The sequence below is a fragment of the Staurois parvus genome, unplaced genomic scaffold (assembly GCF_062004578.1).
Source record: "Staurois parvus isolate SC_StPar_1 unplaced genomic scaffold, SC_StPar_1.0 ptg000206l, whole genome shotgun sequence".
Lineage (NCBI taxonomy): Eukaryota > Metazoa > Chordata > Amphibia > Anura > Ranidae > Staurois > Staurois parvus.
Genome location: NW_028318002.1, coordinates 881,552 through 940,202, shown reverse-complemented (window position 1 = coordinate 940,202; position 58,651 = coordinate 881,552). Strand labels below are relative to the sequence as shown.

Genomic DNA, 58,651 nt, shown 5'->3' with positions numbered 1-58,651 from the left:
TTTTTTATACTAATAATGGCGGCGATCAGCAACTTATGGCGGCAATCAGTGACTTATAGCGGGACTGCGGCGAGCATTTTGACACTGGGAAGAACTGACTTGGTATCACTGACATCCCCAGTGACACCAATCCAGTGATCAGTGCTTAAAAAAAAACCAAAAAAATAAAAAAAAAAACACAGACACTGTACTAATGGCACTGGGCAGGAATGGGTTAACATGAGGGGCAATCAAAGGGTTAACTGTGTGATGGGAGTGTGTTCTTCACTGTAAGCACACTGCTCTGGATGGCTGTGCTCAGCCATCCAGAACACTGTGCCCAAACTGACAGGGAGGAGGATTGTTGGTAAACAAAGCAGCCTCCACCTTGTCGGTGATCGCCGGTAATGACTGGGTGCCGGTGGGTTATCACAGGCCGGGACCCGGTGATTGACACCCGTGCTGCCATTTGCACGCCCCCTACCCAGAAATGCAAAATGACATTTAAAACCTTTATTTTGTGCACGGGGCCGCCCTGCAGCAGTATATCTGCTATAGGGTGGTCCTTCAGTAGTTAACTAAGGGGCTTACTCCTCTTTTGTTAATTGGGAGAACAATCTGCTCCGCTTAGATAAATGGTGCAGGCAGAAAGCCCAGTGTTTATAGCTGGTAAGTGGGGCATTACAGGTAGGAATATCCAATGCCTAACTTTCCTTCAAAGAGGATGTTATTCATAAAGAATAGATCAATGATCCTAATATCAACTCACAGACCAGTGATATAGATGAGCTCACACATTTTCTACTTGCATATCGATTTACCATCAAGTCTGTGCAAGCAGACTGTAACCTAGTGTATATAATCAAGAAATCCACCAAATCAAATAGAATGATACATTTTAATAGGACTTGTACAAAAAAATGGTGTGTACAGATTCTGAATGGCATAAAGAAAAAGGCCCTTTCAAAACGCAGACAGAACATATTGCAAAATTAAATTTAAAAAAAACTAGCAGGATTTTCTACAGAACACTTCAACATAATCAGTAATCTTAGTCATATTATAAAGCTTTTAACTGCAAACTTGTAGGAGTTGTTTTCCACTTTGGTACACACTACCTAGTTATCTTTTCAAAAAGGCATAATCCCCCAGAATACATTTCCACAAGTAATTTCATAGACCGTCAAAAGGAAGAAGAAATGTTCTGCCAACTAATCCAAGGAAATGATAAACAGAAATTAGACATGACATTTCAACTGGATGGATAGTCTTATAGGAGACTAGAAACTGACTTTACTATCTAGCCAACCACTAACCTGAAACAACAGGATTTAACACATTTAGGACTTCACTGCCAGCATTGTTGTTCCAGATAAGTAATACACTAGGGAGTTAAAGACCAGGAAGCAGTTCTTGCACAATTAGAAAAAATAAAGTCAGCCATGGTAGCTCCTGTACCCATCTTTACTTTGATTTTCTCCTGTGACCACTAATCCTTGGACCTATACAGTTTCATTGTGAAAATGACATACAAGTAATACCATAAGAAAACAAATCCTAACATGTTTAGCATTTAACAAACTTTTTCAGATTCTCAAGGAAATGAATGTATTCTTGATGTTCTAAAGCAGTGCTGAGTTCCACAAGCTCATCAGCAAAGGCGTTATCAATTCCACGGTCTGCCAGAAAATCCATCAAGTGGTCATAAAGGGCCTGCAAAAAGAAAAAAAAAAAATTCATATATACGCATATGTTGCAAGATACAAATAACTCTAAAGCAGACAAAAAAATTAATTGTGTATGAAATGATGACACGGTATTACAGCCTAGTATAAAAACCTAATTCAAGGGGTTGGAAAACCACTAGTTTTTCTATTCATATCTGATGAACATTTGACAAATATTGGGAGCTTATAATCTCCCAATGTTCTGAACATTTTAGTGGACCAACCCCTTTTCCTTTTGAAACTATTGGTTAATTGTCTTTTGCTAAAGTTTAAAGTGGTTGAAAAGGCTCCAGATTTTTTTACCTTCATGCATTCTATGCATGAAGGTCATGAACCTTTTGTGTGCAGCAGTGCCCCCAGCCCCCTGAATACTTACCTGAGCCTCATCGCGATCCAGTGATGTGATGTGAACAACAGTCTCTGTGGTCCCGGGTCTCTGCCTCCTCATTGGCTGAGACAGCAATCTGGAGCCATTTGTTCCTGCTGCTGTCAATTACAGCCCGTCAGCCAATGAGGAGGGGCAGGGCCAAGACGCAGCTCTGCGTGTGAATGGACACACGGAGAAGCGGGTGACCCCATAGCAAGCTGCTTGCTGTGGGGGCACCCGAAAGGAGCAAAAGCCCCAAGAAAAGGAGGATACAGGCAGCTCTGTGCAAACCACTGCTCACAGTAGGTAAGTATAGCATGTTTGCTATTTTCAAAATAAACAACCTTTAAAATTGCTTTAAACTGAAATGCAAGACAATTTTGAACTTTTAGGAGTTCCATTTTTGGTGAGGACACTTAAGAGGGATGCAGGAACTGGAGCGTTTCTTGTAACCATACTAAGGTTACACCATCATAGTGAAGAGAGACCCTCCCATATCAGTTTGGGAAAGGCCTTGGTGAAACAGACTATTTCAGTAGGGCATAAAGATAGGAATCTTCTAAAAACCTTTGGAATGTATGAAATTTCCATAGACAGATTTTTCTTTTTAACCAAATTAGAATTAAACTTCTCTCTTCTGGATCCTGAAATATTTTATTAAATAATGTTCTGGATAAAAATTTAATGTAATATATACAGTATCTCACAGAAGTGAGTACACCCCTCACATTTTTGTGAATATTTAGTATATCTATTCATGTGACAACACTGAAGAAATGACACTTTGGTACAATGTTAAGTAGTGAGTGTACAGCTTGTATAAAAGTGCAAATTTTCTGTCCCTCAAAATAACTCAACACACATATATTAATGTCTAAACCGCTTGCACCAAAAGGGAGTACACCCCTAAATGAAAATGTCCAAATTGGACCAAATTAGCCATTTTCTGAAAAAAAAAACAAAAAAAGAATTGTTGCTCTACATAAAGATGGCCTAGGCTGTAAGAAGATTGCCAAGACCCTGAAACTGAGCTGCAGCACGGTGGCCAAGAACAGGCCTCGCCAAGGTCAACCAAAGAAACATCATATCCAGAGGTGGTCTTTGGAAAACAGACGTATGAGTGCTGCCAGCATTGCTGCAGAGGTTGAAGGGGTGGGAGGTCAGCCTGTCAGTGCTCAGACCATATGCCGCACACTGCATCAAATTGGTCTGCATGGCTGTCATCCCAGAAGGAAGCTTCTGGGATGGATTACTGGAACCATGTCCTGTGGTCTGATGAGACCAAGATAAACTTACTTGGTTCAGATGGTGTCAAGCGTGTGTGGCAGCAACCAGGTGAGGAGTACAAAGACAAGTGTGTCTTGCCTACAGGCAAGCATAATGGTGGGAGTGTCATGGTCTGGGGCTGCATGAGTGCTGGCCAAGCATGTCTCTAGACCTAAACCCTATTGAGCATCTGTGGGGCATCCTCAAACGGAAGGTGGAGGAGCGCAAGGTCTCTAACATCCACCAGCTTTGTGATGTCATCATGCAGGAGTGGAAGAGGCCTCCAGTGGCAACCTGTGAAGCTCTGGTGAACTCCATGCCCAAGAGGGTTAAGGCAGTACTGGAAAATAATGGTGGCCACACAAAATTGACAGATTGGGTCCAATTTGGATATTTTCACTTAGGGGTGTACTCACTTTTGTTGCCAGCGGTTTAGACATTAATGGCTGTGTGTTGAGTTATTTTGAAGGGACAGCAAATTTACACTGTTATACAAGCTGTACACTCACTACTTTACATTGCAGCAGTGCCATTTCTTCAGTGTTGTCACATGAAAAGATTTAACAAAATATTTACAAAAATGCGAGGTGTGTACTCACTTCTGTGAGATACTGTAGTTCTGTAATATGACTCAAGCAACCCATGTGACAAGAGGTTGGTGAACATTTAAGGCATTTCATTTAATTGAGATAATGTAAAATTGTTAGAGGTAAGTTGAAATCCAGGTGAAATGTTTATACCAACCCAGTCAAGGGAATCTGTGCCAAGAGTGTAGCTGCTCTCTTTCCAGTCAGTCTCTCCAGTGGGCTGGAAGCTAACTTCTCGAATATTGAAAACGTCACTCTCTTCCTCTTCACCATGTCCAACCTTAAACACACCAGGAAAAGCAATACGTTACATTCTAAGAAGGGTGGCATCAGTAAATTGCATAGAATGGGTGAATACATGCAGTGACTAACAAAAAATAAAAATAAAATTTGCTAAAAGGTCTCAAAACACCATATGGATAAATGTGGTAAGGGGTTTGACATTTAGGTTTCAGATTAATGATAAAGCGTTTAAGGATTCCACAGGTTGTGATATTAAATCCTAACTTAGTGAGAGAAGCTTATTGGATTTTTGTTTCCTCTCCTGAATGTGCCCCCATAGTAAGTTACATGCTATATAGGGGAACATGCATGGGTGCACACCCAAGCTGGGCTGCATACTTCCATGCATGCACACAATGCAACACAGCCACGGCCCATGTTCCCTTCACACAAGATTTGACTGACAGCAGCTGAAGTCAACAGCTCCTGCTGCTGCCCGAGTCTTCTGTGAGACCAGGAAGAGGGAAGAGATGCAGCCGGGGACATTCTGCAGCAACCGCTTGATGGAGATTTGTCTCTAGCGGTAGGCTGCTGGGTGGCCCAACGTATGACACACTGACATCAACATGAAATATCTGAACAGAACTGGACTGTCATTTCCACAATAAGTAAGGGCAAAACTTATAAACCTGGTAAAGTCTCTGCCTGGGAATCATCAGGTCTGACTGACATCAATAGATGCTGAACAGGACCATCATTTCCACAATGAGTAAGGGCAAAAGTTATAAAAACATTGTTAAGTCCAGAATAGTCACTATGAACTGTGGGTTAGAAATAAGACTGCAACCATGAACCGTGTCAGATCCAAGTCTGACAGTTCACGGCTACAGTTTAATTTCTAACCCACAGTGCCTAGTGCCTGTGCTGAACTTTACAAAGTTTATAACTTTTGCCCGTTCAAGGGACAGATGCAGCATTGGATCGATGCTGCATCCACCTAGGGAAGTATGTGTTTTTTTGGGTTTCTAATTCCCGAACTTCTCTTTTAAGGAATCCAAAACTGGATTCAATTGTGCTCATCTGCTTACAGTTTAGCTTTATTCCTCTTTTTAATAAAATGAACAGTAAAGTAGCTGCTTTCAGAAAAGTTTGTTCTCCCTTCTCTGCTCTATTTTACTGATCCAAGAATTTTCATTCTCCTCAATAACAATGTTCTATTATGTCTGAAGACCTTTACAACTAATGCTACAGACTTTTGTCTTTTAGAAATTCCTATCAATCACATCTCCCCAAGTCTTACCAGATTATCACAAGCAATCCTAGAATCTTTAATGAGTGAGTAAAAACACGGCATGCACATGTACAGTTTACTGTCTTTATATATCCACAGTCGATAGAGTATTTTGTTCATTTTTGTACAATGCTAAACCATAGTGCATATGTTATTTGCAACTCATTGCTTAAAATATTGCTATGGCAAAAAATTACTATAGCTTAATTATAATGTTATAAAGAAATATGATAATCCTTTTGAATGCTAATTTGCATGTGAAAACAAGAAAACACCAATGCCCAGGCTTTGCTAGCTCTGTGATGGAAGCTGGCACATCATTACCTCATCTTCGGGATAATGGCAGTCAAGAACCAGTGTCTGGTTGCTATCAAGTTTTGTAACTTCTACAACAAAGTTAGGTGTGGATACTAGTTCAGGCTGTAGGGGAAGAAAAAAAAAGGTAATTTTATTTCATTGCAATTTCTTTTTAAAAGGTGGAGCTTAAGAAAAAAAAAAATAAATAAAAATGCTCCTATAGCCGCAGCACATCGCTTACCTGTAATGAAGTATGTCCTATGTCTTTCAGGCAGCTGGATCCTATAATTTTCTATGAGCTGCAGGGAAAAAGATCCGACAGCAGCCTGTACCCTCCCACTAAGAAAAGCCCATACATCGGTTGCACTGCATGTAACAAGATTTGTAAAATAGGGGACAGAATCCTGTCATACATCAGACTCTGCCCCATTCACAGATCGGGTTATATGCAATGCAATTAATACATAGGCTTTTCTCAATGGGAGAGGAGGGCGCTTGCCCCCATTGCATTTTGTTTCACTGCAACTGAAAGAAAACTTGAAGCTATCATCTCACTCAGAGCCTTCAATTCACCAGCAGGAAAATGACCTGTCATCACAGGAGAGAAGATTTCTACGGGATCCAACTGTCTGCCCGATGTGGTACATACTTCATTACAGGTAAGTGATGTAACTGAAGTTTTAGAAGCAACATTACTTGACTAAACTGCAGCGTTAAACATTCCACTTGTATCTCTCATGATTATAAAAAAGGAATATAACCCCCCCACTCCCAAAGGAAAATAAAAAGCATTTTTAAACTTACTTCTTCCTCTTCACCCTTCTGACCTTCTTGAGTCTCTTCATCGAGCGTTGGAGGAATGCTGTTGTTTGTATTAAATGTCACAGTAATCCTACAAGGTTAATAAACAAAAGTTTTAAAATACATACAAATAGAAAAAGGAACATGTACATTCAAATATGCACTTATAAGTTAAAAGCAGGTCCAAATAAAGATGATCCCATTTTAAATAAAACAACCGAGCTGTATTAACTTCATTCTGGTACATATATAAAGCTGGACATATAGAGAGGTGGAAAAAAAACCTGTGCTCTGTAAATTCTTAATACAGGCTTCTTCTGTTGGCCAGTTACAGTAACATGAGCAATACACATTCTCTCTGAACAGGGGAATTGTGCATACGTGTATTTCTTCAGGACACAGAGCCACTAGCTGCACTTTTGTATATTAGGAGTGTATTTAGATATGACTAGCTAGGCCTAATAGATCCCCAGGAGCAGAAGCCCAGTTACTGCATCCACTGCTAACCCTGTTTCTACAAGACTGCCCTTGAGATTTTAACAGTGTAATGCAGAGAAGCAGAAAATAATCTGAAAGGTCAGGTGGAGAAGAAAAGCAGATGACATCATGATCTCTATGGTTAGTGCACTGAGATGAAATTGCTGGAGCAACTGCTAGAAGAGGATGCCGCTTACTGTATGTGAATTACAGCTTTAATATGCAGCTGAAGGAAAAAAATAAATAAAAATAAACAGAGAAAAAAAAAGGATTTTGTAATTGGGGAGGGAGGACATAAACAAAAGGTATCCCCCCCCCCCCCCTTTGGGAGTGATATTCTGCTTTACACTAATCTAATCCCTGGAGTTCTTCCTATGGAGTTCTTCCTAAATTCTCTGTGCCAGGTGTGGCCTCCCACTGGCTTTACATCTCTAGTGCAAAAAATATGCGCCAGGGTGGGGCATTCCAAGCTTTGGCAGTTAGGGAAGAAGTCTTGGGAGCTTTTGCAGCAAAGGTAGAATTGTGCTTTAATGGGAAAAAGGTCAATAATAAAAATATTATGTGGCACATACTTCTCTCCAGAAACTTTGCGGGTTAGCTTAGCTTCTGTTCCGTTGACATCGATATCCCACCCACCAGACATTTTTGGGAGGCCCTTGTGTTTTTGGATTTTTTTCTCTTCCTTGATTTCATCACTCAGAAATTCTGCAAAGGCCTTGTCTCCTAAAAAAAAAAAAAAATAGAGGATGTAATACAGCAGCACATAAAGCTACACTAGACTGAAATAAAGAAGAGTTACACAAGACATATTTAATTTTACCATTCCAAGAGTACTTCTGAAGTAAGCAAAGAGCAAAGTACATTGTATAGGGGAAGCTGTTCCTTAGCTCAGAGCGATCCAGGCGCAAAAATATTTTGTAAAAACGCTTACCTGTAAAAGGCAGTAAAAACTCACCTTTGAGAGTGCCTGTGCCTTGACCACCACTCTGATCACTATAATCGACCTTCTGGATTCCCCACAGCTCTCACTACCTCTGACCTCAATGTCACCATTCTCTCCTGCAGAGTCATGAGGTCACTACTGCCAATTCTGTAACTGCTAATGGGCACTTCACCACTCTAGAGCAAGCTTTCTCAACCAGGGTTCAGGTTCCTCCAGACGTTTCTAAGGTTTTTTGAGCAGTGTCAACCGCCTAAAAGTGCCTGCAAAATCCTGCAACTAATGGCATGGAACCAGTGCAGCCTTCTCTCCTCAGGTAGGTAACTCCTGATACAGATGATGTTTCAGTCCCTTCTCCCACTGCTCACCAACTTAGAGGGGCATTTCTCCACTAGCACTCCCAATTTAGAACAGGCATTTCTCCACTTGCCCCCAGTGTAGAGGGGACATCCCTCCACTAGCCCCATAATAGAGGGAACATTTCTTTACTGACCTTCATAGTAGAGGAAGCATTTTACTGCTCACCTTCAATGTTAAGGGAACATTTCTCCACTCAACTCCAATGTAATAGTAGAACAACATCCCCCCTCCCCACAGCAGAGGGGCCCTATCTCCACTCACCAGCCCCCCACAGTAGAGGGAGCTCTTTCTTCACTCACCCCCCCCCCATAACAGAGGGGGGGGCTCCTTCACCACTCCCCCCCCCCCATAACAGAGGGGGGGGCTCCTTCACCACTCACCCCCCCCCATAACAGAGGGGGGGGCTCCTTCACCACTCACCCCCCCCCCCCATAACAGAGGGGGGGGCTCCTTCACCACTCACCCCCCCCCCCCCATAACAGAGGGGGGGGCTCCTTCACCACTCACCCCCCCCCCCCATAACAGAGGGGGGGGCTCCTTCACCACTCACCCCCCCCCCCATAACAGAGGGGGGGGCTCCTTCACCACTCACCCCCCCCCCCATAACAGAGGGGGGGGCTCCTTCACCACTCACCCCCCCCATAACAGAGGGGGGGGCTCCTTCACCACTCACCCCCCCCCCATAACAGAGGGGGGGGCTCCTTCACCACTCACCCCCCCCCCATAACAGAGGGGGGGGCTCCTTCACCACTCACCCCCCCCCATAACAGAGGGGGGGGCTCCTTCACCACTCACCCCCCCCCCATAACAGAGGGGGGGGCTCCTTCACCACTCACCCCCCCCCCATAACAGAGGGGGGGGCTCCTTCACCACTCACCCCCCCCCCATAACAGAGGGGGGGGCTCCTTCACCACTCACCCCCCCCCCATAACAGAGGGGGGGGCTCCTTCACCACTCACCCCCCCCCCCATAACAGAGGGGGGGGCTCCTTCACCACTCACCCCCCCCCCCATAACAGAGGGGGCTCCTTCACCACTCACCCCCTCATAACAGAGGGGGCTCCTTCACCACTCAGCAACCCCCCCCCAAAGCAGAGGGGGGCCTTTCTCCGCTAACCCCCCCCCCCCCCCAAGGTGAAAAGAACACTCCAACGTCTGATCATTATGCTTACTTCTTTCATTCTGAAAATCCATTTTCTTATATGAGGATAAAATGTATTATGTTCGGGTAAAAACAAGCCAAGTACGCTCCATTCTATACTCTATATCCAATGTATTGACTATGGTAGATGTAACTTGTATCAGGGGTTCCCCGATACCTGACAGTTATCTCTGGGGTCCCCCCCCAATCATGAAATGTAGCTATGAAAAGTGACATGGAGAGCTGGCTGATCCTAGGAGGAGAGGAGCCGCACTCACCATCAGTATGTAATCCGCCGCAGCCACACGACACCGCCGGGAAGCCTCTGTGTGCGTTCAGGAAGGTGGGCCTGAGTGCTCTGCCGGCTCCGCCATGTATCCAGAGAGAGCGGCACACCGACACAGCAGAGCCCCGACTGCTCAGCAATGGCAGCGGCCGAGCGACCAGCACCCTGGCGGCAGCAGAGAACACGGAGCGAGACAAGGAAGACAGCATGCTACAGCCGTGACCCACGTGTGTGACAAGAGGACACTGTGACACCGCTCACCTATCACCCCGGAAGTGGAAAGGCGGATATTACGAAAGTATACAGTCATCCAATGGTGTTAGGCCATAGAGGAGTAGAGGAAGGTCAGGAGGTGGAGACAGCAGGCTGGGGAAATAGACTTTATTCATGTCTACAGCATGGAAAGCTAAAGCTGTATTATCCACTTGCCCTCCTGAGGATTTACCCCCTTCCTGACCAGGCCATTTTTTGCGTTACAGCGCTGAGTTATTTAACTGACAATTGCGTGGGCATGCAATGCTGCACCCAAATGAAATTTGTGTCCTTTTTTTCCCCCTTACAAATAGAGCTTTCTTGCGGCGGTATTTGATCGCCTGTGCGGTTTTATTTTTTGCGCTATAAACAAAGACTGACAATTAAAAAAAAATAAATATTTTTGACTTTTTGCTATTAAACATGTCCAATAAAAAAAATACAAAATCAAATTTCATAAATTTAGGCCAAAATGTATTCTGCTACATGTCTTTGCTAAAAAAAATCCCAATATGTGTAAATTACTTTGTTTATGGGAAAGTCATAGCGTTTACAAATGGCAGTGTAGATACTGGGATTTTTATTTTTTTATACTAGTAATGGCAGCGATCAGTGACTTGTAACGGGACTGCGGCGGGCATTCTGACACTGGGAGAACTAACTGCCACTGATATCCCAATGACACTAATACTGTGATTAGAGCTAATAAAAAGCACTGACACTGTACTAATGAAACTGGTCAGGAAAGGGTTAACATGTGGGGCCATCAAAGGGTTAACTGTGTGCTGTTTTACTTGGGAGGCCTGCTGTGCAGAGAGATACAAAGCAGCATGTCCATGCTGACAGGAGAGAGACCTGTGTTGTTTACACACAGATCTCTCCCGTCAGCCTTCCTCAAGGATCGCTGAGTGCCAGCCTGGAGTCGCCGGCTGGGACCCAGTGATTGACATCTCTAGCCACCAATAGAAGCGCGTGTAGGGTGGCATGCATGCACCTCTACCTGGAAATGCAAATCACGAATATATACATGATTTTGCACCACCCTGTAGCAATATTTCTGCTATAGGACAAAAATGTCATATATAGCAGCTTATAAATCATTAGAAGTTTTGGCTGCTTTTTTTTCTTTGTCCATTAAAACACCTGTATTAAAGTGCCCCCACTCTGGATGGAGGAGCACAGGGAAACAGATTTGGACAGCAGTATTGTCAGTCTGGGGGCCAGGGAGTGTTAGATGGACTAGCAGATTTAGACACACTAACAAACTGAAGCTGAAATTCAACTAATAGTTTATAATCAGATGCAACAGTTTTCTTTCTTTTGGGATAAAGGTTTTATATAAATGTAGCTCACTCCTAGTTAGCTAGGGGGAGCTAGTGTTCAATTGATAGAGAGGAGGGCTGAGTATCAGCCTGGGTGTGACAGTCAGAGGGTCAAGTTGTGGTCAGGAACTGAGGCTGAAGGCAGTGGGCTGCGAGGAGGCCCAGTGGGATGGGGTCTACCTGCAGTCTTGGAGCTGGAAAGGAGGAAAGCACAGAGCTTGCTGGCCCCCAGAGCGATGACCACCTATATGGCAGGGAAGGACCGGCCCAGCTGATAGGCCTGATAGCAGCCAAGTGACTGTCCAGCACTTGAGGTGACATGAATTGGATCCCCTGGTCAGGGATGCCTCCGTATTGCTGGGTGAAGAAGAGAGTTCACCTAGGGACTCAGGTGGTACATTAAGGAGACGATGGCTAGCAGTGGGCTGGTAGTATCTACCTCAGCTCCTCTCTCTCCTTAGTGAGGGGGGTGGCGGAACGGGAGGGCCCTCCATCTAGGAGAGGGGTGTCTTGTGGGTCCTTGTGGGGGTGTTGGGTTGAGAGGGTGGGTGGGGTGGGTTGTGTCTGGGGTTGGGTGTTGGAGGGTTGGGTTAGGGTAGTCCCAGTGGACCATCATTATCCTTGGTCCATTCTTGAAGGTCCCCTCTTGCATTCTCTGGTTTAGGGTTCTCTGTCATACAGGATTGTCTCCAATGGCATATATCTGTCTATGGTGCATAATAAAATTTGTTTGAGGTTAGTCTTTTAGGTGTGCAACCCGTTTTTCTTCCTCTTTTTTGATTTTGATATTTGTTTAGGCAGCACCCTTCCAGACATTCTGGTAGCACCTCTACTTTCAGACATTGTGCATGGATTCCCTAGTGTTTCCCATTTCCTTTTTCCCTAATTTTTGACATGAACCAGATCCCCTGTTCAGGGATACCTCCGTATTGCTGGGTAAAGAAGAGAGTTCACCTAGGATCTGAGGTGGTACATTAAGCAGACGATGCCTAGCTCTCCAACAGAGACTGTGTTGCAGTAGAGGCTGCAAATAGTTCCAGGAAGTTGTTCTCAGTTCATAAGTTCCCTTGGGCATCATGTACACCCCTAACCCTATCCCAGTTCAAATCCCCTAAATAAAACAACGAAACCAAAGATCAAGGACTGATTTCTGACTCTGAATTCAAGTCTTGGTGAAGATGTGTGATATGAAGATGTGTGATGTCTGGCTGTGCAGGTCTACATACACAACTATCTGAGAAAAAGAATCCAAATTGAATCTGAAGATTGGGAGAAAGCTTTCCTTCTTTCCCAGGAACTCTCTCCAGCTATTTCTGAGGGTCAAAAGACCTGTAACCCCAAATGGCAGCAGCCACCCAACTAAGAGGAGTGTCTGTCAGACACCTGTGTAGCACGTCAGCTCATATATAAGTGTCCCAATAACTGCAGAGCACTGATGGTTTATTGCAGGAACTGTGCTGAAGCTGTGCTGGTACTTTGCTGTAGATGCACATTCTGACCTGCTGATCACATGTCAGACCAGGGGGACTGAAAATGGTAGATGCAAGAGATGACATCATATACATGCACACCTGATCCACCTATTTTGAACACCACTACGGCCGTGTGTTTCTCCACTCTTGCACTATCACCATCCCTCATAGTCCAAAGCACCAGGGAACTGCCATATTTAACACATTCACCATTCCTTGCTGCAGGAGCAAAAGGCCCATTCTTCACCCCTCAAAGCAGGCATGCCCTGCAGAGCCTTCAGGGACTTGACACCCCCAGCAAGTGGATCGCTGCCCTGGATCTGTATAGAACCCTGCCCGTGAGGTTACTGGGTACCTCAGAGATTGCTGCCTGCAGGATCCAGCACTGAACCACATTACAACCATCCCCGCTCTTGAAAGTGGAGCCTGGGTACTATCCCTCTTGGTCTCATGGCCATAGGGGACTGATCCTGATAAAGCTTCTCCCTTCCCTACCAGAGGTGTGCAGAGTAGGCCATGACATTGAGGACTAATGCCCACTGCAATAAATCGTCAGAAAAACTGAGGCTTAGCTGAGCTCAAATGGGTGTTTGGGTGGGTAATCTCTTTTTTGGCCAGTGTCCATTCACTTGAAGGTGGCAGCATAACCCAAGTAGTCATGAGTATGAAGTACCCTGTGTCCTGTGAAGTATCATTAGGAAATAAGTTTTTTTGTCAGAGAGGCATACAAAGGGGGTGATTTACTAAAATTGGAGAGTGCAAAATCTGGTGCAGCTGTCCATGGTAGCCACTCAGCTTTTAACTTTTACTTTTACTGACTAAAAACCTGGAAGCTGATTGGTTTCTATTCAGAGCTGCACCAGATTTTGCACTCTCCAGTTTTAGTAAATCAACCCAAAAGTCTCTTCTGCCATAAAGTTCTACTTGCCAGCATTTTTTACATTTTATGTTCAGTTCCCCATAATAGACATCCTCGTATCGGCCTCAAAATTTTGTGTGCCTAGCAGGGGCGGACTGACCATTTGGAAACTCGGGCACTGCCCGAGGGCCCAGGGTACCTTTTTCATAGGCTTTTTTGAGTTTGGGCAAGGACACAGGGGCCCCATGATCCCCTATTGCCCGGGGGCCCCATGAGTTGTCAGTTCGCCCCTGGTGCCTACCTATCTGTGTATAAGTCTTGTTTTTACAAAGTCCAGAGTCCGTTCTGCATGGAGCCTTATTTGTAGGTATTGTTCTGCACACTCCAGGATAAACTGCAGCTGTCTCTGTATTCTAGCAAAGAGAGCTTAAAGATTAACATAAAGGATCCCGGCCCCTCGTTGAAAGAGGCCTTGAGACTGCTTTCCCACTTTTCTGGCTTACGGATCAATTGAAGGAAATCCCAAATTTTGCTGGCTGACCCTGGGGCCAGGCAGGTTGTGGATCCATTTCTCCTAACCTGGACAGAATCATTTAAAGCTCGCTCAATGTGACCGACGTCTGTATATTTAATTTTCTGCCCCTCTTATATACCTGTAAACAGAGGGTGAAGGCATGGGACAATTTACTGTGGACATTTATTGGAGGAATTAACTTGTTGAAGATGAAAATACTGTTTTCCTTCATCTCCTTAGACATTCCCCAATGTGGATACCGAAGTCCTTTTTTTGACTATTAGTTTGGTCTCCTCTTTTTTTGTGGAATTCCCAAACCCCCAGATTTAGCAGAGCAATCCTATGCAGACCCCCAACGCATGGCAGGCTAGCGTGCTTTGATTTTTACACTTATTTCATAGCAGCCCTATTGACCAATGCACATAACTGGATCCTGTCAGATGACACCGATGCAGCAGTGGTGTTGGGGGCAGCATGTTTGGACTACTACAAAACTCTGTGTAATCTATTATATAGGGGCATATGTGCCCCCTTCCCTGACTTGTTGCAGTCTATGAGGGCAGTGCTTAAGGCCGGGCAGTTACTCTTTTTCAAGCATTCGCCTTCTAATATTTGGTTCCCACACACTCCTCTATGGTTTAACCCTAGACTGCCTGAATTCTATCTCATCCCTGACCCTTTTCTCTGGGCTTCCAGGGGCGTTACGCCACTTGACCATCTCTGTGTTGGGGGCTCCCTCATGATGTTTGATGGGCTAAAAGAAAGATTTAATCTACCTTTTTCTTTAGGTTCTTGCAGCTCCATCACACTTATCAGTCTCAATTTGGTACATCTCTGATACATCTCCTTATGGATGATGCCGAGTCGTTTCTGCGAGAGGACTCCTTGACCAAACCATTATCTGCAATCTATAAATTTCTTCTGCCTATGGTTCATATAGGGTTAGAGAGGATCCAAGACCAATGACATATGGAGGTGCTGAGTCTGGACAGTAAGAATTGGGAAGATGTGGGAATATCCTTTCCTTCTATTGATCACTTTCAGAGACTGGCTAATACAGTTCAAAATTCTGCATAGAGTCTAACACCTAAACGGTTGCATAAAATATACCCTGGGAGCCTCTTTTGCCGATCACTCACAACCCTCTCTTTCTCCCAGGATTAGAACATCGATCCTCTTTCTCTTGGTGGACCTCTCAAGGCTTTGCACATGTGCACAGTTTCCTAACCACTCGTTCATTTCCATCCTGGGAGGCCCTCAAGGAGACACGGGAAACCCCATCGCGAAAACATTACCACTATCTGCAATTACAACATTGGATTATGTCCGTCACATTTCCACACATCCTTATCACAGAACGTCCTTTGAACACACTTGCCAACATTCCCGGGGTTCCCTGGTGTCATCTCTACGCTCTATGCCTCCTTTAACAATAGGCCTGAAAGATGATAGTAAAATGTTCTTTCAATACTGCTACTCTTGAGGCTGTCTACAAACTTCTCCTGCGGTGGTACTGGGTCCTTGCTCGGACTAGATGTGAGCATCTATCCTAGTGGCAGCGATAGGTGTTTTACGAACTGTGATCAGTGTGGGGACGCCCTGCATATTTGTTGGTCGTGCCCACATTTGATAGGCTTCTGGTCTAGGGTTTTTGGCTTGCTGCAAACATTGTTTCATGTAACAGTCCACAAGGATGCCAGGTTGGCCCTCCTGCATTGCCCTGTTCCTGGCCTTTTCACACCCCAGCAGAAACTGGCTTCCTATCTCTTCATCTCCGCCAAACATACTATAGCTCAAGCATGGAGGACCTCTTCGGTTGCCTTTCAGGGTGTGAAAACCCAGATGAATGCCATGATGATTAATGAACAGATGTCCAGCATCCTCAAAGATTCACATCCGAAATTGCTTAAAGTTTAGGAACCCTGGATAAATGATTCCTTTCCATCTTTACCTCCCACTAGTTATGGCCTCCTATAGCTGTTGCCCGCGCTGGCCCTGGATCCACGATCTCTTATCTTCCCTGACTTTACCTTTGTCACTCTCCGGTTTCCTACATTTCTTTCTTTTTCAATCTATGCCTTTCTCTTTTTCTTTTTTCTGGGTTGATACTTCTCAGTAAGGATCTTTGCTTTATAAAGGACGGCTGAGTGATGTTAATATCATTGGTTTTGATTTTCCTGCCAATCCTCTTTGGTTATGAGTAGCATTGCCTTACCTGATTAATACATAATACTGATCTGTATCTGCTTTTGTATGTGTTTTCTTAGCTCTGCCCCTGCGAGGGCATATCATGAGCCTGTTATATTGTTCAAAAATTTCTATTTAATAAATACATTGAAACAAAAACAAAAAAATATACCCTGGGGTCTCTACTCAGTGCTGGAGATGTGTTGGCGACCTGGCAGATTTCCTGCATATATTTTGGCTTTGTCCTGCTAGATCTAGTTTTTGGTCTAAGGTCACAAACTTTTCTTATTCCCAAACCCCAATCTATATTCCCTTGAAGGTGGAGAACTGTCTTTTGGGCTTGGTAAACCTGCTAGCATGTACACGAGCTACCAGAACTTTCCTTCCATTAGTGCTGTTTTTTGCCAGGAGAGCTATGGTCATGAAATGGAAGTCTGAGCAGCCACCTACCTTAGATTTCTGGAAAGCCACGATCGACTCTGTTGTTCTGCTTTATAAAGTCGCCTACCAGTTTCATGGCTGTCCCCATAAATTGAACAAGGTTTGAGGCCTTTGGGTAGAATAGGATACCACCACTGGTTCCTACGTGGCCCCCTAAATAGAGTTGCCCTTCTATTTGTTAAGTTGTGGCGATTCTACCTCCCTCCTGTGGTCAGGACTACATTGTGTTTTTTGAGCTCTACCCTCCTAAGGGATGTAACTATCTCGGTGTGGAGGAAGGGGCATTGCTTCTTTGATTTACCCTTCAAATCTCCTATACATTGGGACTGAGCACCAGTTTTGTAATCTTTTAAACCTTAATATAAAGAATCTCCAAAAAAAAAAAATAAATAAAAAAATAAAGTGAGGAAAGTTTAGAATCTCATGAAGGTTTATATGTTAGTATTGAGTTACTGTTGGAAAGATTTCACATCAATACCGGTCTTAATGACAAAACTGGCTGGTGTTCTACTTTAACCACTAGCCTACAGGGCACTTATACCCCCTTCCTGCCTAGGCCAATTTCCAGCTTTCAGCGCTGTTGCACTTTGAATGACAATTGTGCAGTCATGCAACACTGTACCCATATGAAATTTTTATCATTTTTTGTGACAGAGCTTTATTTTGGTGGTATTTAATCACCTCTGGGTTTTTTATTTTTTCTTAAACCAAAAACCACTGAAAATTTTGAAGAAAAAAAAAAAAAGTTTTAGTTTTTGTTATAGAATTTTGTAAATAAATAATTTTTCTCCTTCACTGATGGGCATTGACAGGCATCGCTGTTGGGCACTGAAAGGTAGCACTCATATATGGCACTGATAGGCATTGATGAGTGACACTGAAAGGCAGCTCAGATGGGCACTGATATGTGGCATTGATGAGCACTGATGGACATTGACAGGTGGTGCTGCTGGGGCTACACAGATCATCAGGGCACACTGATCATCGGTGCTCTGATGATCTGTGTACATGTCCCCTCTGAGGAATGCCGATTACCGGCTCTCCTCTCCTCATGAGCTGTCAGCGTGACAGCTCGTGGGGAGAGAAATGCCGATAACCGTCATTTCCCTGTTTACATGTGATCAACTGTGATTGGACACAGCTGATCACATGACCGAGCCGACATCTTCAGCTCTTTCCGTGGATCTGTGATCCACCGTGTCCAAGGGACACGGCGCACCGCCGATTGCCGCGCTGCACGCTCCGGGAGTGGCACATGCGTGGTTAGAATGGGAGGACGTCATATGACGTCCTCCCAGATTGAGAGAACCGCCTTGTGTCCATCATTTTACTATATAGGGGTGGGAGGCTGTTAAAGTGGCTGTAAACCTCAGACATGAAATATGAACAAAGCATATCCCTCTATAGCAGGGGTCTCCAAACTTTGTAAACAAAGTTCAGACTTTAGGGGGGCCGAACTGTGACCATTAGTAGAAAATGTCCCAGCATCAATGAGAGTAAACAATGCCCCATCTTTGGTATCAGTGAGAGGAATTGTTCCCCATCGTTGGTGTCATTAGGTGGGAAGAATAATGCCCCATCATTTGTGTCACTAGGAGGAACTGTGCCCCTTCACTGGCATCAGTGGGGGGATTATGCCCCATTGTTGATGTCAGAGGATGAAATAATACAAAGGGCCAGATAAAAGCAAGAAAGGGCTGCGCCCAGCCCCCAATCTGCAGTTTGGAGACCACTGCTCTATAGCGTGTGCTTGTCTCAATCCAGAGAACTATGTGTAATTTCTGTCTGCTACTTGGTCCCTCTGCTATAAGAATGAGTCACTTCTGACAAGTTTTCCTGACACCAAGAGAAAAATGGTGATAGGGGAGGGCATAGCCAATGATTGACAGCCTTAGTTCTGTTCCTGTGAGCTATGAGAAAGGGGGAGGGGGGGTGTCACTTCCCTCCAATCAGCTCTCATTGATGTAACGTCAGGTCCCCGCCCCCTGCTTTTCAGAGATGAGAGATACTTTGTAAATTCTGCATTTTGAACAGATTTAGGTGAGAAGACAGCTATAGATAAACAGGTACACCTTATGTACAAGGACTGGTTTAATTCCTGTGTATCATACCTGGGGCATGTTACTTCACTGGGTATATGTAAAGATTTACAACTACTTTAAAGGTAAACCTAAGTGAATTTTCTGTCTTTAACATAGCTGCAGTATTAACTGGATAGCTGTAGATGTTCTCTGACTGGCTGATTAAAACTGCACGTTAATAAAAATGCCCAGGACCAATATAGCAAGGTAGACCGCTAACAACATGTTAGTTGCATATTCATCAGGTTTAAAGTAACAAACAACCCGAATAACTATATATAAAAACAAAAGTTTTATTTATTTTAGTACAATATATAGAACAAATAAAAATATATACCGCAGCATTTCCTGTATTGGTAGTACGAATACATTTTTCAAACCACTGTTTTCATGCTGCATTTATTTTAAGTCTAGAAGACAGCACTTTACCTTAGTTTTACACTTGCCTATATTATAGCAGCAATTTTTTTATATTGCACCTAGTAAACAGTAATAGAATCCTAAAAACTAATAAAGAGCAATTTATTATCAATGTTCAAAAGCACAATAACAAAGTGGATATGTATACATAGTATTATTGATAGATAATATACCACATGACAGAAGTATCAGATTTTGTATATATACACCAGGAGCTTGCATTGTTGTATAACCCAAAAACATTCATCCCTGAGCAGTCTTAATTAAAATGATCTGGCTTTTCTGCATTACAAGGCACACGTACTCTCTTTAGAAATTGCTTAAAAATGACATCTGGATCACTATTAAAAAGGTGAGATTTAAAAAGATTGCACCTAAAAGGGATAAATACATTAATGTATAAAGTTTCATCATACCGTGCTTTACAAGCTGTGCAACAGTAGTTTGGCTACAATAAGCAATTATCTTGTAAGCACAAAAAACAGTTTGCATCCTAATATCTCTTACAGCGCACACTATAAAAAGTAGAAAGTCATCAATGGTTTTAAAGTATATAATTAAAACGGTGTGTTACCAATTCATGCTAAAATGCAATACCTCAGAACCATTTCATTTACAATTTAAACAATAAAGCATTCCAGTTAACATTTACTGGGTCTTGCAATGGACAATACGATTAGTGGTCCCTTTTACTCAAGCAACTTATAATCTACGCAGCACCTGACGTAACAGTTGTACGTAATAATAAAAGTAAAGAAGAATTAATGTCTGCCTGTTTATACATGTCAAAACACATTAAAGCAGAACTATAGGCAGATATAAAAAGAATTCTATATGTTCTGGTTATTTAGTCATATAACATATAAAGTATCATAAAAGAAATGAATGCATTTTATGCTAAATTAGCTTCCTGAAATGCCCTGCAACACACCAACAAAGACGACCAGTAGTTTGAGCCAACTGGGTTCTACAGTGCTGTCAACCTAACCCTGTGAGCTTGCTGATAGAATGGGCAAGCAGATGTCCTCATCAGTGTTATCCTTCTAGGCTGGGTGTGAGTCCATGACCAAGCAATACTTAGCCATTTTGAGGAAGAGTGGTCAGTGACCTGGATATGTCATCTGGCAGGCATGCCTGGATCACAAGAGTGGCTGAAAAAACTGCAAATCATCTCATTTTATTATATACTGTATAATTATATATAGATGAGACAATTCACAAACATGTATTTTAAGAGTGAATTTAGCTATTTTCGTATATTTAGGCTTTCAGAAATGCAGCAGACAAAAGAACTGATGTTTCTAGAAGTTTTAAGTGTATATTTACAGAATATGTACAAAAGGTGAATTTTATTTTCCATACAATTTAACGTCACATTCGATATTAACATAGCTATAATTTAAAAGCTAAGTGACGAATATATTCAGTACAGAACTTACAGAAAGGGTTATTATACATGAAAATCAAAACAGAAGATGAAAATCCTTATATATTGTACAAAACCAAAACTTATATAATGGAACGAAACTCATTTTAAAACAGCTGTGAGCAGGCAGGCTATGGTCTCAAAGAGACAGGCTATGGTCTCAAAGAGACATGCAATGTCTCTTCTGCAATAAAATACACCTACCTGCCTGCTCAGTCTCCTGCGACAAGTAACCTAAGCTGCACATGCGTAGCTCAGCTTACATCACTTGGAATGGTCCCCGTGTGCTGGGATGACTGATTCCTGCACATGCAAAGGAATTAAATCATTCTACACCAACCAATGGAGATGCCTGAAGACTGGCACCAAGAGAGATGCCAGTGCCAGCGAGGGATCAAGATCGAGGAGAGGAGGTACGTATAATATTTTAACAATAAAAGCAAATCAGTATTGGTTACTGGTCAACAAGCTTCATTAGAAGAAGATTTTTTTATAGTAAGCTTCAATTGTGGTTAACAAAATTCAGTACTATTTTAGCACAGTAAACAGACCTAAGAAATGTTACATTTTAAATCATTTTGATTTATACAATGCAGCAGTTAATATACAGTCCTCCTGTGGCTCATGAATCTAATTTACAAGCATATGCAAAAATGATAATCTAAATCGATTATCTTACAAATGTATAAGATTCACGCAAGAATGATACAGTGATATACTGTATGTACGTTGTACAATGGACAACTTGAAAACATTTTCCAGTGAAGGATATGCCCAGCAGGGAATGTCAATCCGGTAAATCTACATTTTTATGCTTAAAGTCCACCAATCTAGTGCCATACCATCCAACAGAACAGGAAATGTTCTGGAGTGACCTAATTTTTAGCAGATTTTAATTTTCTCCTGAAATATTCTGGGGCAGCTTCAAAGAGCCAATCAGCATCCACCACGCACAGGTCTCTCATATAGCACTTAGATGTGTGAAGAAGCTCATTGTAAATCACACACGCAGGTTTACAGTGGAAAAGGACAGAAGATGGATGTATGGCAACAGGTTGATGTGTCTCTACAGTGGTATATGTTCCATCTGGTTGCAGCTCAGCAGCATTCATGAACAGGCCGTGGGCTAAGCACTGTCGGATGTTACGCGAGTCTGTTCTTGAGGACTCTAATGGCATGGACATCTGCAAATTAAAAAGAAAGTATATGAATGGAATGACACAGTAAAACAGGATTGACCTACAGGGAGATTTCAAAATACAAGCTTGTTGTCTGGTTTACGCATATTCCTATAGGATGTCTCTTCTATAACTGTAAAATAAAAAAATCTTTCTTAAAGAGTTCTACAGATTCAGTCAAAAATACAATCTGCATAGGTATATACAAACACTGCAAATATTGTACTTCTCCCCTGCTTTTCTCCCTGCTGAGCTGGTGGTGACTGCTTCAGTTTTCTTTTTTTCAGGTAAAAATATTTTCAGCAAGTTCAGAAAATGTATGTTCTTCCCAGAAATGCAGTACCATTATCAGTGAGATTTAAAAAGGATAACCATCCTTATTTTTCTTGTAAACTACTAATCCAATTGTTCCACCATGTAATAGAGATGTACAGAGGTAGGCAGGTTTGATGTGCCATCTGTAAAAACCATGGCTCCCTCCATAGATATATTTGATTAAAGAGTGTAGCCACCTAGAGACAGGAGGTGTGAAAATAAAAAGGAAATAAGTCTGAAAAGAGAAAACTAAAGCAGACAACATATCTAAGGACTGGCAAACTGCAAAATATCACACAATTCCTTTGGATTTACCTACACTTTATTGAAGACAGAGAAATATACATAGAATACATATAATGATTACCAACTTAAAAAGATTTTATATCTATCTTTAGTTTCATTTTAAATAGTTTCAAAAATTGACCAAGGAATTGTAATACATCAAGCTGCTTGGTTTTGATAACGATATGGAACGTTTCCAATTTAAGAGTGATATAAACTTAAAGTTGGTAACACTCCAATATATAGCCAAGGTAGACACAACAGAAGCCATTAAAATGTCACTCAGAAAAACCAAGACATTAGTGGCAGGGCAGAAAACAAAAAACAAAATACCTTTATACAAATGTCTCTGAGCTGAGCACGGACCTCAGATACCAGCATCATATTTCTGCCATTTATGAAATTTTCACGGCACCAATCCTAAGTATGAAACAAACAAATTAGACGACTTTAATCATGATTTTATATTATCACATTACATTATTCTATAGCATTAAAGTGAAATTAAACTCAAAAAGTGAAGATATGTGGTGTTATAGGGATCATTTAGAAAAGTAAACTGTGCCTTAGCAATACCCTGGAAAATGTACTTTTTTTCCTGAAACTTGTCCTAAAACATAGCACTGCCTTACTTATATGTGAGCATGTCTAACCGCTCCTGTTCCTATAGCCTTATAGCTGTATATCTGTAGTATGAGATATAAGGCAAGGAGCTAACTACTGTGCTGCTCACAGGCTCTGACCAGAGGAATCAAAGCCCTGCCTCTATCAGACTGCATCCTCTACACCAGTGGTTCTCAACCTTCCTACTGCCGAGACCCTTTAACACAGTTCTTTATGTTGTGGTGACCCCCAACCATAAAATTATTTACCCAGTAATTATAATTCATGAAGTGTCGTTTTTACCTCCAATACTGCTTCTTTCAACATAGTAGCTGCTTTAACAGAGCAGCTGCTTTCAACACAGCAGCTGCTTTCTACACAGCAGCTGCTCTTTACACATCAGAAATATGTGTTTTCCGATGGTCTTAGGTGACCCCTGTGAAAAGGTTGTTCGACCCCCAAAGGGGTCGCGACCCACAGGTTGAGAACCACTGCTCTACACAGAGATACAATGCAAAACAAGGCATGGTAAATCAGTAATGGCTGAAGGATCAGATGCAGGGAGACCACAGGTTTACTAGCACCTAGAACCTGACCCTTCGTCTACCCTTCTTTGGGCACAGCTTCCAGAGTTTAGTTTGTCTTTAAATTATAGGTGACTTTTCAAACAAAGATTTAGGCATGGGATTCAATTTTCCAAAAGAAACCCTGTTTTGGGAGTAGTTGGTTTTTTAAATGTCCCTATAATTCTGCTTACACTGTCATCAGTTTTTCAGCAATTTATGCAGAGTTCATCAGAATTTACATTTAGCTTTGCATCACAAACCCAAGCATTTTAAAAGATATGGCAGAATATGTATGCAGGGGTTAATTTAAGTTACTTTTCAAACTACATATTTGGGGGAAAAAAAAAAAAGTCAGTAGATCCTGAAATATAAGCAGCTGGATATACCCTATATTGCCAAAAGTATTGGGACGCCTGCCTTTACATGCACGTGAACTTTAATGGCATCCCAATCTTGGCCCGTAGGGTTCAATATTGAGTTGGCTGACCCTTTGCAGCTATAACAGCTTCAACTCTTCTGGGAAGGCTGTCCACAAGGTTTAGGAGTGTGTCTATGGGAATGTTTGACCATTCTTCCAGAAGCGCATTTGTGAGGTCAGGCACTGATGTCAGACGAGAAGACCTAGCTCGCGGTCTCCGCTCTAATTCATCCCAAACTGTTCCCACAAAATTGGGAGCATGAATTTGTCCAAAATGTCTTGGCATGCGGACACCTTAAGAGTTCCCTTCACTGGAACTAAGGGACCAAGCCCAACCCCTAAAAAAAACAAACAACCCTACACCATAATCCCCCCTCCACCAAACTTTACACTATGTAGTCAGGCAAGTACCGTTCTCCTGGCAACTACCAAACCCAGACACGTCCATCAGATTGCCAGACAGAGAATGTTCACTACAGAGAACACGTTTCCACTGCTCTAGAGTCCAGTGGCAGCGTGCTTTACACTACTGCATCCAACACTTTACTAAAAATCGAATGGTAGGTATAATGTAACACTGAGAGACAGAGTAGCAACAAAAAATTAAAAAGAAATGCATGTCTAACAAATTATGCACTGATTTGCATGTTCATGAGGGAAATAAGTATTTGATCCCCTTCACAAAACATGACTTAGTACTTGGTGGCAAATCCCTTGCTGGCAATCACAGAGGTCAGACGTTTCCTGTAGTTGGCCACCAGGTTTGCACACATCTCAGGAGGGATTTTGGCCCACTCCTCTTGGCAGATCCTCTCCAAGTCATTAAGGTTTGGTGGCTGACGTTTGTCAACTCGAACTTTCAGCTCCCTCCACAGATTTTCAATTGGATTAAGGTCTGGAGACTGGCTAGGCCACTCCAGGACCTTAATGGGCTTCTTCTTGTGCCACTCCTTTGTTGCCTTGGCCGTGTGTTTTGGGTCACTGTCATGCTGGAACACTCATCCACGACCCATTTTCGATGCCCTGGCTGAGGGAAGAAGGTTCTCACCCAAGATATGATGCTATATTGCCCCGTCCATTGTCCCTTTGATGCGGTGCAGTTGTCCTGTCCCCTTAGCAGAAAAACACCCCCAGAGCAGAATGTTTCCACCACGTTTGACAGTTGGGATGGTGTTCTTGGGGTCATAGGCAGCATTCCTTCTCCTCCAAACTGAGTTGATGCCAAAGAGCTCGATTTTGGTCTCATCTGACCACAACACTTTCAACCAGTCCTCCTCTGCATCATTCAGATGTTCAGTGGCAAACTTCAAATGGGCCTGGACATGTGCTTTCTTGAGCAAAGGGACCTTGCGGGCACTGCAGGATTTCAATCCTTGTCGGCGTAGTCTGTTACCAATTGTTTTCTTGGTGACTGTGGTCCCAGCTGCCTGGAGATCATTGACAAGATCCTCACGTGTAGTTTTGGGATGATTCCTCACTGTTCTCATGATCATTGACACTCCACTAGGTGCGATCTTGCATGGTGCACCAGACCTAGGGAGACTGACAGTTGTTTTGCGTTTCTTCCATTTGCGAATGATTGCACCAACTGTTGTCACCTTCTCACCAGGCTGCTTGACGGTCGTTTGGTAGCCCAGTCTATCCTTGTGTAGGTCTACAATCTTGTCCCTGACATCCTTGGACAGCTCTTTGATCTTTGCATGGTAGAGAGTTTGGAATCTGATTGCTCCTGTGGACAGGGGTCTTTTATACAGGTAACAATGAGATTAGCAGCACTCCCTTTAAGAAACTGCTTCTAATCTCAGCTTGTTACCTGTATGAAAGACATCTGGTAGCCAGAAATCCTGCTGGATGATAGGGGATCAAATACTTATCTCCCTCACGAACATGCAAATCAGTGCATAATTGCTTTTGAATATTTTGTTGCTATTCTGTCTCTCAGTGTTACAATACACCTACCATTCGATTTTTAGACTGATTATTTCTTTGTGAGTGGGCAAACATTCAAAATCAGCAGGGGAGAGAGAGACAGTGAGTGTGTGTGTGTGTGAGTATTACCTTCTGCTTTTAAAACATATCCAATAAGAAAAATCAAATTTCTTCATATATTTCAGCCAAAAATGTATTCTGCTACATCTTTGGTAAAAAAAACAAAAAAACACAAAAAAAGTGTATAGTGATTGGTTTGTGTGAAAGTTATAGCGTTTACAGACTATGGTATATATACTGGAATTTTTTTTTTTTTTATACTTTTAATGGCAGTGATCAGCAACTTCTAGTGGTACTGTGATAATGCGGTGGACAATCTTGACACCAACAGACACTGGGTAGGAACTGACTGACACAGACATCACCAATGACATTAACACAGTGGTCAGTGATAATACTACTGTATTAATGACACTGGCTGGAAAGAGGTTAACATCTCAGGGTAATCAAGGGGTTAAGTGTGTGCCTAACAAGTGTTAATGTGTGTATTATGTGCTGCTTTTTACTAAAAATCTACTTGTTCCTTCTCCCTGAACCTGGATGCAGAAACGACGTACAGGTATGTTGCTGTGATTGTAGCAGCCACCCGTCCGCAGTACAATGCGGGTGTTCCTGAAGTGGGTGTGTTTGGCTCTCCTGCCACCCTTCCCTGGACCACAGCCTGTGTTGGTAATAAAGAAATCTGACCCTGACTGTAGTCTGTTTTCCATAAAAAGTGAAGGTGAATTTTGCCCAATCCTGACACGGGATACTTGCCTTATTTTTGCCCAAGTTTTTGAATGCACGATAGATATTTAGCAAGGTGATATGATCCCCCTCACTAGAGATGAACTTCTTGCGAGCTGCCTGTACTTCATCTCGTTTAGCTGGAGGATTATGGAGAACACTGTCCACTGAAAGCAAAGCCACAATAGTCAGGATTTCTTCTGTACAATGAAATTTTGGCGAAATGAGAATAGTCTGAAAAGGAAAGAAGAAGAATTAGAAGCAATTTTTATTTATAGTAGATGGTGTCTAGGTACTAGATAAGTGTTTCTATAGAAATTTTCACAATGAACATGATGCAAGTCTAACACACTGCACACAGGTAGGTATTTAGGAAGTTACCTTAGCAAACCGTGGTTCCAAAGGGAAAGCAGCCATCTTTCTTCCAAGTGGTGTGAGGATAATCTGGTCTTCCTTCCTCTCAACTGCACCTAGAAGATCCAACTGATCAATGGCAGCGCGTATAGAGTCTAAAAAAAAAAGAAAAGAAAAGAAAAATAATCCTTTATTTACCATGCAACAGTTACACCATTTTTTCTTTAACAGTATTAGGTCTTCACACAAATGTTGTTCTTGAGTAATATTTAACCATTTGCTTACCGGGCACTTGTACCCCCTTCCTGCCCAGGCCAATTTTCAGCTTTTAGCGCTTTCGCACTTTGACTGACAATTGCACGGTCATGCAACATTGTAGCCATATGACATTTTATAATTTTTTTCACACAAATAGAGCTTTTTTTTTTAGTGGAATGTACTCGCCACTGGGTGTTTTATTCTTTGCACTATAAACAAAAAAATTAGCAAAAATTTTGAAAAAAAAAAAGTTTTTTGTTTCTATTATAAAATTTTACAAACATGTAATTTTTCTCCTTCACTGATGTGCGTTGATGAGGCTGCACTGATAAGCGGAACTGATATGCAACAATGATGGGCACTGATGGGTACAGGTGGGTTGCACTACTAGGCACAGGTGGGTGGTACTGCTGGGCACCTGTGGGCGGCACTGCTGGGCACTAATCAAAGGGCAATGATCATCAGTGCCCTAATGATCGGTGCCGATCAGTCCTCTGACAATTGCCAGTTATCGGCAGTACTTTCCTCACACTGTCACAGTGGGAGGAACGTGCAGCCAATAACCAGCAACTGCATTTATCGGTGATCTGCTGTGTCATTCGACATGGCTGATCACGTGGTAAAAGGCCTCTGTGATTAGCCTTTTACCACATCACATGATCAGCTGTGTCCGTAGAACACAGCGATCACAGAGATAGCCGGGGGCACGCGGGAGGGCGCATTCTGGGAAGACGTCATACGACGCCCTCCCAGAACTGGCCGGCCGCGGATAAGCCGTCATTTGGGTATCTGCGGTCGGCAAGTGGTTAAAAAAAACAAAAAAAAACACACAGAATAAAGCAAAAGATTTCCCTCTTCCAAAATGAATTTGTTTCGCAGTGGAATGTAATCACACAATCATGCAAAAAAATTTTAATTTCTCCCATTTCCTAAAGAAAATCTGCCATCTAGAAGTTCCCAATTTCCTCCCTCTCTTTGTGTTATCTGACAATATGGTTGGATATTTCTGAGCATTTTAAGGAAAAATCAAATTTAAATTTGCTGTATTGTATGTCAAAATATCAAGTAGAACAATCATTCATATAATCCAAAAGGAAAGATACATGGTGGATAGCTCGCCAGAGGACTTTTGACAGGCAGTGAGGAGGGATAGAAGATGACAATATTCTGTCTTATAAAAAGGAAACTAAGAAGGTGTACAGGCTGACTTTGAAGAAGAGCTCCAGGCTCCCCTCCAAAAAATTCAGCAGAGACAAATACTGTAGCTGCTGACTTTTACTATAAGGACACTTACCTGTTCAAGGATCCAGTGATGTCCTCACCCGAGCTGATTATCAATTGGCTTTGGTGCCAGAAATTTGAGTAAGGGAAACCGGCAGTGAAGCTTTGCGACTTCACAACCAGTTTCATGCACAAAGCGCACTGTGCTTTGTGAAGAATCCCGCAGTCTTCTCGGGATCTGTGAAGTGTCCCAGAAGGCTGTGGGGGAGTGATCATCCAGCTGAGATCACCATGGTGCATCAGACCGGAAGTGGGAGCGGATACCTGTCGAAACCAGGTACCCATCCCCCACCTTGTGGGTGAAGTTCTGCTAAAATGTAAGGACTTTACATGCAAAATGAGTCAAGTTTTATATATTTTGCCCACACACCTGAAGAGGGCCTGGACATAAAGTCAAATGTCAGAATATTCGGAACTCTCAGAACCAGAAGTTGCAGCATCACACTGGCTAGATTACACCTGTGCAAAAACAAAAACATTATTCACATTTAGAAAAAAAACAAAACATCTTACTTTGTGATACGGCACAAATTGTCAATTCTAAACCTGCACAGAAACAAGTGAGAGATATTAGTGGCTAAATATGGCTCTACCCCCAACTAAAAGGAAATGAAAATAAGCCTTTCGTACGCAACAGAAAGTAGACCTACAAGTTTTAAGCACTGTTGAGATAACTCAACCTGTAATGCTCCTTTCTCTCAGAACCTGTGTTACAACAGCCAAGACATCAAAGCCAGTGATTGAGAAGCAAGGTGGAAGATCTGTTCTTGGGATAAAAGATTTGGCCAATTTTGTAGAGGCCAAAGAGAGTCAGCAAGCTACCAAAGTAGGCATACCAAAAATTGGGAGGTCAATCTGCAGCTATGAGAATGACTTGGAGCATCCATGCTTTTGATCCTTCAAAATAGATGGGGAAATAGCTTCACCAGAGGAAAGGTATTGAGAGCCTTTGAATCCAAGATGGAACGAAGGCCTCCATTGGATTACGGAACTGTACACAGATTTGAATTAAAAAAGTGAAATCTTTTGGTTGCAGGAATGAGAATATTAATACCCTGGTTTCAACAATTACTAAATAGCTGGAAGCAGTTCCATCCAACGTTGCTGAAAACCAGGAGATGCAAAACGAAACAATGAGGTGAAGGACAAAAGAGAAATTTAATTTTGTAACATGTAGGAATAATCGTCTACACCTAAGTGCGGCGCTATGAGAGATTTCCAAAAGTCCATGAAGGCCTTTAGATGCTGCTCCCCCACCTGTGGATGGAGCTGGTGGGGCACATCTTCATGCTGAGGCAGATTTATCAGCAGGTTAAGAACTCTTGGACTTCCAAGGATGCTTTGAAGTCCCAGAGCCTGAGGGAGAGGAAGAAAACTTGTGGGTCTGGGAACTGGAACCTGACCTAAAGGATTAAAATAAATGTTTTGATGTGAAATAGGAGAATGTTATCCTACTGCATTGATCTTTAATTTTAAAGCAGCTGGGTTGAGTACTCCCAGTTGCATTTTTAATGACTTCATTGAGCAAAATGAATGAAGGCATGCATGAAGGTAAAAAACCTTCTGTGTGCAGCAGTGTCCCCAGCCTCCTCAATACTTACCTAAGCCTCATCTCAATCCAGCAATGTGAACAACAGCCTCGGCTGTCCCGGGTCACTGCCTCCTCATTGGCTGAGACAGCAAGTGGGAGCCATTAGCTCCCGCTGCTGTCAATCACAGTCAGCCTGCCAATGAGAGGGGGTGGGGCCAAACCACGGCTCCATGTGGGAATGGACACATGGAGCAGGTGTCCCCATAGCAAGCTGCTTACTGTGGGGGCACCCGACAGGAGCGAGGGGCCAGGAAAGCCTGCGGGGGACCCAAGAAGAGGAGGATCCGGGCTGCTCTGTGCAAAATCACTGCACACAGTAGGCAAGTATAGCATGTTTGTTATTTTCCCCAAAAATCGCTTTAAAGAATGGTGTTTGGCAAAAGTTGAAGGGCTGATCCCATTAGGAAGTAGATAGACTGAAAAACTGCACATGATTTCTTGTCAACAGGGTCCCTAGAGACAGAGCACCTTTTATAGAAACAGTCAGAGCCTTGTCAAAGTGACACACTGGAGAGTTGACCTAGGGAGGAGTAGACCATTTTGTGAACAAAAATCCTCTGGAAAGGGATAAAGCACCTGGAATTGTTTAAAGGCAAAAAAGTGTTTGTTTGTCTGGTGGTTTCCAATCATCGTAGATAAAATACACTGCATAGGGGATGAAGAATAAAAACCTTATTGGGACATTTAGGTCTATGAGAACCAAGGCCAAATACTGTGGTAGGTAAAGTAACAGTGGAATCCCCTCATTTTAAGTGTCTAGAATAGATTAATAAAAAAGTGTAACAGAAGAAAAATCCTCCTTTGTATGACTGGAAGAGGGAGGAAGAAAAAGAAAGAAAAAGTTAAGAAACATATATGTACCTATTCTGCAAGGATTATGTATGGATCCCCAGGACAAGGAGTTAATGCAGCACAAAGGTTCTGTGAACACTTGTCACTGATAGCAGATGATAGGAATGGCTAAATTGAGACTAAAAGATATGTACAGCTGTCGAAAAGACTATGAAGCCCAGGACTGCGGAACAGTGCAGGGAAACAGTCATCTGTGAAGAGAAGAACTGCCTCGGAGACTGTCCTCAGTACTCCCGCAGAAAGTAGAGTGCAGAAAGGAAGTGGCAGTAGTTTTTGCAGAAAAACACTGCCTGTCCGTCAACTCCCCCGCCCCCCCACCCAAAAAAAAAAAAAACAAAAAAAAAAAACCACACACATAAAAACACAGTCCAAGGAAATAATTTTCACTTGAATTTCCAGTGAAAAATACAGCAGAGAGAAAGGAGACATCCAATCTCCTGAGGGCATGAAGCATATCTTTGAAGTGGGAAGGGTTATAGCCTGTAGTGGGCTGGCCTTCAGTTTCTATGTGCCCAGTGTTCATTTTCCCTGTAGACGGCAGTATAACCCTTGGTTGCATACTATCCATAAAGCTGTGTCTTCGATGGATGATAGAGTAATAACAATTTCAAAAACAGTCATAAAAAAACCCTCAGGTATTCTTCAATCAAATCACTATTTTCACATAGAGGTGAAACGCGAAAAATTTGAATATTGTGCAAAAGTTCATTTATTTCAGTAATGCAACTTAAAAGGTGAAACTAATATATGAGATAGACTCATTACATGCAAAGCAAGATAGTTCAAGCCGTGATTTGTAAGAATTGTGATGATTATGGCTTACAGTTCATGAAAACCCCAAATCCACAATCTCAGAAAATTAGAATATTACATGCAATCAATAAAACAAGGATTGTACATAGAACAATATTGGACTTCTGAAAAGTATAAGCATGCATATGTACTCAATACTTGGTTTGGGCCCCTTTTGCAGCAATTACTGCCTCAATGCGGCGTGGCATGGAAGCTATCAGCCTGTGGCACTGCTGAGGTGTTATGGAAGTCTAGGATGCTTCAATAGCGGCCTTCAGCTCTTCTGTATTGTTCCGTCTCATGTCTCATCTTTCTCTTGGCAATGCCCCATAGATTCTCTATGGGGTTCAGGTCAGGCGAGTTTGCTGGCCAATCAAGCACAGTAATCCCACGGTCATTGAACCAGGTTTTGGTGCTTTTGGCAGTGTGGGCAGGTGCCAAGTCCTGCTGGAAAATGAAGTCAGCATCCCCATAAAGCTCGTCTGCAGAAGGAAGCATGAAGTGCTCCAAAATCTCCTTGTAGATGGCTGCGTTGACCCTGGACTTAATGAAGCACAGTGGACCAACACCAGCAGATAACATGGGTCCCCAAATCAACACAGACTGTGGAAACTTCACACTGGACTTCAAGCATCTTGCAGTGTGTGCCTCTCCATTCTTCCTCCATACTCTGGGTCCTTGGTTTCCAAAGGAGATGCAAAAGTTGCTCTCATCAGAAAAAGAGCACTTTGGACCACTGAGCAACAGACCAGGTCTGTTTTTCTTTAACCCAGGTAAGACGCTTCTGATGTGGTTTGTTGTTCATGAGCGGCGTGACAAGAGGAATACGACATTTGAAGCCCATGTCCAGGATCCATCTGTGTGTGGTGGCTCTTGATGCACTGACTCCAGCCTCAGTCCACTCCTTGTGAAAGTCCCCAACACTTTTGAATGGCCTTTTCCTGACAATCCTCTCCAGGCTGCGGTCATCCCTGCTGCTTGTGCACCTTTTTCTTCCACATAACTTTCTATTAATGTGCTTTGATACAGCACTTTGGGAGCATCCAACTTCTTTTGCAATTACCTTTTGAGGCTTTCCCTCCTTATGGAGGGTGTCAATGATGGTTTTCTGCACAACTGTCAGGTCAGCAGTCTTTCCCATGATTGTGATGCCTACTGAATGAGGCTGAGAAACCATTTAAAGGCTCAGGAACCCTTTGGAGGTGTTATGGCTTAATTAGCTGATTAGAGTGGGACACTTTGAGCCTAGAATATTGCTCCTTTTCACAATATTCTAACTTTCTGAGATTGTGGATTTGGGGTTTCCATGAGCTGTAAGCCATAATCATCACAAATATGACAAATCACGGCTTGAACTATCTTGCTTTGCATGTAATGAGTCTATCTCATATCTCATTCGTTTCACCTTTTAAGTTGCATTACTGAAATAAATGAACTTTTGCATGATATTCTAATTTTTTGTGTTTCACCTGTATATAGAATTATGAACACATTTACTTGCTTACCTTTGTATTTCTGGTACAGTCATTTTCTCAAGCTTCTCAAACTCATCTTCTGTATAGAGTCTATAGCATATCCCACTGTCCTCTCTACCAGCTCTTCCCGTACGCTGCCATGCCTGGGCTTTTGATATCCTTTGCACTGCAAGCACTTCAAGACCACTGTCTACAGACACAAACATTTATTTGAAGTTAGAAAACATGCTACTGTACTTTTATCTTGTAAAGTGCATCACAAACTATCGGTGCTATATAAATCCTTTATAATATTTTTAATATTATTTTGCTTGTGACATGATTTCAAAAACAAAAGGCGAAAGCATTTGAAGGTCATTAATGCACATTTGGATTAAGTAGGCATAGGTAGACAAAGAGGGAACAGGGTAAAATCATAGTAATTTCCAGGTCTCATCTTCACCTCTTGGAAGTTCTCTTTTGACAACTACTTGGACATGCTGCTTTCCAAAGAAAATCCTTAGGTGTCAGCAATTTTCACAAAACATTTACACAGGTCTGACACCTTGTACAAAAAAATAAGGTGCAGGCAAAAAAACAAAACACACACAAAAAAAAACAAACAAAAAAAACAAACAATCTTGAACCTAAAAACTTTAAAATGCTCAGTCTGTGTTTCGGGCACTTGTCGCTGGGCATATACTGCAAAAATAAAGTACTGCCAGGTGTAACATCCAGCAGCAGCAGAATTCAGTCTCTCAAAAAGTTTTACAGGCCTTCAGCAATGGGGCTGGATGGGGCACCTGCCCACAGCTAAACACCAACATTCACCACACATTCACCATGCCTAATCGCCTAGTGTGCATGGGGTCTAAATGCATCCAGTAGTATTCTTACAGAAAAGTGCAGTTTACACCAGGACTTGACAAATTTGCTTTGAATTTAGAATCCAGCTAAAAAAAAGTTAGAAGCCAGGTGGGGGCAGCGTAACAAGAGGAGGGAAGAATGACAGGAGGGGAAAGTGTCAAGGGTGGGGGGAAGTGGGACAGGAAGGGTGGAGCGTGGGAGAGGAGTCAGCTGTGGGATGGGGGAGAACAGGGCAGTGTGGGCCCAGGAGCCAGGACATGGTTTCTGGTCACCATGCTGACCTGGCACCTGGGAATGGTCAAGCCCTCCTGCTACTTAAAACACAATCAATATAAATAAGTTCAGCTGACTGGATTTGGCCTGTAATGGACCTGGATTGTTTGTAATTAAATAATTGAACCTACAGGCTCAAATACCACATACATTATGTAAAGACTCAAGGCCTCATATAAGAAATTGGATAAAGATGTACTCCAGTCAAAATGTGATATTAAACCTTTAAGATGCACACAGGAATGCTTTCATCCAGGCACTTCTGTACTGCACTAATTCACTGCACTTTATTTAGTTTGGTGATCCTGGAATGCACCTGCTGGTAATGCTGGAACATTCTCCTTGCTGCCTTTCACACAAAAGGTCTGCTGCTAAAATGCCAGTACTACAATGTTTCTCACAGCTTCTAGTCAGACTCAAACCAGCCTTGGAATTTTGAATGTCAAAGGTGACGCAGGAAAGAGGAGATGTTGCATAGGACAAACAGGTAATGCGCTACTATTGCTCTATTACGGATTCTCTGTAGAGTAGACTTATTCTGCAGCGGATCCTATATAGAACACAAAGGTAAACTATGTTAATGTTGTTACTTTAGTACATTTGGTAACTCATAGAATGCTTGTTGCCAGAAATTGTTGCCAAATGGTGGCCTAGGCGTTTGAGGCTGAAACCGCTTACACTCCACTTCACCTGCTGAGGTAGAGATGTGTAGTGACCGTCCGTTTCCACATGCGCTCACTGTTTTCTGGATCAAGCATATATGAATGCCTGGCCCCCTACTGCATTGTGAAACACTGGACCTATCATTATACTTGAGCAGCTAGAGCGGGACTACAAGTGGTCATAGGGTATTATGAGTGCCATAACTTTTTGGTTTTCGAAAGGGTAGGGAAGAGTTAAAACCTCTATGTTTTGCATACTGTCTATATTCCCTTGTGGAGATTCTCTCTCAGACACAGAGGATACACACATATCCACATATCTCTTGCTGCAAATCCAGTGAAGTGCAGGTCTGTCAAGAACCCCTGAATCGCTATTTAAAATAGTGATTTATTTAACGTTGGCCTTGCTTAAAAGCGAAACTTCACTCTCTCAATCAACATTGACTATTTTTAATCCTAATGCTGCTAGCCCTATTAAATAGATAAAAAAGTATCTCATATTTAGTGGTTTAAGCTTTTTTTTTTATTCTTTTTCTTCATTTGACCAGTTACTTCCTGGTTTCCAAGCCTAAGCAAATGACATCATGCTTCCCAGAATTCTTCAGGAGGGAAGGAAGGGCTTTCTCAGCTAAGCACACACTCCTTCCTGCATGGCTGAGCTAAGGGCGGATGGATTTCAGGAAGTAAATGCTACAGGAATCATCTGCTCTTACCCAAGATGACCACAGCCAGAAATGCTAGGGGCATTTTTCAAAGTGATTTATCAGAAAGATAAAGCATGGACACATGCATGGATGGGTTAGTTTGCTTTTAATAATAAAAATTAATTAGATAGCATTTTCGGTTTGTGGTGCTCAGGTGCAGTGTAGTTCCGCTTAAAGCATGGACATCTGCACACCCCTTGTCACATAGATCACTGTGGCACCAGAAATTACACTGTGGGATATGCATAAGGGCAGTACCTAATCTCCAATACCAGGAACTGGAAGAACAGCAGATATTCTGGATAGTACTGAAATGTAATGATTCTGCAGCAAAAAAGTATTTCCTGATGTTTAACCTCAAATGCATTTCCTAAATAGGCTGTATATCTTTGCTTTCACTATGCCTGTATCAGAAATTACATTGTGGAATGTGGATAAGGGTAATGCCTAATCTCCAATAGCAGCAACTGGAAAAAGAGCAAATACTCTGGGTAGTACGGAAATGTAATGCTTCTGCAGCAAAAAAAGTATTTACTGATAGTTTATGTTCTCATGTATAACCTCCAAATACATTTCCTACCTGGGTTGTACTTCTTTGCTTTCACCATGCCTGTATCTACAACATATTTGATTCCTGTTATAGTGATGGATGTCTCAGCAATATTGGTCGAAAGAATAACCTTGCGGTGATCCTTAAAGATATCAAGAATTTAGTTTATGGATGAACATGAAGAAATTACCACAAACCTGCAGCTGACAAATACAATTTACAAATCATGAACCATATTAATATTTTACAGTGTGTCTCATTCCAGACTGGAGCTCTGCACACTTTTTATACTGGGCTTAGATGCTACCAGATACAGGTTGACTGAAACATTTGCAAAATAATGCATGCTTTCTTGATTAGCCCTGAAATGATGCCAATTGACTGCTATGGATTTTTACTTACCTTGGGCACATTCTGAAATACTCTAAACTGTTGAGAGTGTGGTAAAGATGCATAAAGAGGCATTACTGTCATCTGAGGGCAGCCATCTGGAAGGTGCTTTGCTATGTCTCTGCATGTCTTAGTCATTGCTTCAATTTCTTCCTGACCAGTCAAAAACACTAGTATGTCATGAGAAGCAGGTGCCTCCTGCAGGAATGAACATTTAAACATTACATGAAAATAATCACATTTCAACAATCATCATTTCATAAGATTATATTTGCATTTAGTGTATTTTAGGAATGTTGTTTACTTGTAAAAACCTCCATTGTGTGGGCATCCAAAAGGCCTGAGACTGCTGCTTATGTGCCGTCATCTTGGAAGGGATGTTAGCAGCATCTGTAGACTTAGAGCTGTCAGTCAAATGACACTCTATAGTATTCCCCTTCATTCCTCCCTCAGCAGGTACATAAAAGGATTATGTAGGTAGGTGAGAAGAGGAATGAAGGACCTCGGTCAGCACAAAAAGCAATTAGACGCTCACAGGAGAGTAGAGGACTTTAACAGGTAAAGCAAGAGGGGCTGTGTTAGGGGATTGACTCTTCTGAAGCAGCCAGATTTGCTGTCAAGTTCAAAGGCACACTGCAATTAAATATAAATTTGGTTGTGGAAATGAAAATTGCTGCAAGTAAATATTTAGTATACTTCATTTTCTGAACTTTTATGTGCAATATGGTCTGCTTAACTAGCCGAAGACACTAGATGTGCTACACACAATCTAAAAAACATCATCTTAGTACACAAAACATTTGTAGCATGTCCAGTCCTTCTGCCCTGTCACCCCCCCCCCCCCAAATAGCCAACAATTCTGGGCTTTGAAAATGAAGACAGGAGTTGCACTGTACATACAAAAGCTCAAAAAACTTCAGCTGTCAAAAAAACAACTGTCTAACTCAATGTTTAACAACACAGTTTAGACCTGTAAGAGATACAAAGTAACATTGATACTTTTGTATATACTGTTTTATTCAGCTGCAAATTTGATGAACTTCAATCTGCATATCCTGTCAATTAAAGCAACATGACACGTTAAGAAAAAGTTTTTTTTTTGTTATTTTTAAGAAACTTAGTCTACTTAACTCCTTATTAACCCTTGTTTACCATAATCAGCCATAATTAACGCCTTCCTTCAACTATTATTTTTCAGCTTTTTCTATTTTATAACCATTAAGAATTGAACTTTTTTTTTTAATATTTGTTCTGTTTGTCCATTTTTTCAGCAGAAATGTAAATACTGCTCTGGTCTATAGGGGGGTGTACAGGAGTGAGAGCGGAACTAGGTAAGGGAGAACATTTTAAAATTATGTTTAACTGCACGCTTATCCGCTGCCTCTAAGATAATGCAGACACCTCGCACTTTAGAGCCTAGTTTACCGTAAAAGCCAGAAATTCCTATACAGGAAAGTTTGTTCTTGATCACTCTATAGCCTAACACTTTCTGCTCTCCTTTTTGCCTAGAGAGTGTGATTTGGGCAATAGGGAGGCAAGAATGGTTTCTGCCCATTTTTGTAAGGTAAACTAGACACTTTCCAAAATAAGAGTGAGTGGAGGTACCAGGAAATGCCTGCTTATCATGACCCTGTCACCACATGTCATTTGTAATTCCACAACACCATAATGCCAGCAGGTATTACCTCCACCACATGCTGTGGTTCCCAATAGGAACCACAAAGTGTGTCAGGGAGCCGGTATTCTACATACCTGAACATACAGTGTAGCGGCAATGGTTCAACACATAAAAGTTACTGGAAAGGTAATTATAGTACCTGTTTTTTTACTGGCATTCTTCGACTACCAGTCAGCCTGTGGTGAGGGTGGTCACTTTAAACTTCTATGCTATGAACTTCAATGCTAGCCTAAAAACAACCTCTGGAACATACACAGGTCCATGGAACACAAAAGGGCAGTCACCAGATTTCAAAACACAGCTATGACAACAATAGGAAATTATGTGGTTGAAGTTTTCATATTACCTGGTGGATTTGGAAGATTGTAACCAGTGCAGCTTGGAGGTAATCACTTTGGGACTGTTTGGTATAGAAGACCTGGATGGGATGCTGCCTACCTTCCAGATAGAGAACAGGGGCCCCATTAAAATACTCCGAAAACAGATCCACATCCATTGTAGCAGACATAATACTGATCTACAAAGAAAAAAAAAAGACAGGCAGAGGAACATATTTAAAAAAAAAAAAAAAAAAAAAAAAAGATTTTTGAACCTACAGTAAATTTTTAAGTCTATTACCTGTACCTATTGTATGCTCTGAGTTTATTAATAAACTTTATGGAAAAAAAAAATGTTAAGTCCACTGAGGAACATAAGAATACAGCAATTTTGAAACATGTAGGTTATACTGCCTCCTTCAGGAGGTTTAGACTACTGTAGGTGGCAGTATAACCCAATTGTCCAAGAATGACTATAATCTCATGTCCCTCAAAGGATGATAAAAGGAAAATAATATTTTTGTATTTACCATAAAATATTTTAAATTGCAGTCCACTGAGGGACACAGAAATCTCCTGCCACCTACAGGAGTCCAAACTTCCTAAAAAGGTAGCGGTTTAACCCAAATATCAAACTGCTATATTTCTGTGTCCCTCTATGGATGATAAAATTGTAGTGGACTTTTACATTAGAATCATCAACTTTTTTGTTTTCATTCAGGAAGATGCTCCAATGGAAGGATTTGCTCAGTATAAAAAATAAAAAATTAATAGTGTAATATTGTCAAAAGCAATTCCCAAAAACTGCATGAATTGCACTCACATGTTAAAAACACAGAAAACGCCTTTAGTCAGTTAAATATGACAATCATCTCTGCCACTGAAGATTTCCCCAGAGTAATGAATTGGCAGCTCTCATGGAAAAACCAGTGAAGATGGCCCTGAAACGCAGTGGTCCGCATGCGTTCCACTCACCAGAGGTGATGTCAGGACGTAGCGAGGAATGACCGGAAATTGTGTTGACGTGTTTCACCCCTCCGCCCCCTTTTTTGACTCCTAAGCTTTTGAGAGTCCATTACATTTGGTGAGTGTAATACATATTGATTGTCACGGAGGGTGTCAATACACTGAAGTTTCTTTTGCATGAGCTCCATCACTAATTCTTTTGGAGCACATTGGATGTGGAATATTTTTAATTTTTTGGATTGGGACTCTTTTTATTGTTTTTGATTTGGACACAATATTTTTTATATTTATATTAAGTTTTTTGTGCTGTGTTTTGATTTAGACACTATTATTATTTATATTTATATGAAGTTTTTGCGCTTTTTTACACATTTTATTGTTTGACTATTGGTCAACAAGGAGCAGTAGCATTGGATGGTGATTTTAATTTGGCGCAGGTTTTGGTTGATGATCTTGTCTAATGTAAACCTGCATGTCTTTTGTATGTCACAGAACAATCATTCTCAACCAGGTTTCCATGGAACCCTGGGGTTCTTTTAAAAGTTGCTCCGGGTTTCTTGAGCTGTGAATGATTGACCTCCTATTTGATGGTGCCTGAATAGTTCCAGGGTCATTAGTCATAGCCAACGATCTTTTCAGCTATCTATAAAGGGTGACTTTCTGACCACCATTGTAATGGAGGGCATTCTTCCCACAGGCCAACCAATGTAAGGGGGATTTTTCCTACTGACCCACTAATGAATTGGTTTTAGCAGGGTTTTTCCGAAAGCTAAATTATTTAAAATGGTCTCTCTGGGGTAAAAAGGTTGAGAAAGGCTGTCAAACAAATCAAGTATGAAAAGAGATAACTTATTGCTTATTCTACAAAGATATTATAAATGGCCTGGCTAGATTTGTGGGTACTCCTAGAAAAGATTACAATTAATTGGATCATAGATTTATTGCGAACCAGGGTGGATAAAAATCAATGATTTAAAAAAAAAAATTAAAAAAAAAAAAATCGTATTTTTTTTATTTAAAATCGTATTTTTTTTATTTAAAATCTGATTTTTTTTTAAATAAAATGCTTTTTGAGGAAAATATATTACCATCCAAAGGTTATTCCATCATGAAATAAAGATTAGTTTTTTAATTATGTAGAATAAGGCTGTATATGTTTAATTTTTTTGGTAAATAAATTCCATGAATCCATTCACAATGTCATGCTCTTCCAGGAGGTTTTTGTAAGATTATTGGGCAGTTTCTCTGCCTACAAGATATGATCACAGATGCTTGGTTTACTTTTGCAGTTCTCAAACTGAATTTGACTCAGCGGAGATCACATGCCTCTTCTTCACAGCAAAAATGTTATAACATGAACAGAGTTAAGAAAAAGACCTTAATCCTAACTTCTACAAACCTATGAATACAGAATCAACCCCTTCAGTGCTAAGTTTCAAGAAGTTCAGTGAATAGAATAGAAACAATATTTTTCTGATTGTTTGGAGTGGAATAGATCTGCACAAGAAGAAAGTGAAACTAAGTGTGAGGAGGAAGGGGCTGACAGTCTAAGTTTCTTAAAATATATATATTTTGTTTAGTAAAATTAGTTAAACATGGATGTTTGTTTAAGCAAATACCATATGCTGGAATGTTATTGTTTCAGTGGAATAAATCTATTTAAATTGTTATTATTAAGGGAATGATTATTTTTCTCCTTCCTAAGTACAACAGAAGAGTTGTCCAAATATGAATGATTAACCTATTAAACCGGGGATAAAAAAAACTAATATGCAAGTAGATGAAGATTTTTAGAATAACAACTTTTCATATTAAAGTTATACCAGCAAGAATTAGTCTTTATGTAGAAAACTAGGATTTAAATCAAGCCTTACTGACTAGTGATTTAAATCAAATCCACCCTGTTGCAAACTAACCGGTTTCTGCAAATATTATTGCTATTGCTAATTAACTGCAATCAGTCAGTTTGACCACTTGCCTTCCAGAAGATTTAATCCCGTCCCTGACCAGACCATTTTTTGCGATACGACGCTGCCTTATTTTAACTGACAATTACACGGTCATGCAGCGCTGCACCAAAATTAAATTTACGTCCTTTTTTACCCCCACAAATAGAGCTTTCTTTCAGTGGCATTTGATCGCCTGTGCATTTTTATAGATATATATATATATATATATATATATATATATATATAAATAGGACCTACAATTTTGAGAAAACGAATATTTTTGACTTCCTGCTCATAAACATGTCCAGTAAGAAAATGTTTAAAAAATCTAATTTCATCATAAATTTTGGCTAAAATGCATTCTGCTACATGTCTTTGCTAACAAAAATCCCAATACGTGTAAATTAATTGGTTTACGTGAAAGTTATAGGGTTTACAAATGGTGGTGTATATATTGGTTTTTAAAATTTATTTTTTACTAGTAATGGCAGCGATCAGCGACATTTAGCGGGACTGCGACAGGGTTTCTGGAGGACTTACGATGTCACTGACATCACTAGGGACACCAATACAGTAATCAGTGTAAATTAAAAGCACTGACACTGTACTAATGGCACTGGGCAGGAAGGGGTTAACATCTGGGGCAATCAAAGGGTTAACGGTGTGCTGTTTCACATTGTATGCAGAGCCATACAAAGCAGTGTGCAGGAGTTGACAGAGAAGAGAACTGTATTGTTTACATATAGTTCTCTGCCCCCGTCGGTAATACTCGGCGATCACCAGGTGCTGTAAAGTAATCATCGGCCGGGACCCGGTGATTGACAGCCGAGGCCGCAAAAAAAATCAATAAATAAATAAAAATATTATATATATATATATATATATATATATATATATATATATATATACACACACATATACACACACACACACACACACACACGTGATTTTGCGCACCTGTGCCACCCTGCAGCAGTATTTCTGATATAGGGCAGACGGAAAGCAGTTAAAAATGGAGGAAAATAGTCAGTCTGTTGTTTGACAACATTGTGTGCTGCACACTAGACAGATCAGAGAAAGGAGAGAGTTGTCTGAGGAGATCAGAAAGAAAATTATAGACCAACATGTCCAGGGTAAAGGACATGAGATCATCTCCAAGCAGCATGATGTTCATGTGACTACAGTTGCAAATATTATTGAGAGGTTTAAAGCCCATGGGAGCGTAGTCCACTTCACTGTATGTGCTTTCACAAAAAAAAAAATCAACCCCAGATTGAACAGAAGCCAGAAAGATCTTCAAAGGAGATTCAAGCTGAACTCCTAGGTCAAGGTACATCAGTGTCTGATTGCATCATCCGTTGCATTTTGAGCGACAGCGGGGTTAAAAGGAAGAAGATCCAAGAGGACTTAAAGCAAAAACATAAAAAAGTCAGACTAGAATTTGCTAAAATGCATACTGACGAGCCACAATGCTTCTGGAAGAATGTCTTTTGGACAAATGAGATTAAACTGGAACTTTTTGGCAAGTCACATCAGCTTAACGTTTTCAGACAAAAAAAATGAAGCTTTTAAAGAAAAGAATGCTGTACCCAGTGTGTAACATGGTGGGAGGCTTGGTTATGTTGTGGGGACATTTGCTGTATCTGGCACAGGGTACCCTGAATTTGTGCAGGGCACTATGAAATTTCAAGACTATTAAGGAATTCAGGAGCTCTGTCTCAGTCATAAACAACCATTCCAACAAGATAATGAACACCCATGAGTGCCTAAGAATTAAACAATGGACTATTCTGAAATGGCTTTCTAGGAGCCTTGATTTAAAACCTATTGAACATCTATGGAAAGCATTGTCATTGTATTCTGGAGAAGGCACCCTTCAAACCTGAGACAGCTGGAGCAGTTTGATCAAGAAAAAAGCAAGTCAAACTACCTGTTGGCAGGAGCAGGTGAAGTCTCACTGAGAGTTACAAAAATCACTTATGTCCTTTCCATTTCTCCATTTATAATATTCTGTAGAATTAAAAGCACAGACTGATTTATTAAATATGGAATAAACAATGATGGGTTCTAATCACTTTGGTGGAAGGGTTACTTTTTCATGGAAGGGTGCCAACAGATTTATCCATGTCTGTATGAAGCATATAAAATGATTTATTAAAAAAAAAAAAAAAAAAAAAAAAAATGTATTTCTCTTCTCACAATGATCCAGAATTTTACTGAATATTTCTCTGGGTATGACATCACGACAGAAACACAATTAATATTTTAAAATAGTTGGCGCTTTCAGGGTAAAAGGCTGTTTGAAAGTCTTGTCTGACTTTATGTAGCATATTCATGTACAGCTTGATTTCGCACACAAATATTAGATATTCCAGGTAAGCATCTAAACAAACATACTTGTAATGCTGCTGAGTTTAATCAACCTCTGTGTGCAAAAATGTCAATGAAGGAGCAAAAACAGTGTAAACTGCCATTTGTTTGCACTCTCCAACTGTCAGCATGTTTCCTGTCAATACATGTGCACTACAACATTGCCTGATTAACTATTTGTACTGACCCTTCCTCTTCCAGTCTCATGTACAGTGGACTACTGAAGGCCAACTTCAAGTACTAATTATTTTTCAATGAACACACAAGTGCATTCACTGTACTCTTTAGAATTTTATAGAGTTCATCTTTTTCAATCAGAAACTTACTTTTAATGGCAATTTCCCAAGCTCCTTCCTCTTCTTTTGTGCCATTTTAACCACCCCAAACAGTACATCAGTGTGCACTGTCCTTTCATGAGCTTCATCCAGGATGATGACACTATACTTGCGCAGAAGTGGATCTCCAATTGCTTCACGCAGTAACATGCCATCCGTGAGGAATTTAATTTTTGTCTCCTCTGAAGTAACATCTTCGAAACGAACAGTAAAACCAACCTGAGAAATGTCATAAAAAACATTTAATATCTCAGAATCTCTCCTACAATAACAAATTATTTAAAAAAAAATATTAAAGGTTTTATCACAGCCATACTGCTGGTTTATTAACCAGAAAAAATTCAGAGGTCCACCTATAAAAAAAAAAGTATAGTGGTGAGGAAGCAAAAAAGGGAGAGACCAGTCATATGATCTGTCCTTCAATCACAGGAACATTGTGCAGAGAACAGTTTGCAGGACATCACAAGCTCCACAATGTGGTCTGAACTTTATGAATGAAGCATAAAATGCAGTTGCAGTGTGGAGTAAACACTACTTTTTTTTTGAATGGGGAACAAGTGTAAAATGCTATGTAAGGAGTAAACACTGTTCTCTATAAGGAGTGTGGGCCTTTGGGTAACAAATTCATTCACCACACAGGAAATAAGCAGAGAGCAGCATAAAACAAAATTCTCTGCAAATCCTCTTATTATTTTAGGTAAGAGAAAATACTTTTTGATACATTTACATTAAAATAAATATGTGGCTAAAATGAAGTTAACAAAATGCATCTTACATTGACGGGCATGTACATTTCCTTTCCTTTTCTCACATAGAGCCTCTAAAGAACTAAAAACCAGTGCACCTGGATTCTGTAGTTAGGAAGGCCATCCATCACAGTGATAGGGATGTGCAATTCATATCGCCTGATGCCTGGGACATGCGGTTCTGGGCGTCGGGCAAGTGGTTTTTCTTTACATTTAGCCCTGCTGTGGGCAAACAGCAGGATTTACTTTTTTTTTTTTTCGGAACACCAGTGAAGCATGAACAGATCTTCACGCTACACCAGAGTTAGCAGGCTCTCCACTCGTCCATGCAGCTGTCCAATGTAGGCAGTCCCCTCTCCACCGGCCTCTCACTAGCTCAGCAGCTCCCTCAGCCCATCCACTCCGCTCGGCAGCCCTGTTTAGTTCACTTCTCTTACTCTCCTCCTCCTTCTTGGACACGCTGACAAGCCACCCTTCCCGCACACCTCAGCACTCGCTCTCCTCTCAATTTGTATCTCTCCATCAGCATACACTCTGCTGCAGAACACACAAACAGCGGGCAGCCTCAGGACCCAGACCACCATAGAGGACATATCAATGGCAACACACATTAAACTCTGTCCTATTACTACTTATCTACTCCAGCTGCCACATACTGCATTGTACTTTGTGACTGCTGAATGTGCCACCTCTGACCATCCCCACGCTCCGCATGCCACCTCTGACCATCCCCACGCTCCGCATGCCACCTCTGACCATCCCCACGCTCCGCATGCCACCTCTGACCATCCCCACGCTCCGCATGCCACCTCTGACCATCCCCACGCTCCGCATGCCACCTCTGACCATCCCCACGCTCTGCATGCCACCTCTGACCATCCCCACGCTCCGCATGCCACCTCTGACCATCCCCACGCTCAGCAGGAGTATGGTCAGAGGCATGATTGGTGAGCGAAGGGATGGTCACCCTTAATTAAATACGGTTTTGGTTAAAAACATTTTTATCTGGACAAGTAGATTGACGTGAAGGACAAGTAGATTGGGACCCCAATTTAGTCCTCTGGACAAGTAGTTTTTTTACATGTCTACACCCCTGAGTATACAGCAGGTGCAGAGCATAGGAACGCAGGCACACAACTTTAATCTAGTTACAGGTTGATTAACCTCATAAACCCAAGTACTACAAATGAGTGAGAATGCTTACCAGTTTGCCAAGCTCAGACTTTCTCTCTTCCGATACTCTAGTTGCTAGAGATATAGCAGCCACTCGACGGGGCTGGGTAATCCCAATGATACCTTGACGCCCAATACTGGCTTCATAAAGATACTGTGGAACCTGAGTTGTTTTGCCAGAACCAGTCTCACCTGTTAAAAAAAGACATAACCAGTGAGAAAATAACTATACATAAACCTGATTCAAAGTAAATGATTCAAAGGGAATCCAACACAGTATACAGCAAGATCTGAGGATAACCTCAAAAGGATGCTGTCCTTCTACTCCTGGGCTGCACAATAGTAGACCTGAAGGTCCTATTTAAAGTGTTACTAAACCCAGAACCTGGCATTCACTATACCTGGTTTCCTACAGTGCACAGAACATGAACATGCAAATATAATAAATATAAAACTGCTACATACATTTTATCATCTGCAGTTAGAGCAGTCTTGTGACTTCTATCAGTGTCCAGCAGAGCACTGATTAAAGCTTGTAGGAGGAGTTTTCATTCTCCTCTGATTGTCTTAGGAGGCTGCAGGACCCTGGCCCTCTGTCTGAACAGTGCTGATTGGCCCCGTGATGATCACCTGCAGACTGATTTTACTGTTGTGGGTTTAGTAACACTTTAATGCTTCTCGCACAGGTGTCTTGCTTTCCCTTTAAAGTAGGTCTTACGCCAAAATGTGAAGATTTGTTATGTCACAGGGCAGATTTAGAAGTTTTATTTATGCCTAAGCAGTACCTTTTGTCTCAAATTCTTCCTGAAAAAAAGCAATGAAAATTTCTGGTACATGGCAGTACCATCAGCAGCCCCTTTCCAGCAGAGCAATGCCATCAACTCAATTCTATCTGCTGTTCCTTTCTGAGCAGCACCATCATCTACCCTTTTCCGGAAGGGCAGCACCATCAACTCAGTTCTTAAAAGATTAGTACCATCAGCATCCCCTTTTCAGCAGAGCAATGCCATCAACTCAGTTCAACAGAGCAATACTATCTGATGCCCCTATCTGAGAAGTACCATAATCTATCCCTTTCCAGCAGGGCACAACCAGCAACTCAGTTCATCAATAGATCAGTACCATCAGCAACCTCTTTTCAGCAAAGCAGTGCCATCAATTCAATTCTTCAGCAAAGAAGTACCATCATCTACCCCATTCCAAGCAATATCATGATCTAACCCAGGGGTGTCCAACCTTTTGACTTTCCTTGGCCACATCACAAGAGGAATTGTCTTGGGCCACACATAAAATGCACTAACAATAAGGATAGCTGATGAGCAGGTATAAAAAAAAATAAATATAGAGCAGATCACAAGTTAACGATCACCGATATAGATAATGTACCTGAGCAATAAAACTTCATTTTTTTTTTATAATTTTATTTTTAAAAAAAAGCGAAATAAAACCAGTGTAATATTTGACACGATTTTTGATAAACGAATGCATCAATATCTGGTTCGATGGATGTAGTAGCAATTCTCAAAGAATTTTCAAAGGTGCTCATCAGATAGTTTGGCTCTAATTGTGCCCTTTGTGTGGTTTATCCTTGACAATAGTTGCTCACAAATAAAGGTACTACTGAAAACTAATGAGTAAAGTGTAATTATGAAGTGGGATATTTTTCTTTGGGAAGATAAAAAAAACCAAAAAAAAAAACAAAAAAAAAAAAAACTTATAAATGTTCAGTAAAGAGACACTGTCAAATTATTCTTTGGCCGCATGTGTTCGCTAAGTGTAGACAAATTTTTTACAAAAAAAACTCCAAAATAAATAAAAATTTTTAAGTAAATTCACGATTTTGTGTTGGGCAACATTCATAGCTGTCTTGTGCTGCAAGTTGGACACCCCCTTGGCCTGCAGGTTGAACAGAACAGCTTAATTCTGCTAAATTTTTCATCATAAGAGAAGTAGCTCAAGCTCAACCCTCCAAGATGGGTTTGAATCTCTGTTGGATATTTATTACGGTTCTTTCCCATCGTTTTTTCATTTCAATATTTTTATTTTAAATTTTGACAAAAAAATCGATATGGCGAAACAGGAGAATAAAGGGACCACAACCCCAAGTTGTCACAAAGGTTCAAATGTAATAATGCAATGAAATACAACAGGAGACTAAGGATGCACCGAAATTTCGGTGGCCGAAACACTTCAGCCAAAAACACCCCTATTGGCTGTTGGCCAATACAGCTGCCGAAAATAACCCCGCCCCCTTGCAGCCGCTCAGTTCTCAGAAACCACCGAATGATAGGCATAGAGATAAGTGAAGGAAAGATGGCCTCCACTCATCTCTATGCCCTTGGAGTACCCACATCCTCACGTGCGTACATAGTGGTGAATGCATATGTAGGCAATGGTGTTCAAACCACACACATGAGGTATCGCCACGAACGTCGGAGCAAGAGCAATAATTCTCGCACTAGACCTCCTCTGTAACTTTACATTGCTAACCTGTAGAAATTTTTAAAGCATCACCCATGCAGATTTTTAAGCACTGCAGTTTCAAGCCATTCCACGAGCGTGCGCAATTTTAAAGCGTGCCATGTCGGGTATCTATTTACTTGCCGTAACATCCTCTTCCATATTTTCTAAAACAATTGGGGTATATATTGTTTTTTTTAATCAAAGTGTATTTTTTTTTTAAAAAAAGACATTCATTTTTAAAAACTGCGCATTTCGGTTAAGTGCATACAGAATTTTCATTTTCGGCACCAGAATTTTCATTTCTGTGCACCACTATTGGAAACCCCATGAAACCTGGACATGGGGCTTACAGGTTAACACTGTACAAACACAGTTGTTACTATAAAGTAATTAAAAAAAAAAAAAAAACACTGACAATGGTCAAGAAAATTTTGTCAGCAAAATTGTGTCAGCTTGGGAACAGCCAGCGGACAATATCCGAGAAAGGCTGGCCATAGACGGGCCGTTTATTGGCCAAAATTGTCGGCCGATAAACAAAAAATGGGTCATTGCTGCCATGGATGCTGCCACCAATGCTTACGAAAAACGACCGTTTTTTGTGGATTTTCCAGCATGACCCATAAAAAGAAAAGAGAAGATCCACGAAAAGTGGCCAACGGCATTGCCCCACCAACGGTGTGAAAATCGGCTGATTTTTCATTCAAACAAAAATTCGGCAGATAAACGACCCATCTATGGCCTGCAAATGAAGAAAAGCGAACAAAAAGGACTCAGAAAGGCAAAGCAGTATTGAAGTAAGGTGGTGGGGGGGGGCTTCCATCATCCAGGTTCCTGATAAATATTATGACGCAAGAGTAGAATGACAGATTCATTGATCCCAAGTGTTAGGAGCTTTGGCCTGGGTGGTGCAAAGCCTTTGGGGGTTTGGAATGGGTGGTCCAAAGCCTTTGGGGGTTTGGAATTGGTGGTCCAAAGCCTTGAGGGGTTTGGAATGGGTGGTCCAAAGCCTTGGGGGGTTTGGAATGGGTGGGCCCGAGTCTTAAAGCGGAGATTCAGTCCCTAGTAAAAAAAAAAAATAAAAAAAAAATAGAAGTTAGCAGCTACACAAACTGTAGCTACTGACTTTTACAAAACAGTCAGTCACCTCTCCTAGGATCCAGTGTGTCCTCACCGCAGTTGGGTTCACCGGCCGTCCTGTGTCCCTGATGCCCGCATCTTATGTGTGAGCACCCAGCTGTGAAAGTTTGTGGCTTCATAGCCAGGTGCCCACTGCACATGCGTGCGTGGAGCTGTGCATTATGAATAGCCCGCAGTCCTCTGGGACCTGTCACGTGGAACTTCTGATCACAGCATAAGTGGGAGCGGGTACTTGTCAAAATTGGGTACCTACTCCCCAAAGGTGCCAATCCTTAACGGGGAGCAAGACCTTAAAGCGGAATTTGCCCATTTGGCCGGGGTCTCTCCCAAATCTTAAAGACATTTGGCCGGGGTCTCTCCCAAATCTTAAAGACATTTGGCCGGGGTCTCTCCCAAATCTTAAAGACATTTGGCCGGGGTCTCTCCCAAATCTTAAAGACATTTGGCCGGGGTCTCTCCCAAATCTTAAAGACATTTGGCCGGGGTCTCTCCCAAATCTTAAAGACATTTGGCCGGGGTCTCTCCCAAATCTTAAAGACATTTGGCCGGGGTCTCTCCCAAATCTTAAAGACATTTGACCGGGGTCTCTCCCAAATCTTAAAGACATTTGGCCGGGGTCTCTCCCAAATCTTAAAGACATTTGGCCGGGGTCTTTCCCAAATCTTAAAGACATTTGGCCGGGGTCTCTCCCATCAATTTTATTCCAGGTGATGAGAAAGCAGCAATACTGAGCTGACAGGGAGTGTACCCCCTCTACCAACAAGAGATCATCACACCCATCAATTCCTCCTCACCTTCTGTCCCGGTGACAAGGTTATGGGGGAAATCTCCGTAAGGCACCCCAACCTGACAAGGGTTCAAACTTCTTTCCTTTCTATCCAAAATGAAGACAAAAATCCTGCCGATGTTCTCTTTCAAGTGTTATGCATTATTATCTTGACTATTGTAAGGCTGGCCATAGACGGGCCGTTTGTCAGCCGATAAACAAAAAAAAAATCGGTTGTTGCTGCCATGGATGCTGCCACTAATGCTTACGAAAAACGGACGGTTTTCGTGGATTTTCCACCATGACCGATAAAAAGAAACGAGAAGATCTGTGAAAAACGGCTGACGGCATTGCCCCACTAACAGTGTGAATTTTGGCCGATAAAGTACCCATCTATGGCCTGCATAAATGTGTTTATATTCATTGCATGCATCTCTGGAGATAAAACAAAGGGTTTCTTCCTCTCTCCAGTATGTGTGTACGATGTATACAGACACACACTAAACGGTGCCCCCAATAGAAGGACACAGACACCGGTATTCAGAGCCCCAGCATCCATCCCGGCCTCCCCCCACCCGGCTCACCAATGATGACGGCGTTGTCCAGCTGTCGGAGCTGCCCTATGAGCTGGGCTCGGGCCTGGTAGATGGGTAGACTCCGCCGCTGCTGATCGATGGGCACCGGCTGTTTCCTGGGCCCGAGCTGCATGGCCCCTGTCCGGAGGTGGCTGGATAGAGGGCTTCCCGGCTTGAACTTCTTGGCCGGTGGGAGATAGGAGTCCTGAGACATAGTCCTATACACGATGATGGGTTCTGTTTAATCGGTGCAGCAGTCCATGTGTCCCCAGGAAAGGTAAACACGACCCGGGGAGAGCATACCGAGCCGCAGCTCTGTCACACGTGCTTCCGCTTCCAGTATGACCGATAGGTGGTGCAGGAGAGGCAGCTGAGCCGGTCCAGTGCAGCGGGGGTGGCTGTAGTGTGTGGTGTGTGCAGTGTATTCCTCTTCTACAGTCACGACACTCCATTCCACTGCACTCCACCTCAAAGCACACGATGGACTGGCCTGCTTCCACCTTTCTCCAGACCTATTGGGGGGCTTTCAAATGGCTCTGGACACAGAACTCTGTTAGTATCGGGGCGGACTGACAACTCATGGGGCCCCCGGGCAATAGGGGATCATGGGGCCCTTGTGTCCTTGCCCCAACTCAAAAAAGCCTATGAAAAAGATACCAGGGTCATCTCATGGGGCCCCCTACTGACCCCCGGCCCTCGGGCAGTGCCCGAGTTTCCAAATGATCAGTCCGCCCCTGGTTAGTACTGCCATTACCCACATGCTTACCGGGCACTTATACCCCCTTCCTGCCCAGGCCAATTTTCAGCATTCAGCACTGTCACACTTTGACAATTACACAGTCATGCAACACTGTACCCATATGACATTTTTATCATTTGTTTCTCACAAATAGAGCTTTCTTTTGGTTGTATTTACTCACCACTGGGTGTTTTATTTTTTGTGCTATAAACAAAAAAAGAGCAAAAAATAAAAAAGTTTCTTTGTTTCTATTATAAAATTTTGCAAACAGGTCATTTTTCTCCTTCGCTGATGTGCATTGATCAGGCTGCACTGATAGGCAGCACTGATGGGCACTGATAGGTGGCACGTATAGATGGCACTGATGAGCTGGCACTGGTGGGCGCTGATAGGCAGCACTGCTGGGCTGCACTGGTGGGTGGCACTGGAGGGCACTGTTGGGCACAGGTGGGTGGCACTGCTGGGTACTTGTGGGCGGCACTGCTGGGCACTTGTGGGTGAAACTGGTGGGTGGCACTGCTGGGCACCGATCATCAGGGCACTGATGATCAGTGCCCTGATGATCGGTGCCAATCCCTGCTCTGACAACTGCCATTCTCGGCAGTACTTTCCTCACGGTCTGACTGCGTGAGGAAAGTGCAGCTGAATACCAGCGATTGCATTTCCCGGTGATCAGCGTATCATTGGACACGGCTGATCACGTGGTAAAAGGCCGCTGTGATTGGCCTTTTACCACATCACGTGATCAGCTGCGGCCATAGGACACAGCGATCACAGAGATCGCCGGGTGCGCACCCACGGGGGTGCGCAGGAGTTCGCGTTCTGGGAGGACGTCATATGACAGCCTCCCAGAACTGTCCAGCCACAGTGCAGCTGTCATTCGGCTATCTGCGGTCAGCAACTAGTTAACCACTTGATCCCCAGGCCAATTCTGACACTTCCCACCAGGCCCAGAGTGGGCCTAAAAATAGGTCAAGGTGAGTAGGGAGTGGGGCCACAAGTCAAGCACAGTGTTGATTATGGCTGGATGTTAATGCAACATATACTGGATTGGACGTTTATTATCTGTTAATTTTTTTGGACTGTCACTTTATGCTTTCATAGTTTATGGTTCTATTTATGATGAGATAGCGCATCACATTTTTTTAATTTAATGGACAAAGACAACTCCCTCTGTATGTCAAAGGCAAAAGATGAACAGCAGTAGGAATCCTGGTCTGCAGAGAGGGAACTGGACTTGTTGATTTAGTTGGCACTGCTGTATCATGATTTGTATCTGTGTCCTGTAGTCAGCTTGAATGATAACTGTACTGCAGATATACTCCGATGACGCTGGTATAACTAGGCCACAAACTGGAGCAACTGTATGTAATGTTCACAACTATGTGCAAGCAGATAACTGAGGTGGCAAACTATCAGATGCATGGGCATCTCTCGCCCAATCAATGTGGTTTGGTGGATTGCTACGATCCATCTTTCCCAATGTATAGAGACAGTCCACGGGCCCTCTGATTCAAACTTGGCGTCTCGCTCTGTCTCCTGCTGTCAGAGTGGCCTGCTTAGCAGCGTGGCAAGCAGGGCGGTCAGTGAGTTCTTTCCGCTCTCTTTCTCCAATCCTGGCTCCGCAGCCTAGTTCAGCGCTTAAGCCGTCAGCACACCTCCTTCTCCTTCAATCTCCCTCCGTACTCTCCTGACCAATCTCCTGGCTTTGATATTAATATGCCCCCGCCAACACGCTACCTCTCCTGGGAAATGTAGTCCTAGACACTCTGCTTATCTGCCAAGTCTTACTGTTCAGAAATACAAGTTCCAGAGGGCTGTTCTATCAATGTGAGCAACCTGCATAGCAGGCCTCCGCCAACTAATGTCAATTTTTATATATTGCAAGAAATAACAGGGTTATATTACTTCATGAAAACTTCGATGTTATTATTTTCTCATCTATTATTATTAATATTATTAGTAATAATATGACTATTTCTTGCATAATTTTTAAATTTTTACTATACATATTATTCCCATTATGGTGATAATCATATTTTATTTGTAAATTTAGGAACCTGTGATGCATTTTTTATTATAGCTATATAAATGTTTTTTATCCTGTTCATTGATAAATTCCTATGTATATATATATGGTATATTTTAGCAAGGGGACTGGTGAGTCCCTGAAATTCATTGACTACCTCTGTGACTTCTGGCAAATAAATGTAACTGGACTGGCATCCTCAATTTTCTGCCATGCTTAACACTTTCCATCTGGACAATGTACATAATGTATATACAGCCGGAAGGGAGCTTTGCTGATGCGTGAGGATGTACCTGTACATCCACTGCAATCGGTGACTTGTGCATGGCTCCTATAGTGCACCAATGTGAGCCTACACCAGTCTGTGTCACCAGGCCAGTGCCACCAGCCAGTGTCCCTGATTGCAGTGATGCCACACCATTATACACCAGCAGCAGAGTCCTGATCAAGGCACACTAGTGTCAACAGAGCCAGTGTCCCTGACTGCTTTGACACCAGCATTAGTGTCTTGTCTGTGCTTTTTTTCATTTCGGCCGACAGCTGAAAGGGGTGTTTTTGGCTGAAATGTTTTGGCAACCAGAATTTCAGTGCATCCCTAATATATATATATATATATATAATGTGTATTGATGTGTGTGTATATATATGTGTATATATATATATATATATATATATATATAGTGGTATAGTGGGGATCGAAAGTTTGGGCAAGTTTTTGGCCAAGTGCATATTAAAGTTTCCGTTTCGGCACACGAATTTTCATTTCAGTGCACCAATAATATATATGAAAATTGATCAATCCTGATGTACTGATGGCTGACCTTATTTCTTGAGGCCTGAAAATGCCAGGACAGTACAAATTCCCCCAAATGACCTCTTCTGGGAAAGTAGACAGTCCAAGGTATTTAGTAAAAGGCATGGCGAGTTTTCTTAAGTTATAATTTTTTGTCACAGTTTTTTTGGAAAATTAAGATTTTTAAAATGTTTTTTTCACAATTTTGTTTTTTACATACTGTCACCAGTGCAGTACAGCATCATTATATAACAGGTGTGGCGGTGGTCAGGGACACTGACTGGTGAAAGTGGGCTTCATTCAGAAAGATTTATTTTCCTCTTTAAATTTTAAGATAAAATACCTCATAGTGTTTTTCAAAAATTGTTTTGCTAGTCATGCTACTAAAATAAAGCATGAGTTATTTCATCAAAATGTTTTTATCTCATGAAACCATTCAGTATTTTATCTCGTGACATGATATCCAGTGGCATGAACCAAGCATTTTTTGCTTTTTGAGGTAAATACTTCATAAGGTGATAGTGAATTCACATTTTGAGCATTGCATGTGATAATTGGAAAATATGTGTCACGGGATTTCATTATCTCATGAGATATTCTTTAGGGAATTGAGCCCAGTATGTGTAAAAAACAAAACATAAATAACATTTTTTTTTTTCTTTTTTTACTGTTTGTTTTTTTTTTTTTTTGCATACTGTGACCAGGGCTACACAGTGTTACCATTATAATAAGTTACCAGTATAATTGTACTACACTGGGGAGATGATCAGGATTTTTTGCACATCATGATTGCTTATAACAGTGATCACTGTTACAAACAACCATTTCTACTGAATGAAATTGATTATTTCAGTGTTTACTATTGTGATTAACTGTGACTTGCCACAGCTAATCACATGGTGCAGATGGACTGTGATTGGCCCTGTCTGTACCATGTGATCACTGTGACCAATCAGAGAGATCAACACAGCAGTACACAATGAATATAAACCATCCATTGTGTAAAATTGTCATATTATCTGCTGTGATTGGTCAGAGCGATCACATGGTACCGGCAGTGGGCCGGTACACTGATCTGACAGATCGTGCCTCAGCACAGCTTGTGCCGCATTCTGGGGAGGACGTCATATGATGTGCACCCGGATCTACAGAAGTCTCGCGCGGCTGTCATTTGACTATAGGCCGGGCAGGAACTGGTTAAAATGATCAGCTTTAAAACCTTTGAGATTGACATCACCTGGTCTTCCCAGACGAAGATTGAGAACAATCCATGACACTGGCAGGTCTCAGCTTGGCAAAGGGGGCAGTGCATGCTATAAATTCTGCAGGGTGCCCAAACCTTTGCAGACGCTATTTTTTTGTTTTCTGTTATTTTGAAAGTGTAAATGATGGAAATAAAATCTAACTTTTGTTGACATATTATAAGAATGTCTAATCTGTAATTTGATGCCTTTTGGAGATTTTTCCATCTTTCCTTGGCTTCTTTATGCACATTAATACAAATTTTTAGCTGGGGTGCCCAAACTTTCGATCCCCACTGTATATACACACACCAGAGTTTGTGTAACTTTCCTACAGATTAAATAATAAACACTGATTTAGGTTATTGTTATCAAAGAAATGTAGCATAGTACATTTTGGCCTAAATTTATGAAGAACAATTTTTATTTGCAAAATATTATAACAGAAACGAAGAATAACGTCTGTTTTCGTTTTTTTTTTTTAGCAAAAAATAAATACCATCAAAATAAAGCTCTATTGTGTGAAAAATATGATAAAAATGTCATAAGGGTACAGTGTTGCATGACCATGCAATTGTCATTCAAGTGTGACAGCGCTGAAAGCTGAAAATAGGCCAGGGCAGGAAGGGAAAGATTGGTGCACAGTACTGAAGTAGTTAAACACCCCTGCTAGTGTTAAGTGGTTTGTCTCATCCATGTGAACTGATTCTTTTGCTGGAAAGCTTGATCGTTTGAAAAACAACAAACTTGCTAGTTGGATCGTCAGATAACAATGCTAAAAGTTTGGCGAAGGGTTTTTAGCATTACGTTATATGGTGAATAAACTAGAAGCACCAAAAGAGTGTCACAGAAGAGATATTAATAGAAAAATTGGGTAATATATTGTATGAGGGGCATTCAAGTCTAAACCAGGACTTTCAATTTTACAGGTATAAAAAGGGATGCTAGTGTGGTGGTACTACACGCAGTAGTAATTGGCAAGCATGTCCCATTACTGATAGGTTGTGCACATGTCTTGTGCCAATCTAGAGTCTGTTAATCAAGATGGCAGACAACAGTGTTAGTGTGTGGTAATGAAGTTTCTTGGAAATGAAGGTGTAAAACCCACCAATATCTACAGTACAGTGATGAGACACTCAGCCGCAGTAAGATATTTGAATGGTGTGTTTCAAAGATGGCCGTATGTCCATCAGTGACAATCCCAGCCGTGGTGGTTCTCAGCGCACAGTAGTCATTCCTGTGAACATACAGCGGATGGAACGCTTGATCCTGGATAATCGACTCATAACCTGTTGTGAAATTGCACAAGAGATGAATCTTTCTGTGGGAACTGTGAACACAATCATTTATGAATATCATAGGATGGTTCAGGCGTACTAACATCTTTCTGTGCCGAAGCTTTCAATCCATTAGTTAAACACTGGGATAAGTGTATAAATGTAGCGGGGGAGTATGTTGAAATATAAATGCAGTTTCCACTTCTTGAAATTGGTTCTCATTATATAAACTCAAAAGTCCCGGTTTGACTTGACTTGTATATGATTTTTGGTTGAAATAGACTTTAGACTGTATTAGGACATAGAAAAAGAACATGTTTAGTTTTACAGAAGGATCAAAAGGTTAGGATTTGGGTATCATGAATGCTGATAATGGTTTCAGCCAAGCTATCCAAATGGCACCCTGAGCCATCTGTATGGAAGATAGTCTAGGCAGGCAGCAAAAATGATGTACCTGTACAAAAATATGTTGTATAACTCTCTCTATACAATAAAAAAATAAATATACACAAACACACTCTGCAATTTTGATTGTCTTCTGGAGAAGCTACTTAAGTGAAATGCATTCAGAAAGAAGCCCTCTGCTGGTGCCTAGAAAAATGAAACTCTAGCTTACTTGATACATACTCTACTATTGTACATAGCCAGGATTTGGTCACCTGCGGCGAGGTCTTCCAAGGAAGGGAATTGTAATTTTAAATTTACTGTGGATGGTATGTTCATCTTGATGGGACAGAATCATTGCATGCATACATGTATATTTTAAATAAGTAGTGTGAAAAAAATGTAAGAATATTTTAGTTTCTGAAGTCAAGTATAATTATATAGCACCTTAACAGCCCCAGTGAGCTACTGTTAGCATTTGTGGTGTTCAGATTTTATTGATCATATTTTAATGTATGTAAACCCAAAAGTGGTTTGTCAGTATCTTAGGCAATGTATCTCACTAGATACAGATTTCCTAAAAAGGCAATATTTTGTGAATCTGTTGCAAAGTGTTTTACCTGGAGATCCTGCCAGTAACCACATGTCCTGTTGCAGGAGTACATCACTAGACACTGCCTTTCAATTAGCAGCAGAATTGTCCTTCTTCAGCTGGCCACTTAACTGCCTACCAAACATTGATTTACCAAACAGGCAGCCCATTTGCCAACTGAAGGTGCACATGTCAAACTAACAATTCTGCTAATTGAAAGGCAGTGGGTTAGTGGTGGTAGCCTTGAGGCTCTATGCACTCTAGCGTTCTTTTTAAGCTAAACAAAATGCTGGAAAACA

At 41.7% G+C, this 58,651-nt stretch overlaps 2 protein-coding genes across 2 annotated transcripts; both read right to left on the bottom strand.

Annotated features, from left to right (window-relative positions):
* Positions 1–863: 863 nt before the first annotated feature.
* C1QBP (complement C1q binding protein) lies at positions 864–10,020 on the bottom strand. The gene is made up of 6 exons (XM_089678500.1): positions 9,733–10,020; positions 7,587–7,737; positions 6,541–6,628; positions 5,764–5,859; positions 4,084–4,206; positions 864–1,692 (listed from the first exon to the last, which is right to left on the bottom strand). Exons 1-6 carry the CDS (start codon positions 9,947–9,949, stop codon positions 1,546–1,548), a joined length of 822 nt encoding a protein of 273 aa, XP_089534626.1. The 5' UTR covers positions 9,950–10,020; the 3' UTR covers positions 864–1,545.
* Positions 10,021–19,145: 9,125 nt separating this feature from the next.
* On the bottom strand, positions 19,146–51,651 carry DHX33 (DEAH-box helicase 33). The gene is made up of 12 exons (XM_089678499.1): positions 51,307–51,651; positions 46,388–46,548; positions 44,429–44,656; positions 38,847–39,017; positions 36,835–37,020; positions 36,463–36,574; positions 33,428–33,587; positions 29,058–29,146; positions 27,176–27,303; positions 26,825–27,028; positions 22,826–22,912; positions 19,146–21,898 (listed from the first exon to the last, which is right to left on the bottom strand). The coding sequence occupies exons 1-12, from the start codon at positions 51,509–51,511 to the stop codon at positions 21,590–21,592; spliced, it is 2,040 nt and encodes a 679-aa protein (XP_089534625.1). The 5' UTR covers positions 51,512–51,651; the 3' UTR covers positions 19,146–21,589.
* Positions 51,652–58,651: the final 7,000 nt, after the last annotated feature.

Bases quoted from the DNA above. Each gene is read 5' to 3' on its own strand.
- C1QBP (XM_089678500.1), bottom strand. From the start codon at position 9,949: ATGCTGTCTTCCTTGTCTCGCTCCGTGTTCTCTGCTGCCGCCAGGGTG. The intron at 7,738-9,732 runs GTGAGTGCGGCT...TTTTTTTTTTAG, and splicing joins CGGCGGATTACATACTGATG to GAGACAAGGCCTTTGCAGAA. The intron at 4,207-5,763 runs GTAATGATGTGC...GGTGTGTTTAAG, and splicing joins GCCATTATCCCGAAGATGAG to GTTGGACATGGTGAAGAGGA.
- DHX33 (XM_089678499.1), bottom strand. From the start codon at position 51,511: ATGTCTCAGGACTCCTATCTCCCACCGGCCAAGAAGTTCAAGCCGGGA. The intron at 37,021-38,846 runs GTAATATGAAAA...TCATTCCTGCAG, and splicing joins CAATCTTCCAAATCCACCAG to GAGGCACCTGCTTCTCATGA. The intron at 36,575-36,834 runs GTAAGTAAAAAT...GATATCTTTAAG, and splicing joins TATTTCAGAATGTGCCCAAG to GATCACCGCAAGGTTATTCT.